This window comes from Macrobrachium nipponense, chromosome 2, assembly GCF_015104395.2.
Source record: "Macrobrachium nipponense isolate FS-2020 chromosome 2, ASM1510439v2, whole genome shotgun sequence".
In the NCBI taxonomy this organism is placed as follows: domain Eukaryota; kingdom Metazoa; phylum Arthropoda; class Malacostraca; order Decapoda; family Palaemonidae; genus Macrobrachium; species Macrobrachium nipponense.
Window position 1 is genome coordinate 52,416,463 of NC_087201.1, and position 72,089 is coordinate 52,488,551.

A 72,089-nucleotide genomic window follows, 5' to 3' on the forward strand; every position below is an offset into this window, starting at 1 on the left:
TCCAGCCGTGAAGAGACAGGGACTCTACTGACTGGTGAAACCTTTCTGCATGAGGTTGGCAAAGGTGCTGTGCCATGGAGGAATTTCTCTTGGAACCTGACAGAAGAGACAGAAGGTCCAGGAACCACTCTGGTTGAGGACACACAGGTGCCACTAAGGTCATCCTGAGATTTTGAGAACTCACTTCTCTGTTCAGAACTTGACAGATCAGGCAAAACAGAGGGACTGTCCCAAGGATGCTGTAAGCATCCTCTGCTTAGAGCAAGAGGATCCGGGACCACTGAATAGTAAACCTCCAGCTTCCTGTCTAAAAGTGAGTGGCGAAGAGGTTTAGCATAGGCCTTACCCAGGCATGAAAAAGCCTGTCCACCACGTCCTGATGCAGCGACCACTCTGTGCCCTGGATTTAGTTCCGACCACTCAGCTTGTTGGCCACCACATTCCTCTGGCCCTGAATGCAACTAGCAGACAGCTCCAATGAGTTGTTGATCCCCCACTGATGCAACTTGACTGTCATTAAATGGAGCTGGCAAGACATCAGAACCCCGTTTGTTTACATTTGAACGACCTTCTACCGGAACTCAAGCAGACCAAAGAAAGTTGTTTTTCAACTCCAAAATGTTGACGTGAAACAGCTTCTCCTCCACATTCCAACCGTCAATGGAAGCATATGAAAACAGGAGACAGTCTGGAGGGGGTGAACATAGAGGGATTCTCACCATGAGATTTTGGTCATCAAACCACCAAGGAAGATCTTTCCTCACCTCTTCTGATACAGGAACTCTGGAGAGGGGAATACCCCGCCGGAGATTAGAAGTCTTCAGTCTCCACTGCAGAGACCAAAGGTGAAGACAACCTTGAGGGACCAGCTTCTCTGGAGAAGACAAAATCCCCAGAAGGACCTACCACTGGTGAGCTGGCTGTTCGGACTGTGACAGGAATAATCGTGCCAACAACCGGAACTTCAACCTCTGGTCTGACGGAAAATCCCTCGATGCTGCTGTATCTATATCCATACCCAGGTAGAGAGCTCTCTGGCTGGGAACCAGATTGGACTTCTCCAGGTTTACTACTATGCCCAGCTCCCGACAAAGCTGAAGAAGGTGATCCCTGTCTTGAAGTAGTTTCTCCCTGGAGCTTGCCAAGACCAGCAGTTGTCGAGGTATCTCAACAGGCGAATCCCTCGAGCACGAGCCCACGTCGAGACTAGGGCAAAGACCCTTGTGAACACCTGAGGGGCTGTAATCAATCCGAAGCAAAGGACCTTGAACTGGAAGACTTGCTCTCCCAGACTGAAGCGAAGGAACTTCCTGGATGAAGGATGGATTGGAATCTGAAAATGGGCATCCTTAATTCTATTGACAGCAAGAAGTTGTTCTCTTATCATTGCCAAAACTGTCCAGGGCGTCTCCATCTGAACCTTGTCCTCCTTACAAAGTCATTTAGAGTGGAAAGGTCGATCACCACTACCCCTTTGTCCAACCTCTCCAACACTTCCTCCTGAAGAGCCAAGTACTTCGAGGAGCCATGAGCATAGGTCGGATTGGGAAGGGGTCTGTCCGAATGAGGGGGAGAGAAGTCTAAGGGTAGTAGATACCCCACCCGAAGAACATCAACTACCCATTTCTCCTCTCCACGCAGCTGCCATTTGGCCCAATGGCCCGTCAAGCATTCCCCTACCTGTGGCAACGGAGAGGGTGAGGGGCCCACTCTACCAACTGACCCCCTCTGCCCCTTCCTTCAGCTTTGAAGGGGCAGGATTAAAAGGGACGCTTTTGCTGTCTTGACTTGGAGAAAAAGACAGAGTAATGCTCACAGAAGTCAAACTCCAGGACAACTTGACAGGAGCGGTCCACCTTGTTTGCCGTTGCAGAGGAGGAGGGGGGAAAAGAACAAGCATCCGATTTGGATACCACCTAATGCACTATCCTATCCATGATATCTGCTCGCCGCCGGTCGATCGCATCTTCCAAATGAGCTCTTAGGAAAAGAAGCTACAACAAAAGATCCCCATTACAGAGAGCCGACAAGGACTCCAGATCTACAGACCCCGCCACCTTCTACAAGGCCGCATCCCTCCTGGCTAGGAGAGGGTTGACCCACAAAGTAGCACTAAGGTGGCCTTGATATGAAATGGCCTTAGCACCAGACTGCAATAGCCTGACAAAGGAGGAAGAACTAATTAAACCTCCCTCTGCTCAACCCGAAGCTATCCTGGCTACCGCAGTGAACCACAAATTCAGCCACAGCCTGAAAGATGGGAAAGGCAGTAGCCTCTATAGCCAAGGCCTCTTGCGATGAAAATGACGTACCTTCAGACCTAACCTGATCCAGGGTCAAACCAGGCTGAAGACAGATCACGTCTGAATTAAGGTGACAGGACATCAGCTGAATCACATTAGTGGAATAGTACTTTCTATGCCGCAAGAGAGGAGGAAGAAACTTCATGGACCCTTTGAAGCTCAGAGTCTGAAATAAAGGAAACAGAAGGCGTAGCCTCCTCCCTCTTGGGAAGGACAATAGATCCAGCAGGAGAGGGGGCTATATTAAACATAATTTCATCCTGTGCAACTCCCGATATTTCCAACGATGGAAGAGGCAGTAGCCTCAATAGCAAGGCCTCTTGTTATGAAAATGACGTACCTTCAGACCTAACCTGATCCAGGGTCAAACCAGGCTTAAGACAGATCACGTCTGAATTAAGGTGACGGGACATCAGCTGAATCACATTAGTGGAATAATACTTTCTATGCCGCACGAGAGAAGGATGAAGAAACTTCATGGACATATTGGAGTTCGGAATCTGAAATGAAGGAAACAGAAGGCGAAGCTCCTCCCTCTCAGGAAGGACAATAGATCCAGTGGGAGAGGGGGCTATATTAAATATAATCTCATCCTGTGCAACTCCCGATACTTCCAATGACAAATCGATGGAAGATAGGGAAGGAGACAGCAGCAGTAGAACGGATGCAAGGGGGAACACTTCTGGAAGAAGGAGATGCTGAAACATCCAAACGAGGAAGCGAAAAACCCTCCACATACACAAACACACTGAAACAAAAAGAAATAATTTGTAAACAAAGCTACCAGCTTGGGAGGAGAGCAAAAGCGATTACTCTCCAAGGCGGTCAAAGAAAGACTAGTGTGTCATGAGGTTGTGCCTGGTCGGTGACCAGCTTCCACCTCGTATACGCATGAGTTGCCAGATGCCACAGATTCCTTGCTTTACAATCTTTGATTGTTTTTAACTGGTTTCTAGCTGGCGCAAGAAGATTATCCTATTGTTTTGACCGACAGTTTCTTCTACGTATGAACAATGAGGTACATATTACTATACATGTTTTGACCTAAACAGATGCAAAGTCAAGTTACATAAAATCATGTAAAAATAAACATACAGTATCGTAAAAGCAAAAAACATGGAATACCAGAGCGCCTATATACTATGGCAGGAGAGAGAATCCTGACAATAGCTAAAACATTTGAAACACACTTTCTGGAGAACGAGCATACAAAAGATAGTCATTTAGGCAGCCAATCAATCATTTCCTTTGTTTGAGTGCCCACTCGCCTATCAGGGCAGAGATATAAGCTATCTTTAACAGTATGTAAGATTCATCCCAAATCACCTACATGAAGGGAATTAGACACTAAGAAATACTGCATAATCATAAGAGGTTTTTATGTGCCATGGTGAAACTGAAGGTAATAAAATATTCAGTAAGCAAATTTCTGTTATTATTATGTATACTAAAAATGGAACACATCACAGTTAATAAAGCTAATGGGGCATGATAAATAAAAACTATTCTTACATGAGCCTCTGGGATATCTTCTTGTAGTGCCTCAAATTCAGCAGCTTGAATATTGAAACCAACTAATGTTTCTAAGTCATGCTGAGTTAACTGGGTGGACAGCTCACCAAGAGCTGTAGCATCAATAAACACAGTATTACTTCCATCAGTCAACTCCTTATCTGCAATAAAAAAAAAAAACTAAAACTAACTGCAAAGAGAAAAACAATACAAAAAGTTCTCCATGTATAACTTACCTGACATTCCTGCTTATACTCTGTGTACTGTACAAAACCACTGTATACATATGTAGGCAAACTGAGCATCTACCTGGGGATTTCCAAGGCAGGGCACTGTCACTTAACTCAATTTCATTCTCTAACCAGCTTAAGTCACTTTTACTTCAAGTCAATGTTTAAAAATCTTATGATAGTCAGTGAAAGGGGAAGTAGAGCTAATAGGAGAGACCCAAATTACTACATGTTATCGTCAGAAACACAAAGCTTAGTATCAACATCAACCCCTGGAAAGTTTATGGTGTACAAATTTCACTCAACAATACTTTTGTATAATATAAAAATACTCTTTAAATCAAAATTACTTATTTTCAACATTTTTTACTTCCTTCCATTTCTCATGATCTACATGGCAAAATAAATTATGGGGCAGGTATTTATGCACAATGTAAATGTGTATTATAAAGCAATTTATAAATCTTTATGAGGATCAAGTGAAGCTTTAAGAAGTCTAGTCTTACACCCACTACTACACACCCTATACTGAATAGAGCCAGTGTCAGACATCGTGACAAAACAAAATAAATTCCTAAAAAGGACAACAATTCTTCAAAACCAAAATAATTCTAGCACTGCTAGCAAAAAGATCAGAAAACTTAAGGTACATCACCAAAAGGAGAAAAACCAAGATGATCAATTCCAAATTCCAACCAGCAGAGGAACCATGTTATCGGTTCCGACGGCAGGAAACTTCTGACATATTGCTGAAATGGTTCCTGGTACCCGGTAGAGGGCGGGAGTAGAGGGATCACCTGTCAAACCATTAGCGCTGCCGCGAATTTCAAATTCTGCCGTGACGTCAGGAGACGACAGCTATATGTAACCACAAGGGAAGTTGTATAAATGAAATACCTATTTATTTTGTAGAAGATTGCTTTTTTTCAGCTGTTAAGTTGATGTCATCCATGGCTGTGAGATGACCAGGAATGACTTGTAAGTCGGTGTCAAGGTCACTCTACACTTCAGTCAGGCCAAAACTTTGTTGCCATATCATATTCAAGCAATATTCAGTCACTGTTTCCTATCTATTATTTTGTGAGGGAGAGAGATTTGCCTGTCTACGATTTTTTATTTTCTCAATCGTCAAACTTACTCTGTTTTGCTTTATTTTATAATTCCTTGCTGACCAATTTATTCTATACCTACAATATTAAGAAATCAAGATATTTGTAGAAAGGAGAAATGCCTCCAGACATTATACGCAACCACTAAACGTGTCCCCTGGAGACAGTTTTAAGCAGCTTGCTTATCCATGGATTCAAACACATGTGGAGCTGTTTGAAATATTGGCAACAGTACCAAAATGAGATGCCATGTTGATAGAAAATCTGATTCCGTTTCCTGTTATTGCATAAAAAAACTTTATCAATCATGAACCTACGTAACTGATTTAGAATTCTGTGTAACGGAAAAGATATTTCATATCTGTAATGGGAGAAATGGTTTTATCTCTCTGCTGTAGTTATAAATCCTGCCAGAGTCTGGTCATTTTGGAAATACTATAGTGCAATCAGCATCAGGAGCTGCAGTACTAGGAGTACCGCTAGCGGGAAACCCTCCAGCCTTCTCCGTGGGGGAAGGCTGGCTGCAAGAGGCCCTACAGAACTTATTACAGATGAATGAGGCAACTTTCTTCCTTTGTTTGCTAGCTTCAGAGGTATAAGGGGAGGAGGTGGCAGCACTTGAAGAAGCTGACGACGATGAACACTTTCTTTGACTTCTTCTTTCAGCCAAGGCTGGCCTTGGGCAGCAGGGTGCTCAGAAGGGCATCACCAAGGGATGATAAAGTAAAGGGTAACACTTGTGGGCACACTACCGAAGGCAAGTGCAGTGTTATCAACAAAGTATATGTGGCCCTCGAACCAGTACACACCATAACCGTGGCAGTCATCACAGCCATGGTGGAAACGGTTACTGGAAGGCCTTCAAGTGTGTGATCAATCCTGAAACACTCTGCTCCCCAGAGAGGCCTACGGATGACCATAACTCCCTAACCCCCTCTAGCTCCACAACATCTGCAAGACAAGTTGGGTTAGGTGAGACAATCCCCCTTTGGCCAGAGGAGTGTCTCCTTCTGAGGACAACTCCCCCTCCGAGGAAAAGGGGGGCACTGGAGAGTAGCCGTAACAGTCATTTGCTCCCCTCTACTGGCTCTCTACTGACGAAGCAGTAGGAGACTGCAAAAGGGGAAACCACTCCCTTAGAACCAAACCCCCACTATTCGGAGAATGGCAGTCAGGCAGAAAAACACAGTCTTCTCATGACATCAATCAAAAGCAAAGTGGAGTGCAGATTGATGAGTGGGCGGGACTTTCTTATGTAAGACCTTAGTCTTGTATTTGTGATAAACAACTGCAAAGCAGTCCACAACCTAGAAAGTGGAATGAATACTAAAGTTTAGTCAGAGAGTCATGAAAGATGTCTGAATTCAACAGCAGCCAGAAGCAAAGTTGACTTCAGACTGACAAGTGGGCAGGGCTTCCGGAAGCCCTACCTATCAGTAGTTTACTACTTTGCCAATTAGTTTACATAGCTGTTCCAGCTCATATTCGCAAGCTACATCCCTATGTAAAGGTAACTACCCTTTACATTTTGACAGGAGCAAGAAAAAAAAACTTGGAAAAACCAAAAAGTCCTTTTTAATTTAGTCTGAAAGTTAATGAAATCAAATAACTGGGCTTACAGAAATCATTATTTTAATTGTGTTGCCCTATTGTTCCTGTTGTTCGGTAGGCCTTACCACAGCAGAAAAAAACAATGACCAATGGGACTAAGTAGAGCTCCGAACCGTCCGAAGAGGAGATTCAAAGATTTGAAGCTTAGCTAGTAAGGTAGTGCAGCAGTCAGTAGTGTCCAATATGGGAAACATGCTGTTTGTATAGACCTGATTTGGATGATTACTTACGATTGATTAGGCCATTTACCAGAGGATCGACTTTGGTAGTTTTCCTTACTACCATGAATACAGCAGAGCACAATTTCTGTGTACTTCAAGGCTTCTTTGAATCTCTCAAAGCTCTTTACAGGGCCGATTCAATCATTTGTGACCTATGGATATACAATTTCTGGAAGTTTGACTCTTCATAGATGTCTATTGCTGTTTTCAGCTTGTTGAAACCTGAAAACACCTGTTTTTCGGCAAAAACTGATGTATTATTACACAGTTCAGAGGAGATTCAAAGAGGATATGAAGTACACAGATAGATTAGTTTAGTTTTATTTTTCATGTATATAGTCAAAATCTAAATAGATGTAAGTATTATTGTGATTTTTTATATTTTCATTTACTGTCAAAATGTTGATGACAGTATGATGACAGTATGGTGTTTCACTTTGACATTTTGAATTGAACATGTTCAGCGAAACAATTCAGTTTGACTATTACTACTACTGTCGCTGATCTTCTAGTGCCATACATATATAGCTCTTAGCAACAGTGTACGGCAACTGCTGCATGATTAGCAAACTGCCATACCTACAGCAAGTCAATAGCGTAATACAGCACCACTGACAGAATCTGACGTACCCCCACTACACTATGTTATTTGTACGGCAGGAAGTCTGAAATTGATGCAAGCGAAATTCACTGCCGTACCAATATCTATCGCAATCAGGAATACGGCTGCCATACCAATATCCTGTGCCAATAAGTTAAGGGAGCGCATAGAACAACAGGAATACCTAGGTTCTGAAGACCAAAACAAACCTAACATTTCCTAAAATTCCAAGCCATGGCCTAACCAGACCTAACCTTCCTGAGCTCATTCAGGGTGCTGTTCTATAACCTGGCCGGGAGGCTTTGCCTGCAACTGAACCCCCCGAATTACACTAGTAACCATCGGAAAGGCCTGATCCAGTTGTTCTGCAAGCAGTTAATCTAGATAATAGTGGCTCGTCGGGTATTTCTTTGGAAATTGCAGTTTTCTATAGTCACTATCATGATTACTCATTAAAAATTTTCCTTTAGTTTTTAGCGGTTGACTGTAATTAACCTGTAATTTAACCTTGAACTCTATCCTATGGTAAGGGGGACCGATGGGAAAGTGGGGTTATGGGTGGGGTAACTCACTTTGGAGAAGGTTGTGGGTCAATTCTAAGTACAAGCTGCCCACCATAAGTTGTGACCTCTCACCCTGCAGTCTCCCCTTGCAGCTCCCTTCATTCTCTAAACTTATCATTTCAAATGCACTACTAAGGTAACTACCTAGTAGGAGGTTACTGCTACTAGAGCAAAAAGAGATGGGCCATTTGCATCATGCATTTCAGACTTTTCCTGTCCTAATAGTAGGATGAGGTAGTTCAGCACTGCCAACTTGAAGCCTCTGCTTGATCTGCCTGAGTGAAGCAGCTACCCAGCTAAATCCAGACCAGCCAAAGACTACCTACCTACCTAGGTACTTTCCTAAATTCTCTTCCTTGAACAGTCGACCTATGAGATATAGTAAGCTATAGGATATATAGGTTACAACCGAGCATTGGATACCAACTAGGTAGGTACGTAAGTAGTAAGTATACGTAGGCTAGTACCTTAGGAAGTAGTATAGCTAGGTAGGTAGAAGTTAGGCCTGGTTGGTTACCATCACCCGATAGCCTACCCTAAAAAGGTACTAAATGGGGCCCTATTTTCTTCCTTATATGTACTAAAAGTGTGTCTCATAATAAAGATCGAATATAAGACTGGTCATATTCCGACAACTTAGCCCATTAATTTCGTCTTAAGCCAAGACGATAATAAACCCTAAGTCGAGATCTGGGAGAACCTCAACTTGGTTCGATGTTGAGGGAATTTTCCAAAGCCACAATTGTGGATCGGGCTTTTCGTGGTGGTAGTTGGGTTTGAGGGATGCAGGCGTCCTTTGCCCTAGACCCTGACAACTTTTGAGGTCTCTATAAGGAAATGACAGGATTTTTTCGACGTTTGTTTTCATTGATTATCGCTATTTTCGGTCGTGTTTACGAGGGTGGGGGGCTATTTTCCTTGGCACAATATTGCCTACTTTCTGAGATATACGTGACCTTTTACGGCTACTATAAAGTAAAAGATGCCCACTAAATATGGAAAAGAAGTGCGAAGGAAGGAAACATGGATGAAAAGTGACATACCTGGATTATTGTGAGGCATTTTGAGGTGTTCAAACTCACGCGCCCACCATTACTAGCCCATAGTGCCCTGCTGCCTGCCTGCGTAGATACACTGTTGCCATATATCCAAGACAGCGACAGCAATGTATCTCAATAATCTTTGTCGGTCTTTTCCCTCTGATTTTGCATACTAGTAATATTCCGTACTATACGGAATTGGATATCTAGCGTAACCTAATAAAATAATAACGTTTCCAAGAAAATACTATTTAACACTTGGCACTATGAATTCCACTCCCGCCATCTCTGTTCAAGCCGTGAACTTCCGCCAAAAACATTGAGCCTTGTAATAAACTTAAAGAATGCCTTCCATCTCCCATTACCCCAATGCTGGAAAGAATATAAACTACAGTATATGGTTATATAAAATTCTCATCAATTAGATAATTGGAGTTGTTTGCATGAGGCCATGAAAATTTTGTGCACATTGAATTCATTTGTCGTCACGGGACTTTGGATGCTAAGGAAAAATCATGTTACAAAGCTGTCAAGTTTGGCGAGCACAAAAATATATGTTAGTAGAAATTCATTCTTACGAATATGTGTTGCTTTTATTTCAAAAAAATACTAAAAATATTACTGATATCTTATAAATGAGGGAAATAATAACTGAATTATAGTTTCTTACTTTTATGTTTACGTTTTGTCGGGATACCTAAAATATCATGTAGTTTAACATTTTCGATAATAAAAATGAGTAAGCCAAAGCCGAAAAGTTTATTTCACTAAATTTTACATGTATATATATTACAATGATTTTCTGGCTTTTAAGACACATATACAATAATGAACAATAATGCCTGAAATTATTATTCTTCTTTGCCAACAGATAGAGACTACGGCTCACGACAAAATCCACACCGCCAGAGCTCAAAACGTTCAATCCTGAGTGACGCGAGTAACATAATGTGAAATTATAAAACATGATCAGGAAGACTTCAAACAAATTTAGACCCATTTTAATAGTTCGTTCTGTACTAATTTCAACAAGAGGCATGGTCGTACCCGATTCCTTAGTCATTTTCATCAAAATAACATAACTTTCGGTGTAGATTGCAGTGTTTTGCTTCTTTTGGATGCCATATCGGAGACCGTACATAAACGCAGATTTTGATTGCATAAAAGGTCCTTTATATTCATATTGCACATACAATGCTACTAGTGGCGCCACATAGTAGACTTAGGCTAGAACTAGAATTCACTTATGTTCTTAAATTGTGACATGGCATATCCTACTGAAATTAAATAGCCTAATATCATTCTGCCTCATAAAAAGCTATATAAGGATAACTTCATATCTACCTGTGCCAGTTTGTGTTGAGATAGAATGAGGAACGAAATTACTAATATGGTTTACATGATAATTACAGTACTACCATAATCATTACTGCCAAGTTTTGTTCTATTAAGCGTTCAGTTATTCTGATACGATATATATCAGAATTATTATAAAATTTAGTACATAAAGTTGTTAGGATTTGTATCAACTATGTACGCTGTAAATGTTGTATTATTGACAATTAACATCTCATGCTACTTTCAATAATTATTGAACAACAAACTGAAAGCTTCCTTTAAAATATTATCAACTTACTACTGTCATTAGACAGCAAACACTGGATATATACTATATATGCATGTTTCCATAAAAAAGAATGGGATTTTCTCCAAGTGCCACCTTTAGATTTATGTTTCATATCTATTTTCTCATTCTCTGTTTTGCTGTCCAGTCTCCACTCTCTCATTCCACTATCAGTAACTAGATGGATCTGTTAGATCTTTCTTTGATTTGGCAATGGGTATAATTAAGGAGGTTTTCCAGCTCTTTGGGAGGATACCAGAATTTCCCAGATCTATTCATAATCTTCAGTAGAGAACCCTTTGGCATTTTCATGAAGCTGCTTCAAAATCTTGCACAGAAGAGCGTCCTCACCTGGAGATGAACGCTCAGTAGACGACAACGCATCCCTTATTTCTTTTAGTGAGAATGTTGCATTATATTCTTCATTGTTATTACTTCCAAGATCTAACCTATCTTAACATTTCATTATATTTTGAGAATTAAGGGAGTAATTGCCTGGACTAGAGACATCGGCAAAATTACTTCTTAAATGTTTAATAATCTCTTGACTATTGGTAATAAAGGAATTACATTAATTTTTAGTGTCGGAATGAGAATTGGATTCTATTTTCCTGATCATTTTCTTATTTTCTTCCACACAGAATTGGTGCCACTTAGATAAACCCACGATTCCCTCTACTTTTCTGACACACTGGCCTATTTCTTCCTTTTTCTGGAGGAGGGTGCTAAATTACGTTGCTAATAACTTTGCGTTAGGGGATCGACTTTTTTATTTTTATAAAATATTTCATATTGATTTCCTAATGTTACCATAAGTTTTATTTCACCATGGAACTGTAGAAAAATGCCCATTAATGCGCATTTGATTTTTTACATATTATATGTATTAAGTTTGGTTGTGGTTTTCATGTTAATTAATGTTTGGTCAGGAATAGTTTGATTCTTTTTTATATTAAAAGAAAATGCATTTTATTTGCATAGCTAACTACCTCCTACGACAATTTCGAAGTAACGAGCCATTCTTGAACCGTATTTAAGTTTGCCAGGTTGTTCGCCACCTAACACCAGGCTTAGAAACTGTTGTCAGCAGTGAGCGACCTTAAGAAGGTAGGACGGAGACGGAGAGTTCAGCGTAAGCTACAGCACAAAATCAGTCTTCTCCGGACTTGATGAAAATTTATTACAGCCAAGAAGCAAAGGCTGTCAGATTTTAGATTGAGAACCGTGGCTCTGGAGGTAAATTCTCATGGATGAATGTCATCGTCTTCAACACCTAATACCTACTACTCAAGAGCTCTATAGAAGACTCCCATCATCACCACTACCTTCGTCACTGCTTTATCAAGGAACTAAATGACTGGCTATTTGTTGAGGTAAGGTTTGCAATATGTACGGTGCATTTGCTTTGTAAACTTTTAACAATAGTTACGTTATTAGTATAACGAGTGTCTAGCAACTAAACCCATATATATATATATATATATATCTATATATATATATATATATATATATATATATATATAGTATATATATATATATATATAAGTCGGAGGGCTTATATTACGTTTTAAAGTCGTTAGTTAAATTTACTTCAGTCAGGTTTTTCGAACGTTAATGATAATTTAAGGAGTAAAGTTGGTGTTACCTCTATTGATATGAGGTTTTATATTTCCATATAGTTTATACTTAACGTTCAAGGTTTGTTTTCAAGACTAAGCATACATATATGCACACATTTATGTTTGTAGCTCTTTGCATTTCAAGTTTATAATATGTTTCGTGTAATGAGTTACAGATCCTTCTGATGTTTCGAAAAATAAGGGGCAATAGTGTGGACCATATGCAGGTTCTCTGACTGAGAAAGAGAGAACGTCCACGCGAAGTTTTCCAAGGTTTGAAACTTGACCAGGATCATCCTATTCGCCAGTCATTATTCTTATTGTCAATTGTTTTATTTTTTTCAGTTTATTTGTAAATTAAAACAATTTTTATAACTTATATTTTTGCTTCACCTTGATTTCTGTTAAATTGCTCTCTTATGGTAACTGCTTTTCGAAAAGGAACTGCTGGTCTATGGAACTAACTGTAGATATTGGAATAAGGTCTATAGAGAAATTTTTGGCATCTAATTACCTATGAAATAGTGATAAGCATCAATGTGGGACTCAAATGTAAAAGAGAACTATTGAGATGGCTTTGTCTGTCCGTCCGCACTTTTTCTTCTGTCTTTCTCAGATACTGAGGCTAGAATTCTGGCTGCAAATTGAAATACACCCTCCAGTCATCAAACATACCAAACTGCAGCCCTCTAGCCTCAGTGGTTTTATTCTACTTAAAGTTGAAGCTAGTCATAAGCGCGCGTCTGGCAACGCTATAGAACAGGCCACCATCGGGTCATGGCTGAAAACTTCTTGGGCCTCGGTTCATACAGAAAACACGATTGCGCCTAAGAAACTTTGTCGAATTTTAAACTTGTATGATATTTTAACCAATCCTCTTCTTTCACCTTCCACTTCAGTAAATCTTGGGCAGGAGAATGTTTGACGTCTTCAGATGAATGGGATAATGATCGCTGCCACTCAAGAATTATTCATTTACTGACCAAAGTATGAGCAATCAAAATAGATGATGAGCGCATAAGTACTACTTAGTACTTAGGTCTATAGCTGAAGACGATCCAGTATGAATATTGTCGACGGTCATTAGCCCATCATCAAAAAAAATAAAAAGAGCTTGATCACTATAGCTGATAATGTCATCAAGTATCCAACCCTTTACCTAAAGTATTTCCACCCCATAGCGGATTATGAGAGTTAAAATCACCCGAGAAAAAGAAAGGAGGGTGAGCTGTTTTATTAAATCTAAAATTTGAATTTTTGTGAATCTACAACTCGGTGGAAGGCAAGAAGAGAGAGAGAGAGAGAGAGAGAGAGAGAGAGAGAGAGAGAGAGAGAGAGAGAGAGAGAGAGAGCAGACTTTCGCCGGTTTCTCTAGAAGAACTTATAACCACAGCTTGTAAATTAGCACTGAGAACAATTGACGGAATGCTCAGGTGATTTATTAACAATTAGTGCTGTTCCACCATATTCATGAGGAGGTGGAGAAGTATGAATGGTAAAAGTCAGTCCAGGGTTGTATATTTCATTCCCAATTTTATTGTTTGCAGTCACACAATACCTGGGTTATGATCGTGCATTAAAACTTTTGGCTCCTCTGCTCGAGTTTGTAGACCTTTACTACAGTTCCACTGCAGGAATGTCAAAACTGAAATTAATTATTTATCACTGTTTGAATCTTTTTTTTTTTCTATTGTAAAGACCTTCTTTACCCATTAATCACGATTTTGTATCTCATCTAGCAGAGAATCACATGTATATATTTGTATGTAGAATTCCCTGGCCTTTTCGCCGATATATAATTCATCAATGTATGTCCATTATGTCTTTTGCTATTGTTATTTTATTAACTGCCAAGAAACACAAATTCTCCTCTGTCTGTGTGCGGGTAGCGAGGGTCGGGGTCGGGCACTCCGTTTCCGTCCGCACACTGCTATGTAACCACGTGCCCAAGTAATAAATCATCTCTACTGGCTGCTCTATGAGCAAGAGCCCGTGCTGGCATAAGGCCAGCTTAATCTCCAACAACAACAATAAATCAGTTAGTACTCAGTTCCATCTCATTCCGACCTCACAACTGGTGACCCGAGGAGTGACGATAAACAGTGGTTTTGACTTTGCCATTAACAGACTCAATATGGTCTTGCTTACCTTCAGAAGCCTTTAATGTAACCATATAGTGACAAAGAAGGGAGATCACCCTATAGCGAGAATTATTCCTATGGCACCTTCCACAGGAGGTGAGGGCGTAAATTATGGAGGCAGACACACTTCCGATGGACAAATTGGTGAGCATCGCACATAAACTCCACGAGGCCACCAAGGCCTCCAAACATGTTGCAGCCTGCAGCCTGATAGAAGAGAAGTTCAAAGAGGGGGACACACACGCAATATACAGAAAAAGGCGCCACCACAGCAGCAGAGGACGTGGATGAATCCAGTTGCCGGGAACACAGGCCAAGCACGGCATTCACCACCACAGCCCAGCGACACGCCAAATTTCACCACCTGCCGCCCAAGAAGTTCCAGGATGCTAAACAAGCATTTGGAGAAATGGAAATGATGGGTATTTGCAAAAAGGCATCAAGCCCATGGGCGTCCCCCCTCCAAATGGAGGTGCTGTGGGGACTGGCATCGATTAAACCTGGTAACAACCACCAAACATGCAGAACCTGACAGGAACCCTACACAGGCCTAAAATCTTTACTAGAATGGATCTACTTACATTTTATTTTCAGGTGCAAGTACATCCTGATGACACCCCAAAGATGGCCATCATCGCGCCATTCGGAACATACATCTTCTCCTACTCCACCTTCAGCCTCAGGAACGCCGGGCTACATTCCTACGACTGATGGACAGCATCTTGGGGGACCTACATTTCTGTGTCTGCTACGTGGACGATATCCTGATCTCCAGATCCCCTGAAGAGCACCCGGGACACATCCAGACCATGGTGAAACGCCTTCAGGAGACTGGATTGGTCGTCAGATTTGACAAGTGTTCCTTTGGTGTAGAGGATGTGGACTTCCTGGGGCACAAGGTCTCCCCAATGGCCTCCAAGGTAGATACAGTAAAAAACTTCCCTACACCAAAGATGATCAAATCCCGGCAGGAGTCCCTTTGCATTGTCAACTACGTACTACTGACGATTCGTGCTGGGCATCGCCCGTATCATGTATCCCCTGACCAAGGTGCTGAACAGGAACCCAAAAACACTGATGTGGGAAATGCCGCAGCAGAGGGCGTTCGAGCAGATAAAGGCAGCCCTCGCCAGAGCCACCACTTTAGCATATCAGGACCCCACCACCCCCCTGAGACTTACTACCAATGCTGACGCCCTGTCAAGGATTGAAATAAATTCAGTCCACCTGGGCATTGACTATGAGGACCTGGTGAAGGAACAAGCTGCAGACCCTGAAACACCAGCTTACCGCACGGCACTCACTGCACTGAAGTGGGAAGACGTGCCAGTAGGAGAACAGGGATCGACACTTCTCTGCAAAATCAGCACAGGCCGCCCCCGCCCCCTGATACCTGCATCATGAAGGAAGCAGGTATTTGACTTTATCCACGGCCTCTCCCATCTATCAGGACGTATAACAGCATTCCTGATGACTGAGAAGTTCGTGTGGCACGGGATAAAAACGGACGTGCAGAGATGGGCAAAGAACTGCAAACCGTGACAAACAAGCAAGATCACCCAGGACACTGAATCAGGCATCAGAGACTTCCCTGAACCACGAAGATGGTTTGGGCACATTCACGTGGACTTCTTAGGACCTCTGCCACAATCAGGGGTGCCAGATACCTCCTAACAGTCATAGACCATTCTACAAGATGGCCGGAAGCAACCCCAATAGCAGAAGCGTCAACAAGTGCCTATGCGGAAGCCCTACTATCAAGTTGGATAAATCGTTTCGGTGTGCCAGACGACATAACTACAGACAGGGGCCCAGCATTCCTGTCAAAACTCTGGGTCTCTCTGGCATGCCTAATTGGGACAAAACTCTGCAGTATGACGGCATACGCCCACCATTCATTAATGCCCTGGGTCCTGCTACGTCTCCGAACAGCACCAGAAGCGAACAGCAAAGAATCTCTTGCAGAAAGTCTATGGGGAAGCACTGACAGTAGCGGAGAAATTCTTCCCTACAGAACCAGACGACCGAGATGCATCACTTAGAAGACTAAGAGAAATAGCGAAGGAGTTCGCGCCCCGCCGGAAGATGTTCACGGACAGGACACATAACTACAGCCCAGAAGGCCTGGGAACCTGCACACATGTCTTCCTGAGGGACGATGCTCACTGTCCACCCCTGACCAGACCATACAGAGGCCCATACCGTGTTATCACAAGAAATTCCAAGGCCTACCTCGTCAACATCCACGGGCAGGAAAACTGGGTATCAGTCGACAGATTAAAGTCAGCTTTCCTAATGGATAACGAAACCCGGGAGGAGACCGGTAAACGTCTGAGTACTCCTCCACAAATCAAGACCTCAAGAGGAGAAATCATCTTCCCGAAACGAGGGTGAGGTCGTCCCAGGGGCTGGACAAAGGATGATGCCCGACCGGCAAGCCCACCAGACGAATCAACAGTCGAGACCACCCCACAACCACAGATATCAAGAACTCAAGGACGGCTCCTGATACCAACGGGATATTGTGATTAACATTATACAAATCTTCCAATTATTCATTATTAATTATCAATAATTGTCTTGGGGGGAGTACTTGTAAAGACCTCCTTTACCCATTAATCACGATCATGTATCTCATCTATATTTGTATGTAGAATTTCCTGGCCTTTTCGGCGATATATGATTCATCAATGTAAGTCCATTATGTCTTTTACTATTATTTTATTAACTGCCAAGAAACACAAATTCTCCTCTGTCTGTGTGCGGGTAGCGAGGGTCGGGGTCAGGCACCCCGTTTCCGTCTGCACACTGCTATGTATACCGCGTGCCCAGGTAATAGCTGCTCTATGAGGAAGAGCCCGTGCTGGCATGAAGCCAGCTTAATCTCCAACAACAACAAGTAATAAATCAGTTAGTACTAAGTTCTGTCTCATTCTGACCTCACACCATTTTAGACAGAACTGTTTTTAGGTAATTGACCACTACCTAGTTTTCCCTTGATAATGTGATGGTTTAGACAGAGATCTTCTATGATATATATATATATATATATATATATATATATATATATATATATATATATATATATATATATATTATATATATATATATATATATATATATATATATATATATATATATTTGAATATATATATATATATATATATATATATATATAATATACAGGCAGTCCCCGGGTTACGACGTAAGCCAGAACATTGTCAAAAATCCTAAGAAAACCTTACTTTTTAATGCTTTAGGTGCATTCAAAACTATGCAAACTGCATTCTTATTGCATTTTTCATCAAAAAAACCTTTAAATATTGATTATTTTGCATTTTTGGTGTCATATTTCATCTGCCAGATCAGCGTTTGTAGGCGTCGTAACTCTGGAACATGCGTCGTAACCCTGGAACATGCTGCGTCGTAACCCTGGAAATAATTTCTGATGAATATAATTGAAAAGCTTCCTAACCTCGGAACGTCGTAACCTCAGAACGTCGTAAGCTGAGACTGTCGTAACCCGGGGACGCCTGTAATATATATATATATATATATATATATATATATATATCCATAAATATATATATATATCTATATATATATATATATATATATATATATATATATATATATATATTATATATATATCTTTCTTTATTGCTCACAGCGTCATCCACAGATATATGTTTTGAAACTGGAGAACTTGCATCTGTGATATCCTCCTGACTACTGAAATTTAGATTTTGACAAGACCTGGAAAGAGTATTTTCTTTGATGGGTATGAGTTCGATATAGGCATAAAGGGATCAAGTCTTATAAATTCATTTGATACCTCTATCTCATTGCTCTCAACATATGTAGGTCTGCCTTTCTTATGCTTGGGAAGGCTGATAAATCCATTGTCCATTTTGATTTTTAAAGGTTTAGGTTTTGTGGATAGATCTTTTGTATCAGTGTGAGTAGATCCCACATTTTTTTTTCTGGAACCTGCGTTTGAAGTAGCATCTTGAACCATTGTCACATCTAAATTTTTCTTGGCGATATCAGGAGTATCCTGGTCGCTAAAAGCAATACCCACAGACTGGGTGATCTGAACATTGGGACTCAGGGGAAGATTTGGAGCAGCAGCTTTCTGAGCTGCCGATGAAAAAGTCTGCAGAGGGTCTTCAAGAGTTCCTCAGCTGCTGTCTGGCAACGTATGACTTTATCAGAGTTATATGAAGGACGCTGGCTCCGGTAAAACGGAATCTCCTTGTCTTGCATCCTATCCTTATATCATGACTGTCAATGCAAATATAGCACCTGGCATCGTTATCATAGCTTGCATTCACGTGGCCATACTCAGAGAACTTATGGCACTGGACACTGCATAAATTTTTCACCACGAGGTTAATACAGCTTATGTTTACACAGGGAAATATGCGGAACTGAAAGTTAGCTGAATGGCATTGTTTGTGCCATGTAATGTCTTTACAGCTATTATATCTTTAGGGCATCTTTCTAGGATCTCGTTTTTATTAAAATCACAAAAGGTCTCTACTGTAGTATACAACTCCCTTTACAAGCTGAACATTTTACTATAGTAGATTCACATCAACCATGCATTTGATGTCTAGGCCAGTCTCTTACGACGCTCCTGATTGGCTCTTGATAAGCCAGTCACAGGGCTGGAAACTCTCAGTCTCTCGAGAAAGTTAACTTAGGCAGGATGTATGATCCACCTCTCCTGGGGGGGATACTTTTGAAAGACGTATCCCTCAGGAGAGGTGGAACATAGATCCTACCCATGTGAACTCGTGAGAGACTGAGAGTTTCCAGCCCTGTGATTAGCTTATCAACAGCCAATCAGGAGCGTCCTAAGGGACTGGCCTAGACATCAAATGCATTGATGTGAATCTACTATAGGAGTTACTGAATGGACATCTTTATCATCCGCCTGGAATTTGGAAAGATATCTCTTCGAGGCTCTCCCAGGCTTTAATAGTTTTTTTCTTTATTTATGAGAAAAATATGCGAAGTATGGGTTTTTATATGTCTAATAATGTTTGTCTTTAAATATTGAAATTTTGGAATAAAATCTCCCTCACTCTCGTCAAATTTCTTATATCGAACAGCCTAACTTTTCTCTTAACATCGAACAATTTTGATGCCGTAAAAGCTTCAAAGGGTTTTTCCTTTGCACAAGTGCTTCCTCATATACAAAGTATGCATCAAAAGATTCATCAGAGTAATCTGATTCTAGATGTTGGGCCAAAAGGCTTCATATACTAAAATATTACAATCTTAAAATTATTGATTTCATCAGTGCCTAGGCAGTATAGGACTTTCATATTATCATGTACTACATCACCTCAGCCAGACAAAACAGTGGCCATATTCTCGTCATTACCTAGAAAAGATGAAGGAGTCATCAACAGAGAGGTTGTTTAGTTATCATATTTTCCCCAGGGGTCGTGACGATCAAAACCAAGTGGCAGGTGTATATGGAGGAACTGGGGAATTAGGGGCTGATTCTGTAATATAACCCAGAGCGCTCTCGTTAATTCCTTCAGTTGTCACTTTGGCTGTATTCGGTCGAAGCGAGCTTTTTGGGAAAAGATACTATGTCCTCCTTTAGGGAGCTAATAGAAAGATTCCCCATAGGACTATGAATACCCAGAATAATATCATCTACACCTGCAGATCCTTGGAACTGAGCTATGATGGGCTTTGGCAACCCGGGCATATGTCCTTTTCAAGTTTTGTCCCATCAAAAATGGTTTAGGCATAGGCAACCCGTCTGTGCAGGGAAGAGGTGTCAAGAATTTGTAACCAAGGCAACTCGCATCACAGGTCCGTCAGCCAGTTTGCTTGCCACTTTGTAGTGAGTAGAGACCTTAAAATATGTCTCACAACTGGGATAGTTTCATATGCGATGCTAGAGAGGTATGTTTGTCCTATATATCTTTTAAAACGATAAAAAAAGATAGATGATTACTTGAAGTTCTTACCCTTGTTTATCGATAGACTATTTATCAGAATAACTTACACAGATAAATAATGAGGTTAGTGGTAAACTGCCATAAAAAGAAAATTAATACAAAATTTGAAATAATAATTCCTAGAGAAAGATTAGTGGTTCTTGCCTATGGTGAGCCTATGGCGTGTGACGTTATAGACTGGCCGCCCTGTCTTATTCTTAGGTTACCTCAAGACAGACGGTCGCCAGAAAAAACTCTTCGTCTGCATGAAGGTCAAAGAATTGCACTCAGGATATCATTAAACGCAGCAGGCCTAGACCAAGAAGGAAAGGCAACCAGTTTACTGGAAATCAACAGTAATGAGTAGACGTGAGGAAGTATGGACAAGAGGGTGGTATTGTAAAATCAGGTAGGCTACCAGTAACCATAGTACGCATTACCAAGGTCACCGCTAGGGAAGGTGGCCTTGGTATTTTACAAAAAAGAAAATGCAAAGGCGATCACCGTACTTAAGGTTCTTTGCAGCGTCCCTTCGGTTCCTAGTTGCAACCCCTTTTATTCCTTTCACTGTAAACCTTCCATTCACATCATCTTTCTTCCATCTCGCTAACCACCCACTCTTAACAAATATTTCATAGTGTGACTGCAAGGTTTTCCTCCTGTTATACTTCCAGACCTACCTACTCTCAATTTCCTTTCCAGCGCTGATTGGCTTCACAGGTCCAAGTGTTTGACCTTTTGCCTAAGTTCGGTTCTTTTTTATCTAGAAGTTAAGGTTGTAAGTTAATACTGTAACTGTAGCATGAACCTATTGCTGACCATCTTAAAAATTTTAAAAAAGGAAACGCTTGGAGTACTGTCTTTGGTATGTCGACCTTCCCTTCTTGAACATTAACTCTGTATGATTGTACATAAATTTGTTGAGTTAATTTTTTAGTTCTTCTCTCTTATTAATTGAATCTGACACACTAACAAAATCTTAGGTGAGAGCGAATATGACTTGATAAATGTCCCCCTGAATGAAAGAAATCAACAGCCATTTGCTAATAAGTTGAAGTTAGGGTACTAAAATACAGGTAAAAAGGCTTTGGGTTTATCTGTGCCTGGTTAACCTGTTCTCTTTTAGGATTACTGGTTCCTGAAAACAGGGAACTGGAAAAATAGTTTAAAGGTAATTTACACTAGATAAATCCCGTTCATAGTATTTGTAATAGAATTAGTTTACAGAAAGTTTTCAGGCTCGTACCCAGAGTTTTTTATGGGGGGTGTTCGTTTTTCCCAAAACTGGACCTTTTCTTCTACAAATGTCATTGCATATGTAGGTATATACAAGGTGAAATACTTGGAAATGTTATTTTAGTTATATCAAGAAGACAATTTGGGTATGCGGTCTATGCCGTACCCAATGAGATGTTATTCAAAGTACTGACTTTAGTTAACAGAATTTTACTTATAATATTGAAGGTTAGCACTGAAATTCAAGCATATTTCTTCAATTTTATTGATTCATTCATTTATGTTAACAACAACATGCATATTACGTTATTTGTTGTTATTTTATATACTTGGACGTAACAAAACCAAAATTAATTATTTATTACTTTGTAAGTACAGTTCAATAACAAGGATAGTCCCAGAATATATGGACGTCAAAAATTTTTTGGGGGGAACAAGCCTGGTTTTTAAAAGCAATTTTTGTGAGATTGTGAAAGAGAAATAGCAATGGGAAAAGGCGCTTGGTGAACCATTAAATGGGGCTCATGAAAGCAAATTCTTTCATAATGAAATTATTCTTTGTATAAGACATATATATATATTATATATATATATATATATATATAGATATATATATATATATATATATATATAATATATATAGATATTATATATATATATCTGCCGTTTTAAACAACAGAAAAAGAAATTGACGAAATAATAAAATGGTGAAAGAATTTTGTGACTGGAAAATAAACATTGCAACAATCATTACCACAAGCACAGCAGAAGAAAATTAGGACGCGACAGGGAGCCGGTGCAAGGGTATACCAAATATTAATACTACTCATTAAAGAAGTGCAGCATTTGTTTGACAACGTTGGTGAGTTTACTTGTTAAATGTCTTTTATTATTATCATATATCTATATTAATATTAATAGTATCTCTGAATATCTGTCATAGCATAAGAAGCTTTCAAGGTTCACATTAATCCTAAATTACCCACGAGCCCACTTGAAGAAAATTCAAAGGCAGGCCAAGTTGGTCTTAGGTAGGTACCTCCCTACCTAGGTAGGTGGCTTGTACTAGCTAGGTAGCTACTAGTAGCTAGCCACCTCATACCTAGTAGATAGCCTAGGGTATGCCTAGTGTAGGTTAGCCTAAGCAAGCAAATTTTGGTCAAACTTGAAACTACTGCCGCTGCCTAGGCTAGGCTAGGTATCTCAGTAAACAGGCTACCGCTCTGCCTGCAAATCTTCATAAAAGAAAACTACCTACTAGCTAGCCTAGTACTAGTACTAGGCTGTGTGCTAGGGTAAACAACCAACTGGACTAGCTGAGCCACTGACTACCGCGTTTGAGGCCACCCTCCGAAAAAGTACTTTAACACGTCTTGGCACTGGAGATGGTCATCAGTCATGAGTTGTTGGTGGTGAGAGGAGGAGCTCGAGACATCTACTTATAAGATTACAAAACACTTTAACGTTACGAAACACATTAACAAATGGCAGAAAACATTAACACTTCTTGATTAGCCTATCTTCATCTTCGTCTCCGTAGAAAGCATTCTCTTCTTTCCGTGAATTTCAGCAACATTCTTGGGACCCATGGCTAATAACGTAAGTAGTTAAGTTCACACACAACACGACAAAGTAACATACGTACATTACAACGAAAGCGAAATCGCTAACATGAATTTACGTTAACAAATGAAATCTACATGAACAAACAAATTCCACGTGTGTACGATAACGCTGCTGAAACGAAATGATCAAAGAACTCCCTTGCGTAGATGTATGATGGGATAGATGCTGACCAATAGGAGAGCAGGATCTTACGGCAGCAACTAGTATCAGGAACCAATGGAAGAGCGGGAGGATGGTGGTGAGTCTACTGAGTTGGCGGTGGGCGAGGTTCAAAATTGTTCTCGGCACCCCGGGCGAATCTTGGACTTTATAGTACACCCTTTTGCAACCTGAATTATTTTCGTACACAGAAGCAAAAAAATCTTCGTCTTTGCCTTCGTAACCTGGATTTTTTGTATGTAGGGACTTTTCGTATGTAAGGGTATGACTGTATTTCAAGTGGTATTTAGAGTGAATTAAGAATGAAATGTGTATAATTACAATCAAATAAGCACTGCGGAGTTTTCAGTTGTGATGGCAGTAAGGATAAAACCACCGATTACAAGATAAAAATGCATTTAAGTTCAAAACATAACCCCTAGAATGAGACGTCTCATACTTTCACTAGTGTAGGCAACAAAGTGTTGTTTTATTGTGCTGATTACAGCTGCAATCTTGATTAATATTAATAAACATTACGTATATTCGCAAATTTTGTTCAAATGAGCACTGGGAAGGTTGGGAAGGATGTGTCCCGATTGTAGAACCGAATTGCACACACAACCATCACACACCATATTGGATTTAAAAACTGCCTTGCACACATATTTTACAAAGACTTCACATGCTTATTTTACTTTGTATGGCAGTTTCATATATCTCATTTTGTTGACGGAACTTCAATCTTTTGAATATTATGCTTAAATATTGAATTGTATTGTTGTTTCACCAATTAGATATCAAGTGAAAAAGTGGTCTTTTTCAGATCAATGGTCGCACAGAGGTGTTTTACCTTAGTAATTATGCAAACCCTTAATTTGCAAGTGCCTGGGGAGAGGAAACCTTTATTTGTTCCTACACAATATATAAACCATTGGTCCTGTACATTAGGAGTAACTTTTGGCGAAGCTGGAAAACGCTGTTAAACTTATCCAGTAGGATTTGGTAAATTTATTCTTTACACCCGAACTGCCTCAGGCTACATACAATATTTTTCTTGCTTGTTTTGATGCCCTTTGCATGTTTCATACCATGATTACTTTAGAAATGCTTAAATTTCGACTTTGATTAAAGTCGAAAACAACAGCATTTCCCAAAAAACGAATGAAAAAAACACTAAAAAATCTGCAACCCAGCTATGACACCCCCTTCTTTCCATTCGCCAATTAATAGTTAGCAAGATATGATTTTTTTTTAGTTACCGAATTCTCTTATATGATGGATTGGTGGCCCGTGGTGTTTTGTCAACAAACCCAGCTGATGTGGATCATGGATGCCATGAACTTCCACACTCCTCAAATATTTCTTACACTTGTTTCATCCATACAAAACAAGTCCTTGGAATGTTCAGTTGATATTATTTATTAATTATTAGTTAATTAATAATATGAATTAGGTAATAAAATATTAGTTCTTAGTAAAGTTAAGAAAGTGTAGATATTTTTGTGTGTAGCCTGAGAGGCAGTCTGGGTGTAAAGTATAAATTTACCCCAGTTTTGCTTTTGGCTGCCATGTGATGCAGACATGTTTTTGTTAGTTCTTTGCCTGACTGCCATTAAGCTCCTTTTTCCTGGTGGGATCATTTTTTACAATTTGTGTGTACTGTATATGGGGGTTGTTGGGCGACTTCTTCACAAGGGCCTCCTCCTACTTTGTAGGGCAGTTCACCCTGGAGTGAGAGGAGTCTCTGTGTTCTTATCATATTTGCCTTTTACTTTAGGTTGACAGTGAGCATTGTAGGCACAGCAGTAGATGGCCGGATTTTCACTGCCGGTTATCTTAGCCTTCAGGGTTTTCAACTTTGGTACTCCTGCATGCTGTGGCATTGCCTCTTGTTGTATCTGTGGTCCCATCTACTCCTGCTGTGCCTCCTGTCTTGATTGCTCATGTTACCCTGGCGACCAGTCACTGGGCAGCTCCTGCTGTGCCTCCTGACCCAGTTGCCCTGTTTGCTCCTGTTGCTGATACTGATTTTCTTGATCCTGCTGGTCGGGCCTCTCCTGTTTGTTTTGCCTCAGCTGCCCTGGTCGTTCATGTATGTTCTCATGCCTCACCTGCCCTGGTCGCACTTCTTGCTTACTCCTTTAAATTATTTTTACCATAAAAACCTGTACTATTTAGTAACAAACAAAATGAAAATATACAGTAATTGGTGATTAGACAGTGTTGCTGTATGAAAATAAGCGAATTAGTGATAATTTTAATTGTTTTTACCGATACTATAGGAAAATCGGACACATCAATACTGAGAGAAAATGGCTATGCTTATATATACAGTACAGGGGTAACTTGATTAGTTGTCAAACATTCTGTAAGACAGATTTATTTAATTTGTAATGATTTATTTCATTTATATTAAACATTTTGTTCATGAAACTTACCTGACAGATATATATATAGCTGTATTCTCCGAAGTCCGACAGAATTTCAAAATTCGCGGCACACGCAGTGGGCGGCCAGGTGGTAGTACCCATTCCCGCCGCTGGGAGGCGGATATCAGGAACTATTCCCATTTTCTATTCATATTTTTTCTGTCGCCGGTCGGTAAACAACTGTTTACAGACCTCCGCCTAGGATTTTGAAACTTCATTAGCCGCTTAAGTATCCTAATTATTCTTTCGATTATTGACTTGGATTTGTGGCTAGGCATACGCTATCGTAAATTTTTTCATTGCATTTGATGTCTGAAGCTAGTTAGCCTAGTTTCAGACTTTGTTGTCTGCATGGGGTAAGGTGAGGCTACCGGAACTTTCGGTAGACACTCGCTTAGTATATATGACGTTTACATGTTTTCTTTGCATAAGTTCAATGTAATTAGTGTAATGTGTGACTGATTACGGAAGAAGTAGGATTCATGTACGCATTTTAGAGTGTGTTAGAATCAGGAGTTTTCCTCCACAGTAAACAGAAGTTAGAAATAATGAACCTTCTAACCTCCTGTAGATTTTATTTTGCCTAACCCTGTGGTATGGCTTACGGGCCTAGAAGAAGTGTCTGCTAGAGGATTACATCAAGTAATCTTAGACTAAAGTGCTCGCTCTCCAATCAGTGTTGTGAAGTGTAGTGCCCCTTGTGTTGTGGAGGGGGCGTCAGATCGGCCCCATAATGCCTCTAGGCCTGGACCTCTGTCGGACTCCCAGGACTCAGGGAGAGGGCATGTCGAAAGCCGCAAGAGGGTTACGGGGGCTCCCCCACCGATCTGGCGTCCCTTCGGCAGGACCTGTTGACGATTCCCAGGCTGCTAAAGATCGTGCATGTGCACGAATCTTGAAGGATTGCTTCTCGTCCTCCGAGGCGTATCCCCGCGCAAGGGTTGGGCAGCTCTCGAAGGACTCGCGCCCTCTAAGAAGCTTTAGAGAAGAGGACGCTTCACGTCCTCTCTCTCGTCAGGAGGGAACGTCAGATCGGCCCCATAACGCCTCTAGGCCTAGACCTCTGTCGGACTCCCAGGAAACCAGGGAGAGGGCATGTCAAAAGCCGAACGGAGGGTTACGAGTTTTTCATGCTGATCTGGCTTCCTTTCGGCAGGTCCTGTTGTCGCTTCCCAGGCTGCCGAAGATCGAGCACGTGCACGAATCTTGAAGGATTGCTTCTCGTCCTCCGAGGCGTCCTCCCCACACAGGGGTTGGAGCTCTCGGAAGGACTCGCGCCTCGTTAAGAAGCTCTCGTCGAGAGGATGAAAGAGTCCTGTGCCCTGTCAGGGCTCTCAAATTTTATTTACTTAAACGAAGGAAGTAAGAGGTCCTTCGGGTAATTTGTGGTGCTCAGGAAGAGACCACATTTACCCTTTTCGAAGAATGCACTGGCTCTTTTCCTAAGGGACATATTAAGGAGGCTCATTCATCTTGCCAGAAGAGTGATTTGAGCCTCCTGCGAGTGAACGTCATTTATACATTATTAAGGAGGCTCATTCATCTTGGCCAGAAGAGTGATTTGAGCCTCCTGCGAGTGAACGCTCATGAAGTTAGAGCTGTTTCAACCTCGCTAGCATTCCAAAAGAATATGGTAATCAAGGACATTCTTGATTCCACCTTTTTGGAGGAGCAACTCAGTATTCGTCTCCTCTCCTCATGGCGCTCCGTATACGTTATGTAACGTTCGCTTTACTTCGAAAGAGCATAAGTTTGACGTCCGGCAAGCTGCTTTGCACAGTCAAACAACTTATGTCTCTGGGTTCGGCATAAGAAGGGCAATTTAGACGTGAGGAAGCTTTTGGAGGTGCTCGACGTCCTATAAGTAGAGACATTCTCCAGTACGCTCGGCAAGCACCTTGCGAGGGTGTCTTTCGGACGCTCGGCGTTCCTGTGCTGAGGGCGTTTCTGGAGATGTTCTTTGCATTACTAAGACGCAAGTTGCCGCACAGGCGGCCACTGTCTTTGTAAGAAGGTATGAAGGTCTTTAAGGCCCGTCTTAAGAAGACGAAAGCCGTACGTCTTCCTTTAGTGTTCACACACTTCAGAGCAGCGTGCGGCTCTCCATGGATACTCGCATGAGGACGTCCCTTGAAAATATTCAACGTCATCCGCAAAACGCGGTTCGTCATAACATTGAGATGTTGGCAAGGTCGCTCGCCAGGACGCCTCTTGGCGGGCCTTGCATGCTTCAGCGCTTATGAGGACGCTTTTGTGGACATTCGCCAGGACGCTTCGGTGGAAGCTCGACAGGACGCTTTGCGAGAGAAAAGACTTGTAGACAGCGTCTTATTTGCTGTTCAGGACGTTTCTTAGGACGCTTGACGCTTTCTAAACGCTCGTCAAGGGGAGGTTTTTTCAAGACTCTCCATAGGACATTTCTTTACAGAAATTTTTAAAGAAGGATTCGGAGTTAGCGGAGAGACATACCCGAATTTTTTCTTCGATCCCTCTTGCCTCTTCATCGATTTCTCTGAGAATCGGGAAGATTATATACTCGGATTCCTGGGTGACTTTCGGTCATGTTAAAGGGTTTTCCCCTATTAGCAAACTGCCAATTGTTTTGTCAAGTAAGGACGTTTTCCCCATTGTCAAGATACTAAACGTTTTGTCATTTTAGTGGGGACCCCTCATAAATGGGGTAGTTCTCTTTGACATAGATTTTAACGTTTTTATCGTTAAGCGGATAAACTCATTAACAAATTTCGGAAGAGCTCTCATTCATTTTCAGAGGCTCATCCGGGGAGTAAGAGACTTGTAGACTAGATCCAGGAAGTCTTATGTCCAATATCATAAGAACATTGAACGTCCTTTTCGATCCTCGGTTCTCTCTTGATGATACTCTATTCGAATATTACTCCCTTTTCTTGGCAAGAGTCTTGGCAAAGAATCAAGGAGTTCTTTTAAAAAGTCTCATTCATTAGAACGTGGACAGTCTTTTTCCTTTCTTTCTCTCTTCCTCGTCGAGGAAAGATGTAGTAGAGAATTCGATGTTCAAATTACTACAATACTTACGTAGTTTATCTTTGCGTCATTTTGCTAACGCATGGGTCAAGTCATATACGCATATCGTATTTACCTCTGCGGATGGAGCCGAAAGAACTGTTGTTCTAATGTATTTAATTGTCACTCCCTTCAACCTTCCAAGAGTTTTCGGAGTAAGAACAACTCTTCAGGTATTGTTACGACAACACCAACTCAGCTTCTGTATTTAGCGAATTTTGTTTCGTTTAAATATGCCTGCTTGAGAGTTTCCTTTTGCTCGATAATTCATACCTATCCCTTCGTAAAAGGAGTACTGGCAACTCAGGCAGATAGTGCGAGACGATGAACAAGGCTGCTGTTACTGTGATCTACGCAGTACCGGCTAGCTCGGTGACATGCGCGGTTGGTTACGTCTCTCTCCCTTGCGGGAATGGCTGAATAAGCCGTCTCTCTGCCCTACAATCATGGATTTTAGCCTCGGGTTGAGGAAATTTATAGTAATCTTGAATGAACACGCCTTCCGTTTACTTAGATAATTTCAACAAGATATCTCTTATACTTGTTCGGTGCGGGTTTACCGCACGGTAACAGAATTCTGTACGAATCTACCGCGGCATAGCACTATAATAATGCTCTCCTGCTTATGCAAAGCGCAGCCTTATTTAGGGAAGGAAGCAGGCTGAGTGAGGGAATGGATGAGTTTGCTGGGGACCATTTCCTCGCTGGAGAAGCTTGTTTTCCCTGAATAAACAGCAATTCAGACCTCTACATTTTTTCCTCACGAAGAAATTGGAATAACATCAAAGATCTAGTAATAATTCTAATTTTCTCTCAACGGCTTGAGGATCACCTCGGGTGATAGCGAGAGGGTGCCAGACATTCGAACAGAGGAACAGATGTTCTGGCACATTGTCTGAAAGAATTGGAAGCCAAACTGGTCGGCTCTCCAGTTCCTCGAAGGGTGAGTTTGGATCGAGTGGCCCAAATCATCTCGGATAATTTCTCAGCTCTCTCATAGCTCAAGAAGAGAGAGTTGGTTATGGGCGTGGGCACGGAACGTAACGATCCTCAAGAGGTTCGTTAAACTAGTGCACGTCCGTGCGCGTCTTCTCGATCGAAGGCAACAACTACTGACGTCTGAGTAAGCCCATCACTTAGAAGTATGTCGAAAGTTGAGGAGAGACTGAGGGCGTCCTTTCGTTAAGTTTTTCGTAATATTGAAGACGAAGGAGTTCTTCTCTTAAGTTGTTCCCTTATTCATGATCCTAAGGATTAGCTTTAGTCTCCACATGTTGGCCTCTAAGAGGTTGGATTCACAGAGGTCAGGTAATTCAGAGAATTGTCCAAAGACCCTTCCCGAGAGAATCGTGTAATCTAACATCGTCACTTAGTGAAGTATCTAATATCTCTCCTCTCTGAGTCTGAAGGCGTTCAGACTATCGAGAAAGCGATAAGATCTTCAAGATTAATGGCAGTCTCTTGGCCAAGGCAAAGCAGTGCTGCCTATTTTCAGTGTTCAATCGGAGGGGGCCGTTTCTGGAGATAGTGAAGGGAAATGACTGTTCCTCCACCTCGACTTCTGTGAATTTCTTATGGTTCTATCTTTCCGTATGAAGTATGAGATAAGCTAGAAGTCCTAACTATTGTAGAATATGCAAATATGTTGTTGACGGCCTCTAGGCTCAGAGATTCGGTTCTGTCAAACAACAAAGCTTCACGATCTTTGAGGTCTGGGGAGATCTTGAAATTCTCTGGATCGCAGGTTCTGGCATGGAACTTAGACGTAGTCTGAGTTTCTGATGCCAAAAGCATTTCGAACCTATCCTTTCTGCGAACTTAATACACGTGACCAGAAAGGCTAACATTCTAACCGCTCTAGCCACGGCAAAGAGGGTTAGTGAGGTTGTAGCCATCATCAGCGAGGTTTTAGCGTTTAAAGGGACATAATGCGGTCTGTCCTCTAAGCCTTCCGTTCTTGATAAAAACGAAAACCAGGTCGAACCCTTGACCCGAAGGCTTGGAGACCAAGGGTATGGCACAAATTATTGGGCAAGGGCATTAGAGAGTCCTGTGCCCTGTCGGGTCTCTCAAGTTTTATCTTGATAAAACTATAGAAAGTCGAGGTCACGGACAATCGGCGGTGTTCCGTAAAAGATCAGACTGGTTCATGTCCAAGAACACCCTGGCATTATAGTCAAGGAATTCTTTTAAGAAGTCTCATTCATTATGTTTGCATAAAGATTTGAGATTTTTTCTTAATATGAATGCTCAAGAGGTGAGGGCGCGGCCTCGGAAGCATTTCAACAGAGCATGACACTCAGTAACATCCTGAGTGCCACGCTTTAGCGAAGCAACTCTGTGTTCGCTTCACACTCCCGACGGGATGTGAAGACGACATTTCAGATCTGTAAGTCGCTAGGACCATACATATCCGTAGATATATTATTGGGGGCAGCAAGCAACACGAATCCTATCCTATAGAAAAGGGATAGGTATGCTTTTAACTTTGAAGGGTTAGTCGCTTGAGGCGCGTTCCTTTTCTTTAGCCTAGAAGTTATGGAACTAACTTGGATAGGTTAGGTCAGGTGGTGGTTTTAGCTTCGTTGCCCTCAGAAGTATGGTCATATGGTCTAGTCACATTGTGGTCACGGCCCCCGTTGACAGATCATCTAGAGCGCACCAGCATTACAGGTCTCTACCTCGCTGGCAACTCTAATAACGCAGAAGCAGATTTTGGTGACAGTAATCACGAAGTCGGCTATGCTAACAGGTGAGGAACCAAGATGTATATCGTCTACTTAATTTAGTTTCCCAAAAATCCTATTCTGTCTCTTCCCACCATCCGAAGGTGGGATTCAGCTATATATATATCTGTCAGGTAAGTTTCATGAACAAAATGTTATTGTTATAATACAATTAAGTTTGTTCATACTTACCTGGGCAGATATATATAATTAAAGTGCCCACCCCACCTCCCCTCAGGAGACAGTGGCACTGATAAAAATATGAATAGAAAATGGGAAGAAGAATACCCTTCCTGATATCCGCCTCCCCAGCGGCGGGAATGGGTACTACCACCTGGTCCGGCCCACTGCGTGTGCCGCGAATTTTGAAATTCTGTCGGACTTCGGAGAATACAGCTATATATATATCTGCCAGGTAAGTATGAACAAACTTAATTGTATTATAACAATAACATTTTATAGATTTTTGCTGTATTTACATTAATATTAGTGTTTTAAAATTAGTAATTCCTCTTTATAAGCATTTTAGGGGCATATATACATAAGAGTAACAGTTGTTTAAGGGCACTAATCTAAAATGACTTGGGGCATTTTGGGATGATGGTTTGGGGTGTATATTTGTTTGAATTGATAATAAATTTTTTACTAGTATGATAATTTAAGGTATATTTTTGTTTGAAATACTAAATTAGGCAGTAAACTATAAGCATTTTAGTTTAAGGGGTACAGGGTATTTGGCAGTTTTAAGCAGTTATAAGCATTTTTTGAGGGGTTTTTGCATTTCCGTGGTGGGTTCCGAAAACTATCGCTGCAAAAAAGTGGGGAAGCACTGCATAGTTACTTACTTTGTCAACTTATAACCAGAAATGGGATAAAGATATGGAGGAAAAGAGGTTAGTCTATGGTAATTTGGTCTCTCAAAAAAGGAGCTTGCTTTATACACGTGATACATGATAAAATAATTTTTTACGGGTGAAAATTTTGGGGTTGCACGATACATGAGATCGCACATTACACACGCATATACAGTATACTTTAAAATTTGCAATACTTAAAGCATTTGATTCTGTTGGGAGTATGAAGGTACACATTTTATATAAGACCATCATTAGGTATTCCTTTTTAGTTGATTATTGTTTTGGGGCTTTTGGACGTACCACTTCTAGTCATGCTGGCTGAAGCATATATGAGAACCTTGCTTCCTGAATGGTACCAGTAATAACTAGGAAGGTTTCCAGATCTTGCAGGTATGTTATGGGTTTCATGTAAGATACTTTTAGCTTACTTGGCTGGGTGGATTTTGTTTAGGTGCACTGCCCACCATCTGTTCTCGATGTATAAATCACCTATCTTAACAGAAGGTAAAATTCATCCCAAATAATGTAAATTTTCATAATACAGGCAGTCCCCAGTTATCGGTGGGGGTTTTGTTCTTGGTGGGGTGCTGATAAGCAAAACCGCCATTAACCGAAACTCAGTCATTTACGCCGCCTATGGCACCAGATTCCGGTTAATGGCGCCTATGGCACCAGATTCCGGTTAATGGCGCCTCTGTTAGGTATGTAATGGTGCCATAACTCTATTATTGGCACCGTATGACACTGATAACCGAAACTTGTCCCGTTATGGCGCCATAAATTGATGATCCTACCACCATAAAACTGGATGCCATTAACTGAGTCTGCCATTAACCGGGGGCTGCCTTAAAATTTATTAATTGGATATTTATGTGCTGTTGAAATAGACCCCCCAGCCTACCCACAACTTTGTCGGCTGTCAAGGAGAATTCTAACAAGAGCTATAATATTCAAAACACACCTGGTAGACGTAGAGAACAGGTGAACTAGACAGTCATCCAGGTCAGCTAAGGTATTTTCTTCATTTACATATTAGAATACCAACTTGCCTGCCGGCATAGAGAGAGAGAGTTATCTTTAATAGTAGTATGTAAGTATATCCAAGTAATAAATTTCATTATGGAAATTTATATAATGATATTGTCATCCCTTTATTTTTATAGGTTTACTTGAAGATAACAAGATGAGTAGAAGACAGACACCCAATGAATTTCTACAGCAAATTATTGGTCGACCTGTTGTTGTGAAACTGAATTCTGGTGTTGATTACAGAGGTATGTATGTGTAATCTGTATGATTTAGTATTACATAAACTGTTTAATGTATGTTATAACTATCATGTCCTCAATGATAATCATATGAAATGGAGAGTAGAATTAATTTTTTATGTGTAATTTATATTGTGTCGATAAGTTGTACTGTTGGATAAGTTTAAGATTAATTACTGTATTTTTTTGTTGATACCTAATAAGCTTAGCAGTTTGTTTTGTTCGTATTAATTTTGTGGTGTTTTTTCATTGAGTATTTTGTTCAGGAACAAGGATCATGGTTTGTACATAAACCTTATTGTTGTAACAAGGTAGGTACAGGTGATTGTTAGAGTTCTAGTTGTTTTGTTAGTTGCTTTGACTTTTTGTTCCTACAAAAATATAACCTGAAGGTCTTTACATAATATTTAACTTTGGGATGTGAGCTGGAATGACCATTAATTGTTCCTACACAATATAAAACCCTTGGTCCTTTACCTTAGGAATTTCTTGGGGCAAAAGGGGAACACAGTCGTTAAAACTCTTGAACAAGGTGGTTAGGCTGTAACTACTGTCTAGTAGGCGGGGAGACCCAGCTGCCTGGATGTAAACATTCCAGTTTGCTTTCAGGTGTCATGTGATGCTGACATGTTTTCATGAGCTCTTGCCTGACTGTTGTTAAACTCGTTTTTTCCTGGTGGGATCTTTTCTTTTATTATTTTTGTATATATTTTTAATATATATTATTGCGTTTGATATTATTATATACAAACCATTGATTTATGGTAGCCTTGCAGGTCACCATCTCCCAGAGTGTGTGTCCCAGGGTCGGCAGCCAAGGGCGTAACATTCGCTCCTATCATGTCCTTCCCTTTTATAAGGGCGTGACAGTATCTTACATGATTATGGGATGTTGCTCCTGCTGCTTGCACTGTCAGAGAGTTTGCAAGGAGGAAAACTTTGGAGCTTTGCCTCCAGTTTTTCTCTCCTGGTATTCTTTCCTTCTCCTTCACCCTCTTCCTCTCATGTCGGAGGGCAGACCCCTTCGGATTGAGAGGAGTCTCCTTTTATTAATTATATATTTTTGTTCATGAAACTTACCTGTCAGATATATATATAGCTGTATTTTCTGAAGTCTGACAGAATTTTAAAAAACTTCCGACACACGCAGTGGTCGGCCAGGTGGTTAGTACCCATTCCCGCCGCTGGGAGGCGGGTATCAGGAACCATTCCCATTTTCTATTCATAATTTTTCTGTCGCGGTGCTGAAAACACCTGTTTTCAGTACCTCCGTCTTAGGATTTTGGAAACTTCATTGCCGCTAAGTATCCTAATTGTCTTTTGATTTATTTACTTGGATTTGTGGGATTTGTGGCTAGGCATACGCTATCTTAAATTGATTTGAATTTGATTCATTTTTGCATAAGATATCTGAATCTAGTTAGGCTAGTTCAGAGGGGGTTGTCTGCAAAGATAGGGTGTGGCTACCGAAAGCTTCGGTAGATCCGCACTTGGTATGTACGAGGGGTAGGGGTCTTGCTTCTTTGTTGAGATTTGTCATGTAAGGAGTGTGAGGACTTTGTCTATTCCGTAAGGAAGACGTATGATTCGTATGTATGCAATTAATCAGTAAACATGTCTAATTCCGTAAGGAAAAAGTATGATTCGTATGTACGCAATTAATCAGTAAACAAAAGTCAGGTAGTGAACCTGCAACCTTCCTGTAGACTTTATTTTGCCTAACCCTATAGTATGGCCTACGGGTTATGAATATGTCTGCGAGAGGTGATCGCTCTCCTTCATTGTTGTGAAGAGTGCTACTTCTGTTATTGTTACTCCTAACCCTGTAATGTTGCCTTCGGGCCCTAAGCAGTGTCTGTAGAGGAATTACCCTTTCTCTGATACTCTTTCGATTCGTATCTTAGAATCGAAAGTGCTTGCTTTAGAGAGCAATAGTGAAGTGGCTAAGTGCAGTGACAGTGCCCCTTGTGTAGTGGAGGGTGCGTCAGATCGGCCTTATAACGCCTCTAGGTCTAGACCTCTGTCGAACTCCCAGGACACAGGGAGAGGGCATGTCGAAAGCCGAAGGAGGGTTACGAGGAACCCCCACCGATCTGGCGTGCCTTCGGCAGTTTTCTGATGAAAAATCCCCAGAACCCTGCCAAGTTCGTGCACGTGCACAGAATCCTGAAGGATTGCTTCTCGGTCGCGTCCTCCGAGGCGTCCTCCCCGCGCAAGGGTTGGAGCTCTCGGAAGGACTCGCGCCCTCTAAGAAGCTTTAGAGAAGAGGACGCTTCACGTCCTCTCTCTCGTCAGGAGGGAACGTCAGATCCGCCCCATAACGCCTCTAGGACTCCCAGGACCAGGGAGAGGGCATGTCGAAAGCCGAAGGAGGGTTACGGGGAACCCACATCGATCTGGCGTCCCTTCGGTAGGACCTGTTGACGTTTCCCAGGCTGCGGAAGATCGTGCACGTGCACGAATCTCGAAGGACTCGCGCCCTCTAAATAGAAGCTTTAGAGAAAGAGCGCTTCACGTCCCCTCACTCTCTCGTTATGCGTTTCAGTGAGAAGTAAGAAGGCGAACGTTGCCTGATCACGTGTACGTCTTTCCACCGAGAAATATGAAAAAGAAGGCAGTTTCTCTCGCTTGTTTTGACGCCTGTCAGGAGCGTGACGCTTTTCTGCACGCTTCTTTTGACGCTCGGCTTGAACGGGACGCTCGGATGGACGCCAGGCGCGCGCCAGTGGACGCAGAGCGTCCTCGCCAGTGGACACCGAGCGCGCGCCAGGACGCCGAGCGTCCTCGCAAATGGACGCCGAGCGCGGCGCGCACCAGGTTTGTATCCTGGCTGAACGTTTCTGTTGAACTCTTCAACTTCAAGCTCTTGTTTAAGATTGAGCCTCAAGAATGTGAAGTTAAGCAGTGCTTCGGAGGAAGCTTAAAAGTGAACAGACAACTTCGTCTTCGAACCCAGCAAGAACCTCGGGTTTCGTGAATTCAAGAGGTCTCTGTCAATATTATATTGCTTTTCGCAAAGGTGGATGGAGTTAAGGAAAGCTCAAGGGAAGATCTCGTTTTCTCTACCGCAGTCAAGACTTTGCGATAAGGCAGTTACGGGTTATGTAAAGGCTCGACGTCTCGGCGACGTTCAGTAGGATTCTTGCAAAGGCATTCATCAAAAGGACGCTCTTCAGGAAAGCGCAAGACAGGACTTCCTTTGCCACCTTTGCCATACTGCCAATAAATTTTAAGCTTTAGCAGGCATTAGTTGTGATACGGGAGAGGAAGCTGGTTGGAGAGTTTCTTCCTCCTCCCAGGATAATTTTGCACAAGCTTTTTTAGGCCGATCTGAAAGGAAAGGGTTTTCCAGATGATAGATTTTGTTATTAGTTTTCTAGGTCGGGACCTATACGCTGCCGAATTGAACATCGTCATTCTACCTGCCGTAAGCCCTGTCTCTTAACAGGGATTCTTGCCCCTTTCTCATTTGAGACGGGAATCGGTAAAATAAAATTCTCGACTTCCTGGATTACGTTTTGTCAATTCAGTGACTTTTCCCCCATTGACAATATACTATCGTTTGTCAAGTAAGTGGGTATCCCCTCATTGACAAAATATCTCTTTGTCCCATAAATGGGTTAGTTCTCATTGACAAACATCTCTTTAACTTTATATTGCGTAAGCGAATAAGCTCTTATTGACAAGATTCGGAAGAGCTCTCATTCGTCATTCGCAGACTCGTACAAGAAATAGACTTGTAGACTACGTCAATGAACGCTTATGTCCAATAACATAAGAAGCTTGAGCTGTCTGCTTCGATTCTCTTAAGTTTTGTTCATGAAACTTGCCTATCAGATATGATATGTAGCTGTATTTCCGAATTCAGCTATATATATCTGCCAGGTAAGTATGAACAAACTTTATTGTGATATAATAAATATTTTGCCTTGCGTTATTTTACTACTGGTTGGTTCAAGTCATACACGCCTTGCTGTAGTTTACCTCTTCGGATGGCAACCGAGAGGTCTATTGTCTATTATTTTAAGGACATTTAATCGTCACTCCCTGCAGCCTTCCAGGAGTTTCCGATTTATCTTTTACCATTGTATGGTAGTGTTCTGACGACACAAACGCATCTATATATTTAGCGTTTTCTGTTTCGCTTAAATATACCAGCTTGAGAGTCTCTTTTTGCTCAAAAAATAACGGACCTATTTCTTCGTAGAATAGGGTAGCTGGCAACCCAGACATAAAGTTAAGAGACGACGTTCGTAAGCTGCTGGCTGCTGCTGTCCAGTCCAAGTTCCAACCGAGCCAGTAACAGATCGTGCGCTGTCATGCGCGGTAGGTTACGTCTCTCTCTCCTGCGGGATTGACTGACTAACCGTATCTCTGTGCTGGCGGTTACGTCTCTCCTGCGGGATTGACTGACTAACTGTATCTCTGTCCTACAATCACGGACTTTAGCCTAAGATTGAGGGGATTTCTTACGTGAATGAATAAAAGTTGCATTCGTTTTGCCTTACTATGTTCAACAGAGTTATCTCTTAATCCTTTCGGTGCTCGTTACCGCACGGTATAGAACTACGAGTCTACCGCAACATTGCACTTTTATAGGTCTCCTGCTTAGGCAAAGTGCAGCCTTATAGGGAAGTAAGCATACTCGGGGAGGGAATGGATGAGCTTGCTGGGGACCATTTCCTTCCTGAAGAAGTTTGTTTCCCCGAATAGACTGCAATTCAGACCACAGTTTTTTCCTACCGGGAAACTGAAATATTATTCAAGATCTAGGAATTATTCTGAACATCTCTCAGTGCGTCATGATAGAAAGAAGGTGCCGGACATCTGGATAGTGTTTCAGATGTCCTGGATCTTAATCTGAAAGAAGTAAATGCAATTCGGTCGTCCCTCCAGTCCTAGAAACGAGTTTTTGGAACCAGTGGTCCACATCAACTCTGATATTCCACAGCTCTCTCATATCTTAAGAAGTATCTTCTCTCGGTCCCTGCTCGAGTTTACGAGAAAGAGCCTATTATAACAACAGGCGTAGAATGTAACGATCCTCTAGAGGTTCGTTACAGGATTGCAAAAGTCCGTACGAATCGTCTCGATCGACGGCAGCAACTTTTGACTTCCGAGTGGAATCTTTCTTTTGAAGTAAGTTGAGAGTTGTGGAGACTTTAGGGACGCCCTGTCATTCTTCTCTTCGATATGTTGAGGACGAAGAGGCTTCTTCTTCTCTGCTCCCTTTTTCTCGATCCGGGATCGGTACCATTAAACGCCATCCTATGATATTAAACGGGGATGGATGTTTAGTCTCTTTTCCCCTTTTTCAATCGCTTAGGAAATGTAATGAGGATTTATGACGTCACAGGGAGCGACAATGACGCTGATCGCCCCATGTTGGCCTTCAGGATCCTGGATTCACAGAGGTCACATCCTTCCTAGTTCACTTTCCAAGGACCTTTTCGAAGAGATCGGTCTACTCTAACTCGAAAGGTACCTATAACCTCTCCGCTCTGAGTCTTACAACGTTCAGACTATCGAGATGTTGACAGGAATAAGATTACCGTCTTCCATTTCCGTCTGAATGGGATAAGCTGGCAGTCACAACTATTAAAGAATACGCAAACATTGTTGTTGACGGCTTTTGGGCTCAGAGATTTGCGTCTGTCAAACAACAAAGCCTTCACGATCTTTGAGTTCTGTGGAATCTCGAAACTCGCTCACATCTACTTTTTGTCTCACCTGTTTTCTCGGAGTCAGACACTCGTGCGAGATCAGGCGACATATAGTAGCCCTGAGTTTCTTGTTGACGAAGTCGGTTGCGTTTATACACCCCCGATGATCGTGTAACATGAGACCAGGTTGGACTGTCAGGCATTCTTCCTTCGGGACTGAATCGCCTTTTTGCTCCTTGCTCCTTTCTCCGGGCACCAGAAGCTCGAGTCAGGAGTTGATTCGCTGACGACGTTGGGTTGCGTTGATACACCCCCCAAGGTTTGCTTAGATTGAATCGCCCAGGGCAGTCCAGACACTCATCCTTCAGCGAAGAATAGTGTCTTATGGTCTTCAGGGTACAGCCTTGCTGTCCTTGATTCGTCTGACTGGTCAACTGGTCGGTCACCTGACTTTAGTACAGACGGACTGACTGTGCATGTCCAGATCGAAGCTTTCAATATGGAACTTAGACGTAGTCTGAAGTTCTTGATGTCAAGCATTCGAAACAACCTCTCCTACTGTTAACTTCTTGCATGTGATCAGGAAGGCCTTCTTCTAACCACCCCCTAGATACGACAAAGAGGGTTAGTGAGATTTTAAGCCATCGTCACAAGTTTTGGCTTTAGAGAACACAAGGCGGTGTGCTCTCTAAGCCTTTCGTTGTGGCCTAAGAATGGAAACCCATTTTGTCCTTGGCCAGGAGCTTGGAAGCAAGGATGGCACAAGTTAGTGGCAGGAGCCAGAGAGAGTCCTGTGCCCTGTCAGGTCTCTCAAGTTTTATCTACATAAAACTCAAGAAAGTCTAAGTCATTCGGGCAATCTGCAGTGTTCCGAAAAAGACCAGACTTGCCCATATCGAAGAACCCCCTGGCTTTCAGTGTTAAGAGTTCTTCAAAAAGCTCCTTCATTGTGTTTGCACAAAAGATTTGAAATCTTTTTATCTGAATGCTCACGAGGTGAGGGCGCGGCCTTGGAAGCATTTCAACAGAGCATGGCACTCAGCAACATCCTGAGTACCATGTTTTAGCGAAGCAACTCTGTGTTCACTTCACACCTCCTGCGAGATGTGAAGATGGCATATGAGATCTGCTGCTCGCTAGGGCCATACGTGTCTGCAGACACAATCTTGGGGGCAAGAAGTACCACTCATCCTATCCTGTAGAAAATGGTTAGGAAGAGCTCTTAATTTAGTTGTTGAGTCGCCGACAACGGCGACTTCTTAACTCTTAAGCCTTAGTTAACACACCTTAACTTTGGCTAGGTTGGTCAGGTGGTGATATATATATTTATATATATATATTTATTTTTACTTCTTAGCCCTCATGTAAGGTCAATATGGTCTAGTCACATTGTGGTCACGCCCCCCGTTGACAGATCATCTGGAGTGCACCAGCTTTATAGGTCTCTACCTCGCTGGCAACTCTAGTAAAGCAGAAGCAGACTTGGGTGACAGTAATCACGAAGTCGGCTATGCTAACAGGTGGAACCAAGATGTAAATCATCTGCATGCATTTGTTTCCCAAAATCCTTCTATTCTGTCCCTTCCCACCTCCAACGGTGGGATTCAGCTATATATATATCTGACAGGTAAGTTTCATGAACAAAATGATATTGTTATGATACAATAAAGTTTGTTCATACTACCTGGCAGAGATATATAATCCCCAAAAAAAAAAAAGTTTGTTTTAAAAAATAGTACCCACCCACCTCCCTCAGGGGACAGTGGAATAAAAATTATGAATAGAAAATGGGAATGGTTCCTGATACCCGCCTCCCAGCGGCGGGAATGGGTACTACCACCTGGCCGACCACTGCGTGTGTCGGAAGTTTTTTAAATTCTGTCGGACTTCAGAAAATACAGCTATATATATATCTGCCAGGTAAGTATGAACAAACTTTATTGTATCATAACAATATCATTTTAATGTATATTATTGCGTTTGATATTATTATAGTATACAAACCAATGATTTATGGTAGCCTTGCAGGTCACCATCTCCCAGAGTGTGTGTCCCAGGGTCGGCAGCCAATTGCGTAACATTCGCTCCTATCATGTCTTCCCTTTGATAAGGGCATGACAGTATCTTACATGATTATGGGATGTTGCTCCTGCTGCTTGCACTGTCAGAGAGTTTGCAAGGAGGAAAACTTTGGAGCTTTGCCTCCAGTTTTTCTCTCCTGGTATTCTTTCCTTCTCCTTCACCCTCTTCCTCTCATGTCGGAGGGTAGACCCCTTCGGATTGAGAGGAGTCTCCTTTTATTAATTATATATTTAATTTATTCTTAAGGTTGACAGTGAGCACTCGAAGGATACAGCAGTAGATTGTTTGATATCTTACTGTTGGCTATCCTAACCTTCAGGAGTGTACCTGTGACACTAGTATGCTGTGGCACTACCCCTTGTTTGTTTGTTCTCCTGCTGTGCATTCTGTTAGATTGCTACTGTTGCCCTGACAACCAGTCACTGGGCAGCATCATCTGTGCTCCAGCCCCAGCTGCCCTGTGACTCCTGCCACTGCCATTGACTTTTCCTAATCAACATCCTGTAGAAGAAGTCCTGTGAAAGGAATGTCATCCTCCATTGCCCTTCCCTTCTTTTTCTGAGGCTCAAAGAGGTCCCGGGAAACCAGATAGGCCCCCTTCAGCCAATGAAGAGGAAGGCTGCTTTCCCCCCCTAAGAAGTCCTGCAGGATCTCTGAGGGCCTGCCTCCTCCTGAAGAGGTAGTGGGAACTCTTGTTGGTTGTTCCCAACCATCAGGCTCAAGAACTGATTTGCATGCCCCAGGGTTTTGTGTTTTGGGAGCTGTGGGAGCGAATCTTCGGTATGCATTCCCATCATCAACTCAAGAGGTTCCGCCTTTAGACTGGTGCTGTGTTGGGCACTTCTCAAGTTGCTTTGAGTGCTCGTGTTTCTAACAAATTGCGAGCATCCCGAACTGCTGTTGGAGAATCCTCTCACCCTCCCAGTTCAGGCACATGGCGAGAGAAAATGCGAGACATTCATGTATCTCGTCTCTTCCTACAAGCACTATCACTAGCAGTCCCTGAGTGCTCGGCAGGTTCCCACCTTATGTCTTGATTCTGAGGATTTGAACATCTGGATAGGCAGGGAGGTGGTTCCCTTGAAAGTTCTATGGAACTTCTAAGGGATGGCCTCTCTCTGAGGAGGCCATGGTTCTCTCCTTAGCGTTTCCCACCCTTGGGCGGGGTTCAATTCACATTTTCCTGTGGGGTCTCGTGTTTTGTGGGCCACGAGTGCATGATCTCTCAAGTGGTGCGCTCAATCCAGTTCTTAAAAGTCTGCATCTAAGACTGGCTCTGTGCATGTTCCTCCTCGATTTCTTCGAAAGTTGAGAGAGGGCTGTTCCCGATGATCGTTCTTACGAAATTTGGGAGTCTCACCGAGCTCTTGAATTCCTTAAATTCATATTCTTTGGAATCATGAGCACTCAGAAAATGAGAGAAATCTCTTATGATGATTGTTCTTACAAGAGACAGGAGTCTCACCGAGCACTTGAATTAATTAGAATTTCTGGCACTCGTTGAGTGCACAGATTCTATGGAATCGTGCACTCAGAAGGCTAGAAGATCGCTTCTGATGATGTCCTAATGAGATTTGGAAGTCTCACTGAGTGCTTGAAATTCTTTTGAATTTCTGGCGCTCGCTGAGCGATCAGATTCTTTGGAATCATGAGCACTCAGAAGTTGATAGATGACCACTCTCGATGATCGTTTTTATGAGATTCAAGAGTCTTGCCGAGCGCTCAAGTTCCTGGGAACTTCAAGAGCTTGCCAAGTGCTCTGATTTTTTTTTTTATTCATGAGCGCTTGGCTGCTGTAATGCTGACTGCCTGGGATTTTATGAAATCTTGGGTGTTCCTCAACCAGGAAGGGGGAGTTTGCTCTCCAGTCTGGTTTAGGCACAGAATGAGAGAAGTTCTGACACTCTTATGTGTTTTGACACTGCCTACCACCACTTTTTTAATTGTTTGGTCAGGTTCCATCTGTGTTTTGGTCCAAAGGTTCCAAGCACATAAGATAGCAGACACAGAATCCCTCTTTGAACTTTCTTCTCGAAGGGCTCTGGACTCAAAGGAGACTTATTGCAGATGGGAGGAAAGCGATAATTCTTAGCAGACAAGTACCGCCCATAGTCACATTTACGTGGTCTCCTCAGCTCACTTGATTTGGCTCGACCTGTTTGAATCGGCCGAATTGAGTGCTCGGCTCTACCTGAGGGAACTTTCTGCTCTCCTGGGGTTGGTGCTTTGCCATGGCATAAGCACCTTCCTTCCCTGTGCTGCAGTCATCTCAATTTGGTGATTCCCCATGATCTATCCCTCCTGCTTGTTCTTCTAGTAGCACAGGTAGGAATGCCCTTTCTCCTTACCTGTTGACTTGACCCTCTTGGTTGTTCCGAGAGGTACAAGGCAGACAGAGAGAATTTCAATAAGTTTCTCTTATTTGGAATTCAGTTACAAGGGTTAGTATCACAAGATCAATCCTCGGATCATCCCATTATACATTAGAGTACAGTGGAACCTTGACATACAAAAGTCCCAACTTACGAAAAATTCAAGTTACGAAAGCAAAGATTTAAGATTTTTTTGCCTCTGCATATGAAAATAATTCAGGTTACGAAAGGGTGTTACTGTAAAGTCCCGAGATTTGCCCATACCACCGAGAACAATTTTAAAACTCGCACGCCTCTAACTCTGTAGACTCGCCACCATCCTCCCACTCTCCCATTGGTTCTTGATGCTAGTCACCGCCGTAAGATCCTGCTCTCCTATTGGTCAGCATCTACCCCATCATGTTCTACGTAAAGGCGCCGTTCGGCCACTCCGTCGCACCAGCGTTATCGTACACACACGGAATTCGTTCGTTCACACATACGATTTCGTTTCTTAACGTAAATTCATGTTAGTAATTTCGCTTTGTACTTTATCGTGTTGTGTGAGAAGTTAATTAGTAACTTAATTACGTACGTATAGTCATGGGTCCCAAGAAGGTTGCTGAAGTTCACGGAAAGAAGAGGATGCTTTCTATGGAGACAAAGATGGAGATAATCAAGAAGTATGAGGCTGGCATGCAGTTGAGTGTGATCGCTAAGGAATATGGCCGAAATCCGTCGACGATAGGCACCATCCTTAAGCAGAAGGAAGCCATCAAAGCAGCTACACCTTCCAAGGGCGTGACTATTTTGTCCAACAAGAGGAGCCACGTGCATGATGAGATGGAGAGGCTGCTTCTTGTATGGATTGAGGACAAAGAAATTGCTGGTGATACGATAACCGAGACGGCAATCTGCCAGGCCAGCACTGTTTTCGGTGATCTGATTGCCCAGGCCGAAGACGACGGAGAAGGGACATCGACGGCAACCCCAGACTTCAAGGCTTCTCAGGGGTGGTTTGATAAATTCCGTAAACGGACTGGCATCCATTCGGTGGTGAAGAAATTGAAATTTTGAAAAAAAAAAAAAAAAAAAAAAAACGTAAAGTATAAAAAATAGTAAAAAAAAATGTGAAAAGAAAAAAAAGAAAAAAAAGAAATTTAATTTTAAGTTTTTTGTATAGTTAAGTGTTAATGTTTTGTGCTATTTGTTAATGTGTTTCGTAAAGTTTAGTGTTAATGTTTTCTGCCATTTTTTAATGTGTTTCATAAAGTTAAGTGTTCATGTTTTCTGCCATTTGTCCTCCTCCTCCGTCGCCACTTTCGGAGATCGCCTCACTCGAAAGGTAAGGTTCCACATTTTACTACATACGTATGTACGTATAGTATTTCTTGTACCATGTACACTAGTACACTTTATTTACAGGTATGTAGTACATATTAGTAGTATATGGAGTTTAAGTTAGGTATTGAATGGTCCAAATTGTTGTATTTCATTGTTTATTGGTCAATTTAGCTTTATTATAGAATTTACTGGGGTGTTTTTGTAAGGCTTGGAATGAATTAGGCAATTTACATGTAAAATGTGGTTCAAGATACGAAAAAATCAGGTTACGAAGGCCACTTCGGAACGGATTAATTTTGTATCCTGAGGCACTACTGTATAGTCAAGGAAAGTTTCATTGGGTCCTGTCAAATCTCCCTTCAAGGAGAAAAAGTCAGGAGTTTCGCACCTTGGGAAAACTCAAAAAGGTTTTTCCTTGTGGTACGAATACCCTTGACTTTCATTTGGTGGAAAATCTTTGTGCTGATTTGTCAGCACATTGATCTCGGGAATAGGACTGCAGCTTCTCCTGTGAATAACCCTCACTGCTCGAGGCCCTTGCTCTTCCAGGAGAGACAGGTTTTCTTAGGGGCGTTCTTGACTAGATGACTACCTTTTCTCCAGACAAGGAATTCATTCAGTTTCTAGATGCCCAATGAAGCTCTCTTCTCCTCTGCTGCTGCAACAGGAGCAATTCTTCTTTACCTAGTAGGGGTCCTGTGTCTACCGCACATGGTCCTGTCTCTGCTTCATCCGGACTTGGGTCTCTCATTGTTGCCCTTGGCACACACAACGTTCCTCTCACAATAAGACACTGAACCTGGAGGACATCATGATAGTGTCTCTCCAGGGAGTCTCCTGACAGGATTTGTGATCCTTCACTTTCTGTAAGGCTCAAGGTCCTTGAATGTGATCATTCCTAAAGGAATTCTGCCATATAGAGAATGTCCCAATCAGGGGTGGCTCTCCTACTCTACAACAGACAGCAACCTGTGGGCTATTCTGGTGCTAAGAAGAAGGACTTTGTCCTAATTCAAATCTCAAGATTCATAAGTCCCAAGTCATCTCGGCCCAGAGGAACAGTCCTTTACTTGATTTTGCCTCTCTCTTTCCAGAGAATTGACAGATACCGCAGTAGTCAAGGTTTGTGACAGGGCGAATGCCTTTTCCTTCAGGTATTGGTCAAGAACTTTGGGTCTTTGTAACCATTTGACTCAACCTTATGGTCAGGCTAGCCCTTTCTCAGTTCCTTAAGAAGTCTCTGGCTTCTTCTGTTTCTCTTCTGGGAAGAGGGTAGAAGGAAAGTGAACGCTCGTAACGGGTATTCATCTTTTGCTGATGCATACCTCGATGAAGGGTTGTGTTGAGTCTCTGGACTTAACAGCAATATAACCGAGGCTGGTGAGCGGATATCATTCAGGAAGTATCTGCTCCCTTCTGGGCCTTGGTCATCTTCCATCGAACCTCCACCTCACCTATGTTCCCATTTTGGGAACAGCCAATTCGGCTAAGAGCTAGTCGTCTTCAGTGTCCTGTCTTTGCTCTCTTCATTAGAGAATGAAGGAGGTGTGCTAACAGCCTTTAATCTTTTCCTCTCTCAAATGATGAGGAAGTAATTAGACTGTTGGTTGATTAACAGGAACCTTTTGAATGTACTTGTAATCTTGTATATTCTCCTTGCGACAAGCATATGTTACCAGATGCTCCGACTAAGTAATAGGCACATACCTGTATGACGGTTGTCTAAATGTGTGACTGAGACAGTAAGTATCTTCTCAATAATATGCTGAAACTCAAGGCAACATTTCGGGCCCCCAGAGACTATCGGGATTTAATTTGGAGACACCCAGTTGTGTTGTTGAGTAACAACACCACAGTACGTGTTGGCATTTCTCACCAAACAAGGGTTTCATTTCCCTCCTGTTTTGGTTAACCTGCTGGTACTCAAGTGTAATTATACTGCACTCGATAGCTCTATCAGCCAGACATGTTTCTGAATGAAAGGTACTGAATGGCAACTCAGCCTCTGGATTCGAGTGATGGGTGGACACTGCTTTCTCATGGAGAGGTTTTTTGTCTTAGTATTGTTTCTTCTCATTCGAGGTTTTGCTACTAATGAGGAACCTCTCAGTCTTGCCATCGCAGAGACCCAAGGTCTTTGAGTGGCATTTGACTCTCGCTTAGGTTTCTTGTCTCGTGCTCCACACACGCCTTTGTAAGAATCATCAGACAGATATGTCGTGGAAGTCTCCCCATCATCTTTCTGTTTACTGCCCAGTACAACGGAAGTCTGTAGGTCTTCTGCTCCATCGCACATTATCATAGGCCACTGCGATGACTCAGAATGACTGTTTTGGAGAACTCGATAATTTTGTCGTCTTTCTGTATTTTTGCCATTGGTAAGGTGTTTAACAAACATTGTTCACCCTGGATTGAAAATACAGGTAGTCCCCTGTTATCTACAGACTCTGTTAATGGCAATCCGGTTTGTCACTAAGTAGCAACAGAAATAGCTAGATACTTCTTTCAGCCCTCTGTAATTCCAGGGATTGAAGCCGTCTTCGCTGGTTGTTTCTGTCCGATTCAATTGTGAAGACATAGGTCCACATTCATCTTTCATGGGAAGTAGTATTGTTTCTCCTTAGTTAAGATTCAACTACGATGGGAAACTTCTCTCTGTCTTGCCATCACAAGGACCCCAGTCTCTAGATGGTATTTGACTCTTGTTTAGAGTTCCTTTCTTGTGCTTCGCACACACCCTTGAGAGTATCTTCAGACAGATTTTGTCTCTTAAGACCACATCTCATCTTACTCAGGCATTGGCAAAGAGAATAGACGATTTGCATGGATCTTCCTTAATATCACCTTTCAAAAGGCAGGTATTGGTATCTCGACTCCGTCTCAGATGTTATAATGAATTCCGAATCATTTGGCATCTGTTGCCAGGTTTGAGTCCATGATCCAGATCAATCATTACTTTGTTCTGTAGGGTACTGTGGTACTTTCCAAAAAGGTTCAACATTCCTAAACTGGATATCGGTGACTTTTCTCTACTACTAGCTCTCCCAAGAGAGAGAGAAGTGTCTAAAGGACATGTCTTCCTCGGGCTTCGTGAGATGATCGGAAGGATGTGCATTAGCCAGAACTAAACTGACTTCTGACATGGTCTCTTGAGATGTCACAGTTCTCCAAAATTTTTCTTGCTTTATAAGGGGCACTTAGCCCAGAACCCTACTACTTTGGCCACCGTATCACCAATTTGGTATGTTACAGAAGTCATGACTTCTACTTTCGAGCCCATCAGGAGCTTGGCAATACTTCGGTGGCTCTCAACTCCTCAGTTAAAGGGACTGACTTCCCTCCTAAAAAGTAAGTCTCCTATATAAGGTGATGGTTTTTTATCCCATAGGAAAAAAGACATTGTTTTACTAAGTTTCAAAGATAGTATGTACTCCCATATTAAGGGCACAGGTTTGAATACCTAGGAAAAATACAGATTTTATAAAAAAAATGTATTATTTTTTTTTTAGTCTTATCAGGTAAGACATCAATGATAAATATTCTATATTAACTGTTTATGAAAAAGCTGAAAACAGTTTTGTTTGCTTTCAGGTGTTTTGGCATGTTTAGATGGTTATATGAATATTGCTTTAGAGCAGAGTGAGGAATATCTTAATGGTCAGCTGAAGAATAAGTATGGTGACGCCTTTATTAGAGGTAATAATGTACTCTATATTTCGACACAGAAGAGACGTATTTAAGTGAATGAGTAACATAGTTTTGAACAGTTTATAATTTCAGTTTGTATGTTATTATTAACACTAAGAAATTGTTCTTCATACTATAAAACAAAGCAGTTTTGTTATAAAAAATGTGAAATATGCATTCTCTCAAATTATTTGACTATTGAAAAGTTATAATACCTACCTTTAATCAAAGTTTATTTTTTTGTTTGACCCAAACAAGTTGTGAAAGCTGCTTGCATGTATTCTGTATTATAATTTTTGTTGTTTGCAATATTTTTCAGTATTTGAATTACTGTGTCACCTCACAATGAAAAGTTATTTTAATTTGAGATTTTTAGTAATTATACCCTGTGAATTTATCATAAATGGAATGAGTTTAGCATTTATAGAGATTCAGGAGCAGGATATATGATTTATGTTCACTGACTTTGTCACAATTAATTTTGGTGCAATTCAGTTAAGGTGGTGAAAATTTACTAGCAACATTTGTGCAACTTGGAATATATTGTATGTTTCATTCCATTGGTGGTCCTACTTTTCAAAAAGTAGTTAAGCATCATGACAAATTATTAAATTTTTGTAATGTTTTATATTAACATGAGATTAAATGATGTGATTCTGGTTATTGATATATTTATTTCATGTGACCTTGATGAGCTGTGAAATTGTAAGGTTCTATGCATCTTTGAAAATACTGCTTGGTTTCTAAATAAATACAAACCCTTCCTTTCTACAAGCCATGGTATTTAGATATGGATATTATTATGTATCTAAATTAACATAGCTTCATAGCAACTGCTAGTTAACACCTTCAGGGACAGAGTTACAGCTAAGCAAGTGGCTTACATCAAGAAAAACTGTATTATTTTGTATGAATCTTACCTACAGTTAAAGTAAACTTACACCCTTGTGCTGTGAAGTGTGATTGGCACTCAAAGTAAGTAAAATAATAGTGCTTGTCTGACTCAAGTGGACTGTATAATCACTAGTTTCCCACCAGATGGCATTGGAATGTTTGTTTATGTCAGAATTCTTCCTTCCGTAACCTTGTGCATAGGGTGTGAATCGGCTGTAATAATTTTGACTGTTTCTGGCTGTTTTTCTTCTGTACAGTATTGTGCTTGGTTTTCATTTTTGCATTGTCATCTACAGCAAGTAGGAATGAGTTTGGTGTAAACAGAATGTAGTCTTTTGGCCATAGTGGTCACACACATATTACTGGTAAGGGTAATGAGTGTTTCATATCAAAAATCTTTGATGGTAAATTAAACGGTTATCACGTAACCTGCAATTTATTTAATGCTAGATTTTTATTTTAAATCCACAGTTAGCACAGGTTAACTGAATTCCTATTAATGATTCTTAACTGAACAAAACAGTCTAACTGGTAGTTAGCATACATAAGAATAGAATTAGCCAATTCCCTATAAATTAGGCTGTGATGGTCATCATACTTAAACTAGCCTGAAGAGAATTTCTTCATAAATTACTCTTACAACAGTCTTACAACAACTTTAGTAATATGAATAAATAACAATATGAACCATTCATATCAAAATCAAATGACCTAATTAGTATTCTCAGAATCCATAACATTACCAACCCTGCCATTCTTTTAAACGTGTAGTTCAAATCAAGCCTTTAGTTAATTAATCTACTGTATATTTAACATTGCATTTAATTTTATTCTTGCAGTCACTGGAAGATTGTGCACTCCATAAGGCAATCTTGTCCCTTCCAGTAAAGTTTCAATCTTAATATGATACTTTAACTTTACTTCAGAAAATTATTCCTACTATGCTTTGTAAGATCACCAAGTCAGTCCTTGGTTAAAGCACATATTTTGTGGTTCACTTTGAGGTCCATTAGCATAAATGCTACTTTATAGCAGCCTTTCATAAATTATACCTCTAATTGTTTTATTAATTTCCCTTTGGGTACTTACTACACCTGTTCAGACTACAGTCTATACTAAATGCATTTCCCTAACAATACGTATAGCCAAAAATAGCAAATTTTTTAAGTACTACATAATTTGTATTTTTCCTTAGTGTATAAGAATTTTTCCTTACACATAAACCTGAAGTTCTTTACATAGGATTTAGCTTGTGGATGTGAGCTGGAACAACTGTTTTACTGTCAGACAAGGTTTTTAAATGTTCCTACACAAATACAAACTTTTGTTCTTTTTAGATTTAGCCATTGATGGAGGAGTTTGGGCAAATCTCTGACCCTTCCACCCACTCTGGAATACCTTCCTGGTTGGGAAGAGCTGACAAAGGAATTCTACAGCTCTAGCTTGTTGAACATATGGGATGTTGCAACTGTTATATACTTCTGGTATAAAGTAATGAGTTTGCTTCATTCCCTTGGATGCTTTAACACTGCCATTTGTGCATTATTAAATAAGTATCATTTCCTAATAACTACTTATTAGGTTGTAATGTCTCCCTGTGTATTTTATAAAGGACTGACTAGACTTGTTGCTGCAACTAAATCTTTTGAAGATGGAAAATACTTCTGTCAGTTCTTTCAGAAGAAGAAACGAGAAAACTGATGTTTCCCCACTCTGCTACAGACAGTAGGTCTGTCAGTACTACCTGAACAACAGTGCAACAAATAGAACTCATTGGCAATAACTTGACCTTGTGTATTTTAATGGATTATAATTTGTATTGAGTACATTACATCATAGAATAATTTAATTCCAACTGTGGACTGCACAGACTGTTTCCATACAGAAAATGGGTTACAGGTACGTGAAGTACTGGACCGAGTCAACCTTTCAGAGGAATTTCAGTAAAATTTTACTGTTGTCTAACTGCTCTATCATATTAATATTTGCAAAGATTTAGTGCAAAATTTAAGGGATGATTCTCATAAAGGAAACTAATTTTGTTCCGACACGGCATACAAACCTTCGGTCCTTTTACAATAGGAAGGTACTAGCGGCAGCTGGATAGGTCGTAAGCTTTCGAACAAGGGGTTCGGTAGTTAACTGCTGTCCGGGGGGCGGGGGGGGGGAACAGCGCGCGCGCGCGGGGGGAACTGGGAGGTAAACAATCACTTTTGCTTTCGGCCTGCTGGGCGTGGACGTGTATCATCGCTCTCTGCCCGCTTCATCGTCGTTGCTTTCGCATGGTTGTGTTTTTCTTTTTCTATTTATCTAGTGAAACTGAATTGTAAGTACAATCATTTCATATTTATTTCCATTGAATTCAATTGTGAATTAAAGGATCTTGGGTTTCACCACCCGGCCTAACGATTACCCGAGTGCCGGACTGAAGGGCGTAAGTGCGGGGAATTCATTTTCCCAGAATGATCCTCGTATTGTGTATGCTCGGTGCCGAGGGCGGGAGAGCGCTCGCTCCGAGCGTATATTTTGGTTGGAAAACTGTGTAGAATGAAAATTCGTAACGTAAGCGCTCTTTTTCATTTATTTTTTTTTTTTACCTGTATGCATCGTTGCCGAGCGAATGCGCTCGGGGCACGAAAACTTATTCGTATGGAAGTGGAATCGCAAGTACAGTATTCTTTTTCATTTTCATATATATTATTTTGATTGTAGCAATACTCATTTTCATACAATCAACTTACCTGTCAGATATATACATAGCTAAGACTCCGTCGTCCCCGACAGAAATTCAAATTTCGCGCACTCGCTACAGGTAGCGTAGGTGATCTACCGGCCATGCCCTGGGTCGGCAGGACTAGGAACAATCCCCGTTTCTATCATATTTTCTCTGTCGCCGGTGGTATCACAACATTGTTGTTATTACCTCCTGACTTGGATTCTTTTTTCAACATTTGATCAACGTTTTTTCGACTTTTTGGTGACGTATTTGGATCGTGTTTTGGCATTCGCTACTGTGGACTGTTTTTGGAATAATACTCTTTTGGATTTTTCTCAGTATGTCTGATTCTAATGTGAGTGAGAATGTGTGTGAATGTAGGCTGCAGAGTGAGGATACCGAAAGCTTCGGTTGATCCTCACACTGTATGCCGTAAATGTAGGGGGGTGCAGTGTTCTGCTATTAACACTTGTAAGGAATGCGAGGGTTTGAATGCAGAAGAATGGAAGACTTTGACTTCTTATTTGAAAAAGAAGTTAGAGAGGGATAGAGTTAGAAGACTGAAAGGTGTGAATTCAAGGCCTATTGAGCCTTTCAATGATAATTCTAACCCTACTACTGTAGATTCTCCCTATAAATCTCATTCTCAGAGTGTCTTTTTCGGATTCGGCATCGGAAATCGCCAATCTGAAAGCGACGATTCGAGACATGAAGTCCAAGATGGCGGACTCGAAAGGTAAGGCTAGTGATAGTGAAAATTTTAGTGAAGTGAGCCCTATCAGTGTTGTGGAGGGGGCGTTTGATCGTCCCTGCGGCGCTCCCAGGCCTAGACCTCTTCCAAGCTCACATGCCCAGAGGAGAAAGGAAAGTCGAAAGCCTTAAGGAGGTCGTGGGGAATCCCCAACGGTCAGACGTCCCTTCAGCTAGCTTTGCTTCATGGCAGCCAGCTCAAGGGCGCTATAGAAAAAGCGTCCTTCGCGAGTGTTTCTCGTCCTCTCCCTCTCCCCTCACCTAAACGAGGGTGGAAGGAGTCGAACTTATCGAGACCGCTGAAGCGTCATATGAAGCAAGACATTGATTCTAGCCCGGAGCCTTCTCGGATGACGCCCCGTCTGCTATTAAGAAGGCGAAGGTGGCGTCAACGTCATCTGACGCTTATGAGGAAGTACCCCATCATGCTTCTTCCCCGAGTGATGACGAGAGGCGTCAGACACTAGACGTAGGAGAAGCGTCAAGGAAGATCATTATGGCGGTTCAGGAACAACTGTCATCTCTTGTGGGAGTTTTAGCGCCCCGTCGGAAGGACGTGACGCTTCCTATTAAGAAGTCTCGTCCTCTCGCACCTGCTCGGAAGACGTCTTTTAGAAGTGAAGCGTCAAATCAAGAGGATCTTAGACGTGACGCTCCGTCCAAGATTGTGACGCCGAGTAGGAAGCCCTTAGAAAGCGAAGCGTCTTCCAGACGCGAAGCGTCATCTAAACGTCAACAAGAGACGTCATACATGACGCTCGGAGAGCGGGAAGCGTCATACAGACGTCTTCTAAAGCGCAGAGAAGCCGCAGGTTGTGACCGCCTTCCAGTCGATCAGAACTCAAAAAGGAAAGACCTTTCTATATTCCCTTAGCCCCTCTCGATCCAGGAGTTTGTCTCCCCCAGAAGAGGAAAGTTCTGAAAAGGAGAACAGAAACTCAGGATTATCACGAGTTCGAACGAAACAAACTCGGATGATGACGATCATGGAAGAGAGGGCTTGTCCAACTATAAGGTGTTGACTACCCTGCTTCTGGAGGAATACGGAGACGAGTTGACTCCGGCTGCTCCTCCTTCTCCGCGCTCGCTCTTTTCGAGTGCGAAGGCGAAGAAGCCTTCGTCTTTTCTGAAGATGAAGCCCACCATCTCGATGAAGCGGGCTTTACACGCCTTAGACGCCTGGATGAAGTCGAAGAAAGACTTAGCCAGGACAGTATTTTGCATGCCTCCAGCAAGGTTAGCTGGGAAAAGAGGCATATGGTACAAGACGGGGGAGGATATGGGTATCGCTCTCCCTTCTACTACAGGAGGCAGACTTTTCGACGTTAGTTGACGCTTCAAGGCGTCCTAGTCTTAATTCTGCTCGCATTACTTGGAGTATTCGGAACTGGATCATCTCCTCAAGGGACTTTTCCATGTATTGGAAGTTTTCAACTTCTTAGATTGGTCCTTGGGGTGATGTCCAAGAAAGCTCACGATTCGCAGGGAATCGAACCTGAAGCCCTGTTATGCATTTTGTCGTGCATCGACAAAGCAGTACAGGATGGATCTTTGGAAGTCTCTTCATTATTTGGAGCAGGTCTTTTGAAGAAAAGGACAGTTGTATGGCGCCTTCTTAACAAAGGCAGTCTCGCATGCACAGAGGGCAGCTCTACTATATGCACCTCTTTCGGACTATTTGTTCCCTTCTAAGTTAGTGAAGGACGTAGCTCACTCTTTAACTGAGAAGGCGACACAGGATCTTCTGACGCAGTCAGCTAGGAAGAAGAAACTGCTTTAGTGTCGGACAAGGACAACCTAGGCACTTCTAGGCAGCCCTTTCGAGGTGGTCCGATCTCCAGACCTCCCGCAAGAAGGAAGGCTCCAGAGAGAAGAGGGTTAGGTCCGCCTTTCGTCCCTTTAAAAAGGGCAAATGAAACATTTCTCCTCCAAGCACCAGTAGGTGCCAGGCTCCTGGAATTCGTGGAGGCCTGGACACTAATAGACGCAGACGCGTCTTCTCTAAATATCATAAGGAAGGGATATCGTATCCCTTTCCTGAATACTCCTCCCCTAACGTCAATACCAAGGGAACTATCAGCCAAGTACAAGGATCCTGTGTGAGGGATACTCTTCGATCGATGGTGGAACAAATGTGGGACAAGAGTGCAGTAGAAACTAGTACTGGATCAAAACTCCCCGGGGTTTTACAATCGCCTTTTTCCTTTTTTTCTAGTGGCGAAAGCCTCGGGAGGCTGGAGACCAGTACTAGACGTCAGCGCTCTGAACAAATTTGTTCAGAAGGAGAAGTTCTCCATGGAGACTTCTGCTTCAGTTCTAGCGTCATTACGACAAGGAGATTGGATGGTGTCTCTAGATCTCCAAGACGCCTACTTTCACGTCCCGATCCACCCTTCGTCGAAGAAGTACCTCCGTTTCATGACGGGGGGAAGGATCTTTCAGTTCAGAGCCTTGTGTTTCGGCCTGTCCACAGCTCCTCAGGTCTTCACAAGCCTGATGAGGAATGTGGCGAGATTTCTTCATCTCAAAGGAGTGAATGTCTCGATGTACCTAGACGGACTGGCTCATCAGGGCCAGATCGGAGAGACAGTGTTTGGAGGACCTAAAGTTAACTATGGATTTGACCAAGGCGTTGGGATTGCTTGTGAACCTCGAGAAGTCTCAGATGACCCCCAGACAAGACCTAGTCTATCTGGGGATTCGGATGGATTCTCGGGGTTTTCGAGTTTTTCCTTCGCAAGAGAGAACCGCAAAAGGTTTGAGGATAATCTCTCTCTTCTTAGAGAAGCAGCAAACGTCAGCGAGGGAATGGTTGAGCCTTCTGGGGACGCTTTCCTCGCTGGAACAATTCTTCCCTCTCGGGAAGACTTCATATCCGTCCACTTCAATTCTTCCTCAAGAAGTCTTGGAGCTGGAAAAACGGACAACTGTCGGACGTTTTTCCCATTCCAGTGGAGGTAAAGGCACACCTACAGTGGTGGTTGCTGCCTCTGGAAGAGAACAAAGGGATCTCTCTAAGATCACAGAACCCAGACCTAGTGTTGTTCTCCGACGCGTCGGAGACGGGTTGGGGAGCGACATTAGGCTCGGAGGAAGTGTCAGGCACCTGGGAACCAGCACAGGTGTCCTGGCACATAAATTGCAAAGAGCTCTTCGCCGTACACCTGGCTTTGAAGAGCCTAGAACCTCTGGTGAGAGACAAGGTAGTACAAGTAAACGTGGACAACACCACCGCACTTGCCTACATTCGGAAACAGGGAGGGACACACTCCTCGTTCCTTTACGAACTCACGAGGGACCTATTACTTTGGACGTCTCACAGGAACATCTCCCTGCTGACAAGGTTCGTACAGGGAAGGGTTAAAGGGAAATGTTGAGGGCGGACAGGCTCAGCAGGAGGAACCAGGTCCTTCATACAGAATGGACTCTGCACGAGGAAGTGTGTCGCGATCTCTGGGGTCTCGTGGGGGGAACTCCTCATGTGATCTATTCGCAACATACATTTCAAAAAGGCTCCCAGTGTTTTGCTCGGTCGTGGAAGACCCAAGAGCAATTATGGTAGACGCCTTCCTGCTAAACTGGTCTCGAGTGGACGTGTACGCTTTTCCCCCATTCAAAATCCTGGGGTTAGTATTGAAAAAGTTTGTGGCGTCAAAAGAGACGAGGATGACTTTAATAGCCCCCTTTTGGCCGGCCCAGGAATGGTTCACGGAGGTGGTAGAGTGGATCGGTAGACTTTCCAAGACTCCCTACCAGAAAGGACGGATCTTCTCAAACAACCTACAAACCTTCCAAGACGGTACCACAAACCTCTAAAAAAACCTCCCCGCTCTCGCTCTGACTGCCTTTCGACTATCGAAAGACTTGTCAGAGCGAGAGGCTTTTCTCGCGAAGTGGCAAGCGCGATCGCGAGAGCTCGCAGAACCTCCACTACGAAAGTATACCAGTCGAAGTGGGAGGTCTTTAGAAGGTGGTGTAGAGCCAAGAAGTTGTCCTCCTCCTCTACCTCTATAGCGGAAATTGCTGATTTCTTGCTATTCCTGAGAGTAAAATCGCATCTAGCCGTATCCACAATAAAGGGATACAGGAGTATGCTCTCGGCTATTCAGGAACAGAGGTTTAGATCTGGCAAATAACAAAGATCTCCACGATCTCATAAGATCTTTTGAGACTTCAAAGTCTAAGGAACCAGTACCTCCGAACTGGAACTTGGACGTAGTCCTCAAATATCTGTCTTCGGATAGATTCGAGCCTCCGCATCAGGCATCATTTAGAGACGTAACTAGAAAATGCCTATTTCTTTTATCGTTAGCGACGGCAAAAAGAATTAGTGAGTTACAAGCTCTGCAGGATAAAGTAGGATTCAAGGGAGACTCGGCGATTTGCTCGTTTAAGACTCTGTTTTTAGCGAAAAACGAGAATCCCACGAATCCCTGGCCTAGGTCATTCGAAATCAAAGGAATGTCTAGTCTCGTAGGCAGAGAAGCAGAGAGGTCTCTATGCCCTGTTAGAGCTCTGAAGTTCTATCTTCAGAGGAAGCGTCAGTTGGGAGGCTCTAGACAAGGTCTTTGGTGCGCGGTAAAAGACCCCACAGACTGATGTCAAAGAACGCTCTAGCGTTCTTTGTAAGAAACGTCATTACGGACGCTCACAATGTCTGTCCGGACGAACAATTACAACTTCTGAGGGTAAAAAGCTCATGAAGTACGAGCGGTTGCGACGTCTCTCTCGTTTTATAAGAATATGTCGCCTAAAAACATTTTAGATACGACATATTGGAGATGCAACTCAGTATTTGCATCTCATTACTTGAAAGACGTGCGTGTGACGTATGAGAAGTGCTTTTCTCTAGGTCCTATCGTATCGGCAGATACGATTCTGGGTACGGGAGCCGACACCAATCCTTAAAATGTATATACTGTTCTTCTGTTTGGATATGGTCGAGAATCTCTTCGAACAATGGAGGATTCAGGCTCGCACGGGCGGCCGTCTATGTTGTTCATAAGAGAATTCTCGTCATATCCAATTAGTTGAGTATAAATTTTTTTTTGAAAAATTATGTATGTGTGCGTAGTGGTTTTTGAGTTACGGTTGTTGTGACGAGTTCGGGGATAACTCGTAACAATCCTTAGTTCTAACACATGGTTAGGATCAGGTGGTCGGGATGGTTGGTTCCCAGTGTGCTCCTTCATAAAGGTGTATTGTCAATAATAATGGATCAGCACCCATTGACAAAGTCCTTTTAGGCTCTGCTGAGTAAGTGGGTAAGACCCCATCGGCAGACCCACAAGAACTCTTGGCCATAGATCACATATCTCGCTAAAGTTTCTTGAGGTGATGCAGACTACTGGGCAAACACCCACCAAGTCTACCACCTATCAGGTAGGAACCAAGGTTTTATTTATACCTACAACATATGTTGTTTACCTGTCTATTCCATATAGTAGCTGTCTCTTACCCTCCACCGAAGGGTGCCAATCAGCTATGTATATATCTGACAGGTAAGTTGATTGTATGAAAATGATATTGTTATGTTACAATAAAGTTTCATACATACTTACCTGGCAGATATATACAATTAAAGGCCCACCCAGCCTCCCCGCAGGAGACTAGGTGGAAGAGAGAAAATATGATAGAAAACGGGGATGGTTCCTAGTCCTGCCACCCAGGGCAGGCCGGTAGATCACCTGACCTACCTGTAGCGAGTGGCGCGAAATTTGAATTTCTGTCGGGGACGACGGAGTCTTAGCTATGTATATATCTGCCAGGTAAGTATGTATGAAAACTTTATTGTAACATAACAATATCATTTTGGATCAGTTTCCGAGCTTACCCGGAAATTGATCCTTTCCCCTTTTTATTTGAATGAAGTGAAATCGCAAGTGCAGTTCTTTTTCATTTTCATATTTTATTGAGATTGCATTGTTTACTTGGATCAATGTTTCCGCTATTTCCCGGGAATTGATCCTTCCCCTTTTTATTTGTATGAAGTGAAATCGCAAGCGCAGTTCTTTTTCATTTTTTCATATATATTTTGATTGCATCAATTCATTATGGATCAAGGTTTCCATTCATAATCGGGAATGGATCCTTTTACCCTTGCGCTCGGTACCGAGGGCGCAAATGCGCTCGATCCGAGCCCTTATTCATTGTGAAGTGAATCGTAATGCAAGATTCTTTTTCATTTTATTCCTTTTATTATTGATTGCATCAATATTTATTTGGGTTCAAGTTCCGCTCAGTCAGGGAATTGATCCTTATGCCCTTGCATTCGGGCCGAGGGCACGATTGCTCTCGGGCTCTTATTATTATTGTTGGGTACATGGGTGCTGTGCGGGGGGGGGGGTGGGGAACGAGACCCCCCACCCCCCCCCCCCGCTCAGCTCCCACAGATGGCCCTTCCCCTTGGGGGGGGGGGGGAGGTTATCTGCGTTCTTCTCCTCGCCCGATCCGTCGAGCGCGGGGGAGGGCGCTCGGTGCCCGATGTACAATTGTATTCGGGGTCTTCCACTCGTTCGGAGAGGGCTCACCCCCCCGCGCGAGGGGACTATTCCCCCCCCCACGTAATCGCTACTACTGTTATTTCCGCAGGTGCTACTGCCACGAGGGTGGACCTTGGTGAGGTATGGGCGTCCTTCCATTTGCAGGGCGTGCTAGTGTCCAGGGGCTGCGGTTCTATGTCTGGGCCTACTGCGGTCACCCATGGAGTGGTGACCACGCTCCAGGTGACGACGTCCCTCCTCTGGTGTAACTCGCCTCACGTGTAACAGTCTTGCCTACAGCCGCTGTGAAGTGCCGTTCGCCGTACCGAGAGGGGGGCGTGCCGGCCGGCCGCTCATGGTTGCCGCGCTTGCCGCGACCACACTTCCGCTGCCCTAGAGCTCGCCCCTGGACCTGCCGCCGGTACCAGGTGTTGCTGGATGCTGCTCCCAACTTCCTGGTGTTTCCGGTGCTGCCTGCCGTTACCTGCCGATTCTGGGCTGACTGTCCATGCAGTTGCTGCGCTGGCTGTCCCTGCCGTTGCTGCGCTGGCTGTCCCCTGCCGTTGCTGCGCTGGCTGTCCCTACCGATGCTGTGCTGGCTGTGCCTGCTGTTCCTGAGATGCCCATACCTGCTGACGTCGTCCCTGTTCGTGGTGGTACTACCCCAGACTATGGTCTGTCTGTACAGGTGCGTCCGGGCCCTGTGGCTTCGGCTACAGCAGCCCCGGCTCCGCCCTGGATGGCAGATCTTACGTCTGTCCTGAGGAAGCTGACGAAGAAGAGGAGGAAGGTGTCGTCGTCGTCATCTTCTTCATCGTCGTCGGCTGCCGCCTCTTCCCCTTCGACTTCTAAGGCTTCACAGCCGAGGAAGAAGAAGGTTGCCTCCTCCCTCCTAATAATGCAGCAGTCTCTAATATCTTTTAGACAAATTGAAACACAGCAATCACCAAATCAAGCAAATATGACAATTTGTCCAAAATTGCATTTTTCCTAACTATACAAACCTGAGGTCCTTTTACACATAGTCCCACCTCATGCCACCTCTCACTCTGCAGTTTTTGCTTGGGCCAAAAGCAAAAGTGATTTGTTTACCTCCCAGTCGCGCGCGCGCGCCTGTCGGACAAGCAGTTAACTACCGAACCCCTTGTTCGAAAGCTTACGACCTATCCAGCTGCCGCTAGTACCTTCCTATTGTAAAAGGACCTCAGGTTTGTATAGTTAGGAAAAATGCAATTTTGGACAAATTGTCATATTTGCTTGATTTGGTGATTGCTGTGTTAATTTGTCTAAAAGATATTAGAGACTGCTGCATTATTAAATTTGTTTGTTTGTTGCATTTCTAGTTCTATGTCACTAAGAGCAAGGAATCTGTTTTACAAGTTCCTCTTATTACAGAAGCTTGTTTTCTTGAGAAATGATGGGAGGGTTATCAGGGCTGCGCTACTCTACTTTACCCTGGCTGCATGTGGAACTGCGACATCATAGTTGATGAAAGCATTGTAAAGACAATGTTAAACCATTATGTATTAAATCATTTTTTCATTGTTTCATTAAACCCTCACTCTTGTATTTTCAAGAATTCGAGGCCTCATCAAAAACCCTTGGAAATGTTCTAGTCCTGGTACAGTCCAGTCCAGTAATGTTACATGAATTTCAATGGAAGTATTCACATGGGTGCTCGGTCCGCTCTCGCTCCGGTCATGGTTCCCTCAAAAGATAGTTTGACTGGAACGAGAGCGGAGTGAGAAAGGACTGAGTACCATTGTGAACACTTGCAATGGTCCTACAACTCCTGCTCTGCTCTAGTCAAAATTCAGCCTTCATATAAGCAAGTAGTTTTTACTTTTGTCCCATGAAAACATGGATAATCAAAAGAAAACATCAGAATGGGATCATGCAAAAGGTAGGAAAATTATAAAAAAAAAAAAGGGCTCCTTTTACTCTCGTTTTGACTTTACTTTCTTTCTTTGTCATCATCATCAAGTGCAATGGTGATTATTAGCAAATCAGCTTGAGAAAAGTCACACATATTCTGTAGCCAGTGGTGAAACTTCCACTGGTGTTGAGGGAGAGGAAACGATGGGACTGAGAGTAGAGCGAGAGCAGGCCGGATGACTGAACCAACAAAGACCAAGAGCAGAGTGTGACCGAACTTATAGTGCAAATCAAGCCTAAAGGTTCTTGAAAGAGGATAATATGACAGGAACTTGCCAATAAGTCCTGACACAATACTGAAGCATTATTGCTGATAATATGGTTTATAGTGGTAGACCTTCCATTCATATATGCTCTCTCTCTCTCTCTCTCTCTCTCTCTCTCTCTCTCTCTCTCTCTCTCTCTCTCTCTCTCTCTCTCTCTCTCTCAGATAGTTATTGCAAACGACGAGAAATCGGATGAAGTCAAGGTAATATCCGGTGTGCCGCAAGGTACGGTGTTAGCTGCAATACTGTTTGTTATTATGATTGAAGACATAGACAATAATGTGAAGGATTCGGTAGTGAGTAGTTTCGCAGATGACACAAGAATAAGTAGAGAAATTACTTGTGATGAAGATAGGAACGCTCTACAAAGAGACCTTAACAAAGTATATGATTGGGCAGAGGTAAATAGGATGGTATTTAACTCTGATAAATTTGAATCAATAAATTATGGAGACAGAGAAAGAAAGCTATATGCATATAAGGGACCTAATAATGAGACCATCACAAATAAGGAAGCAGTTAAAGACCTTGGTGTGATGATGAATAGGAACATGTTATGCAATGATCAAATAGCAACTCTGTTGGCAAAATGTAAAGCAAAAATGGGAATGTTGTTACGGCACTTCAAAACAAGAAAAGCTGAACACATGATTATGCTTTATAAAACATATGTTCGTAGTCCACTTGAATATTGCAATATGATATGGTACCCACACTATCAAAAGGATATTGCACAAATAGAGAGTGTACAAAGGTCCTTTACAGCTAGAATAGAAGAAGTTAAGGACCTAGACTACTGGGAAAGACTACAATTCTTAAAATTATATAGTCTAGAAAGGAGAAGAGAACGCTACATGATAATTCAGGCATGGAAACAGATAGAAGGAATAGCAGAAAATATCATGGAACTAAAAATATCAGAAAGAGCAAGCAGAGGTAGATTAATAGTGCCCAAAACTATACCAGGAAAAATAAGGAAAGCACACAGGACATTAATCCACTACGCACCAGCATCGATAATGCAGCGTCTATTCAATGCGTTGCCAGCTCATCTGAGGAATATATCAGGAGTGAGCGTAGATGTGTTTAAGAATAAGCTCGACAAATATCTAAACTGCATCCCAGACCATCCAAGATTGGAAGATGCAAAATATACCGGAAGATGTACTAGCAACTCTCTGGTAGACATTAGAGGTGCCTCACACTGAGGGACCTGGGGCAACCCGAACAAGATGTAAGGTCTGTAAGGTAAGGTCTCTCTCTCTCTCTCTTTTTCTGCCATATCTGAGATTTAAGCTCAAATAAAACCAAAAGCCAAATTCCCATGAGATATAGATCAGACTAGATTGTCTTTGCATATTTATCTTAGAAAATTACTTTGTTGAATAAGTGTGATTTCAATGCGATTTGATTAATGTGTAACTACCCACAGACCATGTGTCTGGCTCTATATATGCACCTGTAAATTTTAAACAAACTACAAATTCAAATGGAATGTGTCAAATGTAATTACTCTGTCCCTCGATGCACATTCAGCTAGTCTGGTTCTCGCAAAACCAATAACCACTCCAAACACAATAAACAAGCTAAATATAATGCAGTGAAGTAGCCTTACCTGCAAACGTCCATGGCTTCAGAGTACATATGCTGAGCCATCATTCTTCACTACTACTGTATAAATATAAAGTTAACTTTGGTTTTATACTGTTACATAATATGTAAATTCATCAAGAGATAAAATCAATAAGAAAATTTGTGTTACGTTGTTATGTCAGTCAAAATGACATCTTCTGCCTAGTGGTACCACAAAGATTAGACTCCAATCTTTGCGGTAGAGCAGAGTAAGACGGAATAAGATAAGGTGAGTTACCGAGAGATCCCATTTTCAATACTCATGCGCATAACATCACGTGGAGAGAGGGGCCAGGCAGGAAATATCCCAAGTTTTCACAGATGTTTATGTTTTCATTTGTGAGGAAAGATTCATCATGGTGGTATGTGCCAAAATATGAGGAACTATGTAAGAAGTGGGTGAATATATGCAGAAGAAGTGATGTTATTAACACAAGAAAACTGCAAGAATTTATTTGTCATATTTCTAACCCAATGATTTTGCCAGAAACCTTAGGCACGAATTACTCAATTACTGTCCAAAGAATGCCTGAAATCTAAAAGAAGATGCCATACTGACACAAAGTCTTTATAATAATGTTACTGTTGATTCAGGTAAGCCTATCACTAGTATCTCTTCACTTTAGTTTGGTTTACTAGGCCTATGTTTCATGTAGCATTTTTATCAGTTAAGTGAACTGAAGGCCTATATGGATAGGCTCACTTAGAAACTTAAGAGATTGTATGAATATATCAATTATATTTCTCATGCAAGTAAATCTTTGGCTACGATCGGAAGAATGTCTGTAAGATCAGAGAGAGAGAGAATTTTACAAAATAATTTTTTCATGCATATAAATGCTATTTATCAAACTTTTTGGTAAATGATTATATTTATGTAATTTAAAGTATATTACTACACACACACACACACACACACACATATATATATATATATAGATATATATATATATAATATATATATATATATATATATATATATAGATATATAGATATAGATATATAGTATATATATATATATATATATATATATATATATATATATATATATATATATATATATATATATATATATATTATATTATTATATTATATTATATTATATATATATATATATCTATATATATATATATATATATATATATATATAGATATATATATATATTATATATATATATATATATATATATATTATATATATATATATATATATATATATATACGTAATATATATATATATATATATATATATATATAGATATATATATATAGATATATATATATATATATATATATGTATATATATACAGGCCGTCCCCGGGTTTACGACGGGGGTTCCGTTCTTAAGACGGTGCGTTAACCCGAAAAAATCGTCGTAAGCCGGAACGACGTTGGAAAAATGTCTTAAACTAATAAAAAGTTATAAAAAACCTTACTTGTAATCCTTTGGTTACACTACATGTTGTTTCCTGTAGTTTTATGTACAACCTGGAGTTATTTTCATCAAAAATGCTGGTTCTTGAAGGTAAAAACTATTGTAATCCTCTGGTAACACTACATTCTTGAAGTTTTATGTACAACCTGGAGTGATTTTGCCAAATCTTGAGGGATACAAGAACAGTTGATTACTATTTATGTATCATATAGACTAATTAAAGTAAACGTATCTTTAAATAGGCTTATATATTAGTATAAACAAAACATTTACTGGCATGAGTCAGAGGCCGTTTAATGAAACTAACACTTCTCTATCCTATCTGTTCAGAAAATAAACGTTACGTCAATCCCCAAGACCATTGTTGCCAAGACGTCTCTCCTCTCTCTCCTCTCTCTCTCTCTCTCTCTCTCTCTCTCTCTCTCTCTCTGATCAAATTACTGGTTAATGTCTCTCTTTGGATACTTCGATTTTGCCAAATCTTAAGGGCTACAAGAACAGTTGATTACTATTTACGTATCATATAGACTAATTAAAGTAAACGTATCTTTAAATAGACTTATATTATTAGTATCAACAAAACATTTACTGGCATGAGTCAGAGGCCGTTTAATTAAACAAACACTTCTCTGTCCTATCTGTTCAGAAAATAAACGTTACGTCAATCCCAAGACCATTGGCAAATGATCTCATTTGCCAAAATGCCTCTCTCTCTCTCTCTTTCTCTCTCTCTCTCTCTCTCTCTCTGATCAAATTACTGGATAATGTCTCTCTTTGGATACTTGGAATTTGCGTTGTAATCTAACCAGAAACTTAGTTTTGTTATTATTACTGGAAACAAGCAATGATTTTTTCATTATTTGCACTTTTGGACTGTTATAAACTTTGTGCATTGCAAGCTAGTATTCATTCGCTCGGAAACTAGTTCCGCATATGTGGCGTCACTAAAAAAATTAGAAAAATACGACATAAAAAGTGTCGAAAATCATCATAACCTCAAAATTTTTTGTTGTAATCTAACCAGAAACTTATTTTAAACTATAAAGGATTTTTATCATAGTATGCGTTTTTTAAAAGCGTCGTTAACTCGGACCGTCGGAATATGAGCGTCACTAAAAAAACATAGAAAAAATACGACATAAAAAGTGTCGAAAATCATCATAACCTCAAAATTTTGTTGTAATCTAATCAGAAACTTATTTTTATAATATACTGTGCTAAACTATAAAGGATTTTTATCATAGTATGCGTTTTTTTAAAAGCGTCGTTAACTCGGAGCGTTGGAAGCGTCAGCGTCGTAACATCGGAACAAACGTTGTAACCCAGGGCGGATTTTTCAATGAATATTTAAGAAAAAGCGTCGTAACCTCGGAACGTCATAAGCCGGAGCCGTCGTAAAACCCGGGGACTGCCTGTATATATATATATATATATATATATATATATATATATATATATATATATATATATATATATATATATATATATATATATATACATATAAACATATATATATATATTATATATAATATATATATATATATATATATATATATATATATATATATATATATATATATATATTATATATATATATATATATATATATATATATATATATATATATATATATATATATATATATATATATATATATATATGTGTGTATATATATACAGACAGTCCCCGGGTTACGACGTTCCGAGGTTAAGGTGCTTCTCAATTATATTCATCAGACATTATTTCCAGGTTTACGACGCCTACAACACTATCATGGCGGATGAAAATATGACACCAAAAAATGCAAAATAATCAATATTTGAAGGGATATTGTTATGAAAAATGTAATAAGAATGCAGATTACATAGTTTTCAATGCACCCAAAGCATTAAAAGTAAGGTTTTTTCTTAGGATTTTTTACGATGTTCCGGCTCATGACGATTTTCGGCTTACGATGCGTCTCAAGAATGGAACCCCCGTTGTAAACCCGGGATGCCTGTAATATATATATATATAGGATATATATATATATTATATATATAGATATTATATATATATATATATATATATATATATATATATATATATATATATATATATATATATATAGATATATATATATATATATATATATATATATATTATATATGTATATATATACACATCGAGCTACAAATGTCCTTCAATATCTAATTCACTCTACCTCAGAATTAATATATTTTCATATATGCTTAACCGAAGGGGAATTTTTTATTAGGCGATAATAGAATTGTTGGCGCCAGGCGCGAACCTAGGACACCAAACAAATCCAAGAATGTCAGTGAAGCTTTTACCCACTCCACCCACCAAGCAAGAGGCTATAAGTTAATGCCGTCTCTCACCCTCAAATACCTTTCGCGCTCACGCGCCTGGGCGCTGACAATTCTATTATCGCCTAATAAAAAATTCCCCTTCGGTTAAGCATATATGAAAATATATTAATTACCGAGGTAGAGTGAATTAGATAGTAAAGTACATTTGTAGCTCGATGTATGCATATGAATCACGGTAATGTGATATGACATATATTATATATATATATATATATATATATATATATATATATATATATATATATATATATATATATATATATATATGTAGTGTGTGTGTGTGTACGGTATATTATGCAAAAGGCTGCAAGACGGGCCAGGAGGCCCTCATCGAGCTAACTTGCAAGAAAAAGCTGAATAATAAAAGCTAAAGGAAAATAAAGATTAAACTGACCTCTAAGCGACAGCAAACTCGCTTCTTCAATAGGGGAAGGTTAAATGCATAAATGTAGATCCCCTCTACAGTGTTCCCCCCATAATCGTGGGGGATGTGTACCAGCCGCCCACGCGAATAGTTCGAACCTATCTTGAAAGTTCAAATACCAAATGTATACTTCAGGTATCATTCTACATCAAATATACCATTGCATTGGTATTATTAATATCATTTCAAAGTCATCTGAAACATTTTACCATTAGAAATATATAAACAGCTAATAACAGAGAGAGAGAGAGAGAGAGAATAACTCCTCACGATATCAAAAGATTGAAATGAACTTCAATAGACACTTCTTCCCCTCCCATAAATACATATCTTTTCCAGAAAAGAGAGGCCTGAACAAGTATGTATTTGTCTGTCTATCAGTTCTTTTGCTGAGAGAGAGAGAGATAAAAGAAGGAAGAAATACAAACACCTATCTTGAAAGTTCAAATACCAAATGTATACTTCAGGTATCATTCTACATCAAATATACCATTGCATTGGTATTATTAATATCATTTCAAAGTCATCTGAAACATTTTACCATTAGAAATATATAAACAGCTAATAACAGAGAGAGAGAGAGAGAGAGAATAACTCCTCACGATATCAAAAGATTGAAATGAATTTCAATAGACACTTCTTCCCCTCCCATAAATACATATCTTTTCCAGAAAAGAGAGGCCTGAACAAGTATGTATTTGTCTGTCTATCAGTTCTTTTGCTGAGAGAGAGAGAGATAAAAGAAGGAAGAAATACAAACACCAAAAGTATACCTTATGTAACATCCTACATCAAATTTACCTTAAATTATTATCATAATACTGTATTAATCTTAGATTATATTAATATAATTTCAAAGTAATCTTAAACATTAGTACCCTTAAAAGTGTATACTACATACATACTACTTATAACACTTACAGCCAAGAAAGAGAGAGAGTTACCACTATGACACGTATCTTGGAGAGAGAGAGAGAAAGAGAGTTGTCCTTACAGTATTTAAAAGTGTGAAATGGAAAAATGATTGTATTTAAAATACTTACATATGAATGTTGTAATTACAGTTATAGTATTATTATTATACATATTATTATCTGAAAATATTAATAATAAACATATAACATAAATGTACCATAAAAATAATCTCATCTCAGTAAAAGTGAGAGAGAGAGAGAGAAGTTGCATAAAAACCATTAAATCCGTTGACCATTATATGGCACTCTTCCCCTCCCCTGTCACATTACTTGACATATTTGACAGCTTTCCAAGCTCAAGCTTCTCTGGAGTTGAAAGAAGGTAGAGAAATGACAGAGCAAGACGAAGGGAAGAATTTTCATTTGAAATTATTATTATTATTATTATTATTATTACTGTTATTTTGGTAGAAGACCCTCTGCTACAGACGGAATTCCTGACGTTCATCCCCAGGCACACTACTGTGGCGCTCGCACGAGAGAATCCCCGAGACCTTCGAGGCGAGATCCACGGCTTCGCCCAAGACCGGCCCGACCAATGAGAATGCAACTCTAGGTCCGTGCCGCTATAAATACCGTTCCGCAAACTTTCTTGCTACAGTCTCTTCAACCGACTCGTCCGAAGATGACCTACGAGAAGGTCGAAACGTAACGTAATACCAGCTATACCAGCACCAAACACCAGCCCTTAAACCAAAGACGACCCTGGCCCGAACTGGAACTACGCTACGGAATAATACTGGCACTGACGACGACCCCTGCTTGACCTGGACCTGATATCCTGTTTTAATAAAAGATTCCTTCAGCATTTACAATTTCATACAATCAACTTACCTGTCAGATATATACATAGCTAAGACTCCGTCGTCCCCGACAGAAATTCAAATTTCGCGCCACTCGCTACAGGTAGGTCAGGTGATCTACCGGCCTGCCCTGGGCGGCAGGACTAGGAACCATTCACGTTTTCTATCATATTTTCTCTGTCGCCGGTGGTATCAACATTGTTGCTATTACCTCCTGACTTAGATTCTTATTTCATCTTTGACATCGTTTCTCGGCTTTTTGGTGACGTATCTGGATCGTGTTTTTGGCATTCGCTACTGTGGACTGATTTTGGACTTGCTTTTTGGATTTTTCTCAGTATGTCTGACTCAAATGTGAGTGTGAGAATGTGTGTGAATGTAGGCTGCAGGGTGAGGATACCGAAAGCTTCGGTTGATCCTCACACTGTATGTCGTACATGTAGGGGGTTTCAGTGTTCTGCTACTAATACTTGTCATGAATGTGAGGGATTAAATGCAGAAGAATGGAAGACTTTAACTTCTTATTTGAAGAAGTTAGAGAGGGATAGGGTTAGACGTCTGAAAGGTGTGAGTACAAGCTTTTATTGATCCTTATTCTAATCCTGATGATTTGGATTCTCCCTATTTGTCTAATTCACAAGCTTTACTTTCGGAATCGGCCTCGGAAATCGCCGATCTGAAAGCTACAATTGCAGCATGAAGTCCAAAATGGCGGACTTACAAGGTAGACTAGTGAAAGTGAACATTACAGTGAAGTGAGTTCTCCCAGTGTTGTGGAGGGGGCGTTTGATCGTCCCTGCGACGCTCCCAGGCCTAGACCTCTTCCAAGCTCCCATGCCCAGAGGAGAAGGAAAGTCGAAAGCCTTAAGGAGGTCGTGGGGAATCCCCAAACGGTCAGACGTCCCTTCAGCAGGCTCTGTTTCGTTGCAGGCTGCTCAGGGGCGCTTTAGAAAAAGCGTCCTGCGTGAGTGTTTCTCATCCTCTCCCTCTCCCTCACCTAAACGAGGGTGGAAGGAGTCGGATCTATCTAGGCCTCTGAAACGGCATTTGAAAGAACCTGAATTAGATTCGAGCCCGGAGCGTTTCTCAGATGAAGCACCCTCGTCTATTAAGAAGGCGAAGGTGGCGTCAACGTCACCCGACGTGGACGTGGAAGAACGCTTTCCTACTTCTCCCCCGATTGAAGATGACGTGGGAGAAGCTTCAAGGAAGATTCTCTTGGCAGTACAGGAGCAACTAGCCTCTTTGGTGGGAGTGTTAGCGAGGGATCCTCCTCGTAGGAAGGACGTTTCTCTTCCAATCAAGAAGTCTCGTCCTCTCTCCCCTGCAAAGCGAGAGACGTCATGCAGACGTGAAGCTTCCAAACATACCGCAGAGGCGTCGGTTTCGAGAGCGAGATCGAGAGAACCTTACGGCAGACACGTAACGCCAGATAGACGTGAGGCGTCTTATAGGCATGAAGCGTCATTTAAAGCTTCTTATAAGCGCGAGGCTCCAACCAAGGTATTGGCGCCAGTTAGGACGCCAGTTGAGAGCGAAGCGTCTTCCAGGCGCGAGGCGTCATTCAGACGTCAGCAGCCAGACAAGCGGGAGGAGCAGTCTAGCCAGGACGCTTGGCGGATGAGAAGCGTCATCCAAGCGGGAGGCGTCATCCATTTATGGAGAGAAGCCTAGGCTGTTGGCGCCTTCCAAGACTATTAAAGCTGTGAAGAGGAAGGAATATCATTCCCTTAGCCCCTCTCCTATCAGGAGTTTGTCTCCCCCAGAGGAAAGACGTACTGATTTGTCAGCGGAGACTCATCTAGACCCCGAGTTCGAAGTAAACTCAGAGGACGAGTATCAGGGAAGAGAAGGACTGTCGAACTATAAAGTTTTGACAGCCTTGCTTCTAGAAGAGTATGGAGACAACTTGACCCCTGCCGCTCCTCCTTCTCCGCGCTCTCTTTTCTCGAGTGCAAAGACGAAGAAGTATTCGTTGCTTTTTTAGAATGAAGCCCGCCATTTCGATGAAGAGGGCTCTTCAGTCTTTAGACTCATGGATGAAGTCGAAGAAGGAGTCGGTAAGAACGGTCTTCTGCATGCCTCCAGCGAGACTAGCTGGTAAAGGAGGCATTTGGTATCAGACGGGAGAGAATATGGGCATTTCTCTTCCGTCTTCGACAGAAGCGGACTTTTCGACCTTAGTTGATGCTTCGCGTAGACAAGGTTTGAACTCTGCCCGTATAACTTGGGGCATTTCAGAACTGGACCATCTCCTCAAGGGACTCTTTCATGTATTGGAAGTTTTCAACTTCTTAGATTGGTCCCTTGGGGTGATGTCCAAGAAAGCCCATGATTCTGAAGGACTCGAACCAGAAGTCCTTCTGTGTATTTTGTCTTGTATAGACAAAGCGGTTCAGGATGGCTCGGTTGAGATC

The 72,089-nt window shown here is 41.5% G+C and overlaps 2 protein-coding genes across 3 annotated transcripts in view; one reads left to right on the forward strand and one right to left on the reverse strand.

Annotated features, from left to right (window-relative positions):
• LOC135220575 (protein lin-54 homolog) overlaps positions 1-9,515 on the reverse strand; it is a 242,885-nt gene extending 233,370 nt beyond the window's left edge. Inside the window, exons 1-2 of one of the 2 annotated variants that reach the window (XM_064257821.1) lie at positions 9,194-9,515; positions 3,816-3,976 (exon numbers count right to left, since the gene is read on the reverse strand). In XM_064257821.1, the coding sequence (XP_064113891.1) occupies positions 3,816-3,976; positions 9,194-9,212 (180 nt within the window). In that variant the 5' untranslated portion in view covers positions 9,213-9,515. The remainder of the gene's footprint in view (positions 1-3,815; positions 3,977-9,193) is intronic. The other variant, XM_064257820.1, reaches the window with a different exon arrangement.
• Positions 9,516-22,499: 12,984 nt separating this feature from the next.
• On the forward strand, positions 22,500-49,652 carry LOC135220576 (U6 snRNA-associated Sm-like protein LSm6). Its single transcript, XM_064257822.1, has 3 exons — positions 22,500-22,635; positions 33,758-33,868; positions 48,894-49,652. Exons 2-3 carry the CDS (start codon positions 33,778-33,780, stop codon positions 49,040-49,042), a joined length of 240 nt encoding a protein of 79 aa, XP_064113892.1. The 5' UTR covers positions 22,500-22,635; positions 33,758-33,777; the 3' UTR covers positions 49,043-49,652.
• The last annotated feature ends 22,437 nt before the right edge of the window (positions 49,653-72,089 follow it).

Coding starts and splice junctions, on each gene's coding strand:
- LOC135220576 (XM_064257822.1), top strand. CDS start 33,778: ATGAGTAGAAGACAGACACCCAATGAATTTCTACAGCAAATTATTGGT. Junction 33,869..48,893: donor TTCTGGTGTTGATTACAGAG/GTATGTATGTGT, acceptor GTTTGCTTTCAG/GTGTTTTGGCATGTTTAGAT.